This window comes from Sminthopsis crassicaudata, chromosome 3 (assembly GCF_048593235.1).
Source record: "Sminthopsis crassicaudata isolate SCR6 chromosome 3, ASM4859323v1, whole genome shotgun sequence".
Classification (NCBI taxonomy): domain Eukaryota; kingdom Metazoa; phylum Chordata; class Mammalia; order Dasyuromorphia; family Dasyuridae; genus Sminthopsis; species Sminthopsis crassicaudata.
In genome coordinates, this window is record NC_133619.1 from 645828628 (window position 1) to 645900716 (window position 72089).

The window sequence follows — 72089 nt, forward strand, 5'->3', positions numbered from 1 at the left end:
TACCCCTTTGAACTTCTGGGGAGGAGCTTACATGTTTAAGAGGAGCAAGTTCATTGGTAGAAATAATCTTCCCATAAGTCCTTGTGTTCTCCCATGGGAGGATAAAAGAAGCAACATCAATCAAGGGAGAGGAGTCTACTCTAGGTCAGAGTTGGAGTGGCTCTCTGGAAGAAGGAGAGTCTGGCCGTGAGATTGAGTTGAGACAGCAGATCTCCTCTCAGAGAGCTATCGGCAGTTTCTGGAGACAACAGGACTTTACAAAAAAATATCCTCAATAGATATGTATTCTCAAAAGATGTCCAACAAAAGATCCCCCCTACATGAATGATGTAATCCTGTTACTGCATTTAAAGTTTATAAGTGAAGCACTTAAAATTTTTAATGCATTTCTCTAGGAGTGGATATGAAAATTTCAAATGAATTTACCCCTATGACTCACAGGTATCAGAGCCAACAGTTATATCTTGTATTTCCTCCTTAACTTGCCTCCTTCTCCTCCTCATTACAGTTTCTACTGGAGGAGATCTTTGTAGAGGGTCACTGATAGTGGGGAACCCTAAGAGACACAGAAGATCTTTTAGTGCAGTGGAACTTTGCTGATGTGTCTGGTTTGGTTCCCCATCACTTCTAAGAGCATCTCAGCCTTCCTGAGAAGTCAGAGGTTGTGACAACCTGTGTTATAATTAAAGCAGAATTATACTAAATACTAAAGTGGCAAGGAGACATTTGCACATAATAGCAAGTTTTTATGTGGTCCCACATATTCAGTATCCTATAATTATTGCATGTGCAGTGTGCTATATTTATGTAAGGGTATTAGGATATATAAGGCTAAGAGAATTTTGAATAAATGAAGTCCAGTTTTGACCATCTTTGGGAGTTCTGCACCTTCACTCAACCATCCCAACTCAATCACCCATGATCAGGATTCAGACTGGTACTAAAATTGTCCAGTGAGCAGGTTTGTCTAAATGTCAGGATGGCACTTCATTCCCCCTTTCTTTTGTAACACATCAAACCACTGATGTGAGCTGTTTCCATGATCCATGGCTGGAATCACCAGTTTCCAGAAGACCAGAAGTTATACTGAATTAATTCTCAATTGTATCAAGGGAATTAACTGATTGATATGCAGGGTCTAACAAGTAGGGCTAGGCAAAGGAGCAGGAGGTGTCCTGCCAGATCAGAATAAGGGTTATTAGCCCTGAGGATGATCTCAAAAGGCTCTGGTCCCCATTCTCAAACTACTGCTCCCTCCTTCTCTGCCTGTTCAATCCTGGAGTTATTTGCATAAAAGCAGCAGGCTTCCCCCAGGGCTACACATAGACCCCCTTGGCTCATGAGTGAGACCCTGAGGAGAGCAAAATACACAAGAGGTTCCTCCTGGATCAGGAGGACTTGGGCTGACACACACCTAATGACATAATCAAGGGAGGCCACAGATTGAGGGGTAAGGAGAGGAGTCAGGTAAAGGGGATGACACTAGGCAAGTACCAGTACCCTGGATATCCCCCCAAGGTCAATCTGGATTGAACCCAAGAACAGGAGTCAAGAAAAGAAGAGCTGGGGACTTCTTCAGGGAGGGCTAGTCTGGATAAGGAGCCCACACCTACTCCCAGGGGATGAGGATACTCCCAACTTGAAAAGGTACCAACCTTCCTGATCTCTTAACCCCCCCCCCCTTTTGTTTTGGTGAAGGAATCATCCCAGGGGGGAGTAGACAGGCTCCAACTTTTGAGTAGCCATCCCACATATAAGTCCTGAAATTGAATTAAAGTTCCTATACATGACACATGAGTATAGTAAGAGTTTTCTTTTCTGGGTACTTATCCAATGATCACTCAAATAAATATACTAAAGTGAACATTGTGTCCAAAATGCATATCCACTCCATAATTTGGTAAACATCCAACTGAATTTTAGTGGTACATCCTTTTTTAGTAACATATACCCACATCCTAACCCAAAGTTTTTCATCCTAAGTTCCAAATACATTGTAACAGAGGATCCATTTAGTATTTAATGTCCATTCACCAACCAGTTCCAGTTCTTCCTCAAATCAATGGAGCCCAAAGTCCTTTGGTCTCAGAAGAGGGTCTCATGTTCTGCAACTACTTCCTGCTGAGAATGGGTAAAGGGCTATAGGGTCCCATTTTGGGAGATGGTATGCTGGAACCAATTAAAGCATCCAATGTGCTGATCCCAGCCTCCAAAGGTTGGCAATACAGCTCCAAGGAAATCAAGTTAAAATTCTGCTCTAGATACTTCAAGAAAGTGATAGGTCATATTTGTTATCATATTCACTAAACAAAGAGACCATTATGCACTTAAATATGAAATGAAGAGACAGACCTTGCCAGAAATAATCAAAATAATCCAGAGACCTTGCAGTTCTTTTTTTTTTTTTTTTTTTTTTTAACAAGACATATGCATGGGTAATTTTTCAGCATCAACCCTTGCAAAAGCCTTCTGTTCCAACTTTTCCCCTCCTTCCATCCACCAGCTCCCCTAGATGGCAGGTAGACAAACACATGTTAAATATGTTAAATTACATGTTAAATACAATATATGTATACATATCTGTTATGGGCCAGAACTTGAAACAGGGTGCTAAGTAATTATGTACTTAGTACTTATTAGTGTTCATACCTTTAAGAGAGCATATACAAGAAGGAGATTCACAAGTTGAGGAGATTCTCAAGTTGGGCAGAAATATAAGCAAGAAGCTCTCAGGGCCAAAGGACAAGCCCACTCTTGGACTTCTGGGAGATTCACAAGTCAGAAACCCACAAGCCCACTCTCTGGGACGAGGAGTCAAGATTCATTCCAACTTCCATCTTTGTGCTGGATGGAAACATTGGGAGGACCAGAGGCTGAAGCTGGCTGGAGGCTAAAGGACAAACCTTTGGATTTGGAGACATTTGGAGGGAACTCTTGGAACCAAGGAGAGAGATAGGCTTCTATTTAAGCCAACTGGGCCCCAGGAAAAGAGACAAAACTTTCAAGGAGAAAATAAAGGATTTGGACTTTAGCTCCTGGCTGCATTTGGGGTGATTGAATTGAATTGAAATTAAGGCTGCCTTCAGAAGCTCCACAAGAAACCTGCACCCAGAGAACAATTACATTTAAGAGAAGAGAACATTACACATATCCATATAGTTATTTTGCTGCACAAGAAAAATCAGACTTAGAAATAAGGTAAAAATAACCTGAGAAGAAAATCAAAGAAGCAAACAGACAAACACAAAGGGAGTGGAAATGCTATATTGTGATTCACACTCATTTATTTCCCTAGTTCTTTCTCTGGGTGTAGCTGTTTCTCTTCATTATTGAACAAATGGAACTGATTTGGTTCATCTCATTGTTGAAGAGAGCCATATCCATCAGAATTGATCAGAATTATATAGTATTGTTGTTGAAGTGTATAATGACCTCCTGGTACTGCTCATTTCACTCAGAATCAGTTCATGTAAGTCTCTCCAGGCCTTTCTGAAATCATCCTGCTGGTTATTTCCTACAGAATATTCCATAACATTCATACCCTACAACTTATTCAGCCATCCTCCAATTGATGGGCATCCACTCAAAAAAAGGGCTGGTACAAACATTATTGTACATATAAGTCCCTTTCTCTTCTTTAAGATCTCTTTGGGATATAAGCCTAGTAGTAATACTGCTGGATCAAAGGGTATGTACAGTTTGATAACTTTTTGAGCATAGTTCCAAATTGCTCTCCAGAATTGTTGTATGCATTCATAATTCCATCAACCATGTATCAATATCCCAGTTTTCCCACATCCCCTCCAACATTCAGCATTATCTTTTCCTGTCATCCTAGCCATTCTGAAAGGTGTGTAGTAGTATCTCAGAGTTGTCTTAAATTTGCATTTCTCTGATTAATAATGATTTGGAGCATCTTTTCATATGGCTAGAAATAGTTTCTGTTTCTTCACCTGAAAATTGTCTGTTCATATTCTTTTACCACTTATCAATTGGAGAATGACTTGATTTCTTATAAATTAGAGTCAATTCTCTATATATTTTGGAAATGAGGCATTTATCAGAACCTGTGACTGTAAAAATGTTTTCCAGTTTATTGTTTCCCTTCTAATCTTGTCTGCATTAATTTTGTTTGTACAAAAACTTTTTAATTTGATATAATCAAAATGTTCTATTTTGTGATTAGTAATGATCTCTAGTTCTTCTTTGGTCACAAATTTCTTCCTTCTCTACAGGTCTGAGAGGGAAACTATCCTATGTTTTTCTAATTTGTTTATAATCTCATTCTTTAGGCCTAGGTCATGAACCCATTTTGACCTGATCTTGGTTTATGATGTTAAGTATGAGTCAATGCCTAGTTTCTGCCATACTAATTTCCAATTTTCTCAGCAGTTTTGTCAAACAGTAAATTCTTAGCCCCAAAGCTAAGATTTTCGTTTGTCAAAACCTAGATTATTAAAGTTATTGACTATTTTGTCCTGTGAACCTAATCTATTCCAATGATCAACTAGTCTATTTCTTAGCCAATTTGATGACTGCTGTTTTGTAATATAGTTTTAGATCAGGTACAGCTAGGCCACCTTTATTTGATTTTTTTTTTCATTAGTTCCCTTGAAAGTCTTGACCTTTTGTTCTTCCAGATGAATTTTGTTGTTATTTTTTCTAAGTCATTAAAATCATTTTGGGGGAGTCTGATTGGGAAGCACTAGAAAAATAGATTAGATAGTATTGTCATCTTCATTATATTTGCTCAACCTATCCAAGAGCACTTACTATTTTTTGAGTTGTTTAGAACTGATTTGATTTGTGTGGAAAGTGTTTTGTACTTTTGCTCATATAGTTCCTGATTTTCCCTTGGTAGACAGATGCCCAAATATTTTATACTATTGGCAGTTACTTTAAATGGAATTTCTCTTTGTATTTCTAACTGTTGGATTTTGTTAGTAATATATAAGAATGCTGATGATTTATGTGGGTTTATTTTGTATCCTGCAACTTTGCTAAAGTTTTGGATTATTTCTAATAGCTTTTTGGTAGAATCTCTGGAGTTCTCTAAATATACCATCATATCATCTGCAAAAAGCGATAATTTGGCTTTCTCATTACGTACTCTAATTCCTTTAATCTCTTTCTCAACTCTTATTGCCGAAGCTAGCATTTCTAATATAATATTGAATAGTAATGGTGATAGTGGGCAACCTTGTTTCACACCTGATCTTATTAGGAATGGTTCCTGTGTGTCCCTGTTACACATGATGCTTTTAAATATATGCTCCTAACTATTTTAAGGAAAAGTACATTTATTCCTAAACTCTCAAGTCTTTTTTAAAAGGAATGGATGTTGGATTTTATCAAATGCTTTTTCTGCCTCTATTATTATCTCAATAGTTGTTAATTTGGTTATTGATAGAGTGAGTTATGCTAATAGTTTTCTTAATATTGAACCAGCCCTGCATTCCTGGTATAAATCCTACTTGATCATGGTGTATTATCCTGGGGATGATTTTCTGAAATATTTTTGCTAATATTTTATTTAAGATTTTTGCATCAATATTCATTAGGTAGATTGGTCTATAATTTTCTTTCTCTGTTTTCAACCTACCTGGTTTAGGTATCAGTACCATGTCTGTTTCATAAAAGGAATTTGGTAGGAGTCCTTCATTCCTTATTTTTTCAAATAATTTATATAATATTGGAATTAATTGTTCTTGAAACTAATCTCCAACTCAATAGAGTTGGATCAAAATCTAGATCTACATCTTAGGCTAAGAGGGGTGGTCCTGGACTCAACTAGTTCCCCTCACCCCCATAAAAGAAGGAAACCACTTTATCTTGATTCCCTGGCATGGTTCTCTCAGTGGAGAGATTCTCTGGGGGAGTTTCCCAAGATTTCCCCCCAAAGTCTGAATGAAAGAGAGTTTGGGGCTTTCTTCATCACAGGGACAGTCTCAAGGTCTCTTTGTAAAACTTTAGAATCAATTATTAGACATAAGAGATACTGACATAAGACTGCTGAACATGGCATGTTCATGACAAAGAAGCCATTGTACTCTATGAGCAAATCAGAATTGGAGGAATTAAAAAATAAATGTGAGATGTGCAAATTTAGAGAAATTTTCACTCCAAATGCTCATATGGATTGCATGATCACTATTTCTAAAGATTCACTTGGTAAATGGCCTTGTTAGAAGGAACTTGAGAAAGGTTTCCAAAAATTATGAGGTAAGAAAGTGAAAGCCATTGGAACATGGGTTTTCTTTTCATCACTGTTGCCCAATGAAAGCAAAAGAGGAAAACAGAATTGGAAAAATGATAACTTATAAACAGTTAAAGAAATAATGATTTGATGGAATTGTTTTAAATGGAGGAGTCTCTTGTGTTCTGTCCAAGCTATCACCCCCTCTGGATGATTAATCTACAGGGTTCTGTGGTCCCTCATTACTTCTGGACACACAACTTGAGATATATACCTAAGGAACTTAATATTTTCAGTCACAAGAGCTCATGGAAAATTATGTCAAAATTTAAGCACCCAGAGAAGTTCATCAGTATTGTTCCTCAGAATGGTGTCCTTGCTGTTCTGGATAATGGACAATGCTCTTTAGCTTTCCCAGTCATCAGTGGAGTCAAACTAGGCTGTGTGCTTGCTCCCAGGCTTTTCAGGCTGACGTTTTCAAAGTCCTCTAAGGAGGACAAACATAGCATCAAAGTCAGCTACCCCACTGATGGTAAATTTTTTTCCTTGAAAAGGCTATAAGTCAAAACTAAAGGGAGTAGTAATGATGCCTGATTTTTTGTTTGCAGATGATTGTGCCCTCAGTGCAGCCTTTGAAGCTGAGATGCAACAAAGGATGGATCAATTCTCTGCTGCTCCTGATAATTTTGGGCCTACAATTAGCACCAAAAAAAAAACCAGGACCTTCATCAGCCAGCACCACACCAGCCATCTGTGGAACCTTGGTTACAGCAAATGGAAATGTTCTGAATGCTGTGGATTCTGAAATTCTGTGTCCTGAATGCTTTCCTTATCTTCTCTCCCATCCTTTCTAAAAGTCCTGCTTCTATCCTTTCCCCAGTTTTCTACCTCTCTAGAAGCTCAGAACACACTTTTAGATTTCCAGGTTGTTTCCTCTTCACTTCTGAGGAGAGGAAGGTTCCAACATTTCCAACATATCCTACCTGCAGGCTCTGTGTCAGTTCCTTCTTCAGCACCCCACATTTGTGAGGTGATTGCTCCATTTTATCCTTTTCTAGCCAGCTTTGTTTTTTCAGAATGACTCCATCATACACAACTCAGCCCTTACCTTTCTTTCAAACTTCTCTGTAATGATGATAGCTTGAAGAATTTTGACAGCATATCCATATATAGGCAAACTTAGTGTGTTTGGAGTTATTCTCTTCCAAATTTACCGTGTCTCCAACATAACATTTGTGGTGCTATTAATTATTGTCTACTTATTCTTCCTATCCTTTTTGACCTAAGAAAAAGAAAAAAAAAAAAAAAAGAAAGAAAGAAAAACCTCTTGCTAGGGTCCTTCAGTCTTTCATTGCTCTGTAGATGGTCTGTCTCATTCCCTCCCCTTTTCCCCATAAGCGGATCCCAAAAATCTGACTTCTGTTTGTACTTCTTTGGATTTCCTGTATGTGGGGTTTCAGAAGATTATCGATCCATTTAGTCTATTTAAGCCAGCTAGAAAACTATATTGGTCCAGATTGAGAAAACTTCTGGGTCCTTTTTTTTTGTATGAAAATGGTCTAGTTTTCTGCCACTGACAGGAATTAGGCTGGGCTGGAGGCTGGTGTGTAATACCTCACTCTGCTCCTAGGATCAAAACCCCAAAATTGCTGCTTGTATTGAATGCATTTCTTGCTGAATATCCAGTTTAGGATCCAGCATCTTCTCCTCCCCCTGGAAAACCTGGAAAGTCCCCACTTTGGGCCTGCCTCATTTCTGGGATGTTAGTGGAAAGCCCAACCTCAGAATCTTGGGAGAGCACTCTGAGCCAGTCTGACCTTAACAGGAACCTTTCAGAGTTTCTGATACCTTTGTGGACATTTTCCCCTTGAAACAAATTTAGAAGCTTTGGGAAAATGGGATTGCCATATTTAAACTTTGCCTTGTGTATCATAGAGACTAGATTTGTGGGAAGCATTCAGACCAGATTGGTTGCTTAATCAGGATGTGCTGGTCACACTGATTCCAGAGCCATTTGGAGGGGCAGGGAGGGTGATCAGACAATGAGGCAAGGAATTTTCTGAGATCTACCTTTTCAATCAATAATCTGTGTGCTATATTTGGAAACTGCTTCACAAGCTGAGCACTAAGCTGTTATCTTGTCCCTGGTTTTGAGCTCTATTAATATAAAACTTCTTAAAGGTTCTGTTTTTTTTTTTTTTTTTAATTTCAGCTCTTGCCTCTACCAGATGAAAATATTAATTAATTTTCTAACTATGCAATCACATCACACTCCCAGAATCATTTTTTAAATTAGCATTTTTTTATACTGTGGTTCCCCCAAATCCTAATATAAGAAAAATTAGAAACATAACAATAATATAAATAAGGTTTTCGTTTTAAAACATGAAGAAAAATTGCCAGTGAAATGACATCAATGCATTTCTGAATCATCTTCCATAGAAAAAATCACTTGCTCCTTCTGACCACTTGACCCTGTGGACATAATGCCTTCAGAGTAGAACTGAGGCATTCTGATCCAGTTGTGCTGAATGTTTATTCCTACTGCTCCTATTCATATCACCTGTTTCATTTTTCGTGATCTCCCAGAAGAGGCTCAAACATCCCTATTATTATGATGGAAGAACAAGTCTCTTTAAGAGAGCCCTCATTCTAATTTAGCTTGGGAGAAAATCCAATCCAATCTGGGTTAACACTTAAAGGTAAATAGAATCCCCAAAGTTCCCAAAGTCGACTTGCGGTCAGCACCTTAAATATGGGACCCACTACTTCCTGTTTGGCTGCGGCCCAGGAGGGATTACGCCACAGGGAGGAAGGAGGGAGCCCCCAAGCTGTGAATGAGAATGGGAAAAGGAGGCAGACTGGGTGGAGGAGGCGATCTCCGAGCGCCTGGTGGGTGGAATAGGAGCCTTGGGATGGAGTTTGGCAGCCTGGGCGGAGTCCAGGGCAGACGTTGGGCCTCTCCCGTGGTGAAGACATTTCACGTGATGGGGGCGGGGTTGGGGAAGGGGTTTGGGGCGGGGAAGCAGCTTAGGGCCTGACTTCCTGCTCTCGGTAGGCATAGTAGGAGGCCGCTCATTTTGGGAAGTCTCAGGGGCTGGCTGAGGAGGGAACTCTTGGGCTCAGGAGAAATCTCCTCCGAGAGCTGGCTGGAAAGTGGAACTTTAGTACTTGAGATCTCTCTGCCTCCTGCAAGGCAGCTCTACAGGGGCAGGTCCCAGGTAGGTCCGTCCACCTCCCGGCATCTCTACCCCCCTTCGTGCCCTCCCCCCCTCCCCGACTCCCTACCCACCTCGGAGCTTTTGCTAGTTGCCTTTGTCTTTCCGAATGGGGGAATCTGACCTTCAGCTGCACCAGGAACGTGCTGCTCTACCAGACTCGGTTATTGGACTAGCCCTGCCTTCCCAGCCCCCCCTCCACCTCCTTCGCCATCCCGGCTTTTACCACCCCAGTACTTCCCAAACGTCAGATTTACCGTCCCCGGATTTATCTCGGATTCACATTTCCCCAATTTCAGACCTTGCCCATAAGGACCCAGGAGCCCCGCCTTGTTCCTGGATCCCGTTAGAAACGCGGTGCTTCTGCCTTCCGACTTGGGCCCCGGATAGATGCCAGAGTTCTGCCTGCCCCGAGGACCCACTCTGGACGTGGGCCCCAAAACTCCCGCCTGCCTCTGCCTGGCTCCCCCCATCCCCAGGCTCTTGGGCTGCTGCCCGATCTGACCCCAGGCCATGGCTCCCTGTGTCCAGGCTCCCTTTAGGGTCGCCAAGCCTAAGCTCTACCAGCGTCCCAGACAACCTCCCCAGCTCCTAGGAAGACTCGGGCACAGTCACGCCGCTTTCCCGGGATCCGTGCCCCGAAGCCTTCTGCCCCTCCAGTGCCCCTGATCTTACCCTGAGCTGGGTCAGAATTTCTGTCTCCCAGATCTGACCTGGGCTCCCCTTTCCTCCTGCTTCCCTGCCCCCTCCCTCCGCAGGCTAGATCTCACGCTTCCCCTGGTGCTTCCATCCAGAGCCATCCTTCCATCCCCGGTGTTTGTTTTATAATCTCAAGCTTAATACTTTGTATACATTGTTTCCTCCTTGAATTCAGAGAGGAAGGTTACAATGTTACCAGTTCTGCACCCCATCCCCTTCTCGCTTTTATTATTAGTTATTATTTCTTCCATTATTCTTATTTTATTATTCGTCTATTATTAGTATTAGTTGTTCCTCTTGCCCAATTTTTATAATTGTTTCCTTTTACGCTTTCTTGCCCTGTCATATACATTTTAGTCCCAACCTTTGAAACTATCTACAATTTATACTGATAACATTTTCTCATGTTTAAGTAAATAATTGGCCTTGAGGAGGGCCTTGGAATTAGACTTTAATGTTTTCCTTTTTTTCTGGAACTTTTATATTAAATTTTCCATTCAGTTCTATTATCTTTGTTACAAATATATGAAATTTTTTCAGTTTTTCATATATCTATTTTTCCCTCATTCCAGATTCCAGATTTCTGGGTAAATTATTCAGGATGCAAGTCCAGGTCTTTGCTTCTTTGAAATTTAATGTAACCAAACCCATGGTCTTTTAGATTCGAAGCTGCAGGTTTTGTGAAATCCTGATTATTGGGGCAGCTAGGTGGCACAGTGGGTAGAGCACCAGCCTTGAATTCAGGAGGACTGGAATTCAAATCTGCTCTCAGACACTTAACATGTCCTAGCTGTGTGACCCTGGGCAAGTCACTTAACCCCAGCCTCAGGAAAAAAAAAAAAAAGAAAAGAAAATAATCCTGACTATTTCTGCAGTGTCGAAGTCTGTCTTATTTTCTGGTTGAATTGCAGGATTTTCTCCTTAGGCTGGGAATTTTGAAATTTTGCTACAATATTCTTGTAAGGTTTCCTTGGGTGATGTCCTCAATGGATAAACACTAGGTTTTTTCTTTCCCCCTTTACCTGCTTGTTCTAGAACTTCAGAGCAATTTTCTTTCATAATTTCTTCAAATATTGTATCCAGATTGTTCTTTTAAGTAATAACTTTTAGGTAGTCCACCAATTCTTATATTGTCTCTCCTTGATCTGTTCTCCAGTTTTTCTAACGAGACATTTCATATTCTCTTCTATGTTTTCTCTTCGTTTCAAATTTTATTAAATCTTTTTATTATGAACCATATGTATGGGTAATGGGTACCCTTGGGTACTCATTTTTCAGCATTGGCCCTTACAAAACTTTCTGTTCCAAGTTTTTCCCTCCTTATCCTCACCCCTCCCCTAGATGGCAGGTAGTCCAATACATGTCAAATATGTTTAAGTATATGTTAAATCCAATATCTATATATACAGATTTATATAGTTGCATAAGAAAAAAAGTGAGTATAGAAAGAAAGAAAGAAAAAAACCTGAAAATGAAAACAAAATGCAAGTAAACATCAACAGAAAGAGTGAAGATATTTTTCCCCCCTTAGGCAAATGGGGTTGTCACACAGCTATGAAGTGTTAAGTATTTGGGAACACATTTGACTTCTGGTCCTTCTGACTTCAGGGCTGCTGCTCTTTCCACTGTGCCACCTAACTGCCCCTAAAATGGTTTTTGAAAGTGTTAAAAATTGTCTTTACCTGTAATTGGGGAAAAAGTAATATTCAATATAAAAAAAAAAAAATTGAGGTCAATCAACCTCAAGCCCTTCTGTTCCAAACTGTCTTTTGGACATCTTGAACCAGTTTTCTGATTCTAGAGAACATGTAAGACGATTATTTGAAAGGTCAAAGTGCTGGTTTCTCACCAAGGTTGATTTTCCTATGAAAGGACTTTGGCTTTTATGAAAGGAAAGTGGAACTTTCTATTGCTTCTAATTTTGTCTCCTATTTTAGGTAGCTTTAAGTCAAAAATCAACCCAGAATTTTTTTTTACTGGTAGTATTTTTTTATTTTTGTAAATACATGCAAGTTTTCAACATTCACCATTGCCAAACCTTGCATTCCAAAGTTTTCTCCCTCTAAATCACAGCATTACTAGTTAACTTTCATATAGTGTCATTTATTGTCCAAGTGATCACAAATAATATTTCTTCTTTACAACAACCATGGCAAGTAGGAGGTACTATTAGTATTCTAAGTGTATGGAAAAGTAACAGAAGAAAACAGAGGGACAGTGACTTCCCCAGTGTCATCCAGGAGAAAAATGTCTGAGTGGTTTTCAACTGAAGTCTTCCTGACTCCAGGCAGCATGCTCTGTCCATTGTGTCTCCTCAGTGGTGGAAAATAACTTTGCACTTTAAAGGAAGCTTCATATAAAGGAGATAAGTAGATAAGAGACTTTTTAGCTAAAGTTCTAGCCAGTCATCTGGGAGTGGAAGGAAGGGAAGTTTAGGTGGGCTGAAGAGTGAGGTTCAGGCCACTTCAGTGGTCAGTTGCTGCCTGTTGATCCCATTCCCTTTTCCCACTTAGATTTTGTCTAAAGATAAGGAGGGATAGGAACAATGAGGAAGTATTAAAGGATACCATTGAGAAAATTATAATTTTCATAATAAAATATACATGAGGTGATAGACGATTAATACAGAGAAGGGTAGCATGATGCATTAGAAAGTAGAACCCGATATTCTGCAAAAGAACCACACTTGAGAAAAGATTCACATGGCCTTCAGAGGAATAGAGCAAAGTTCTGTAATATCTTTTGGAGCTTGGCCCCTAAACTCTACTATATGTCCTCTAACCCAATGCTAGTCAGTAGACCTATAAACTAAAAAGTCATATGGGCCATATATACAACATGAACTTTCCCAATGGATTTTTGTTACTGTGAAGATCTAGAGGGGCTAGTTAGGTGGTGCAGTGGATAGAGCACCAAGCCCTGAAGTCAGGAGGACCTGAGTTCAAATCTGTTCTCAGACACTTAACATTTTTTAGCTGTGTGACCTTGGGTCACTTAACCCCAATTGGCTCAGGGTACATAAATATTTAGAAAGAAAAGATGGTGGCCATATGTTGGTAAATATGTCAACAGTGATGATCTAGAAATATAATGGAAGGTTATGGAGACATAAATAATTTCAGGGGCAAGAGCTCCGGGAATGCTGACCATAAAGCCTGACCCCCCACCCCATTCCCATTCCCCCAAGTTGGCTTGGGGATATCTGGGCAAGGTTGTGTGTGGTTCCCACAGTTTTGTTTCCCCTATTCCTACAGGCAAAATTTGAATTTTCCTCCACTTCTGAGATGAGAAGAGTAAGAAAACAGAAAGACTTGGGTTATATTAATCTTGCTAACAATCCCCATAACTGAGGTGTTTCAGGAATTTTTTTTTTATTGTACTTTTAAAGTAGCTCACAGAACAAATGTGAAACAGACATTCTACACAGAGACACAGACCCAGACAACATGATATGAAAGAGGACTGGCCTGTGTTTGTCAAAAGCTACCCGATAGCACTTTGGCCTTCTCTGGCATCTCAGGTGAGAAACCCCAAAAGTTTGGAGGCTCAGAGTGGTGTCATGAGGTATATCAATAGAATTTACAAACTTGAACCCATCTCCTAGCCAAGAGGGAAAACTTTATTGCAATAGTAACACCATTACAGAGCCAGCTAAAACCCAAAGGGAATTCTACAGAGAAATAGAAGCAAGGAGATAGAGTGATCCAACTTTCAATCATAGATAGGCTCATTCTGTGGCCTAAGGGTAGGGCTAGGGAGAAGTCTCTGGTACTTGGTTCTTACTTACCAGATCATCAGTCTGCAACCAACTGAGGAGTGGGTCTGGATATTGGTTTCTATTGACAAGGTTATCAGTCTGTGAATTGCGAAACAGTCCAGGATCCTTCACTCTTCCCTACTCAGTTTTCATGAGGTGAAAATTCTTGAGAAAATGTGTTGTGCAATAATGCTTCTCATCTTAAGGTGAGAAAAAGTGAAAAGGAGAGGAAGAGAATTTGGAACTGAAAAAAAATTAAAGTGTTAAAAATTATCTTTACATGTAATTGGGAAATAAAATACTATTTGATATAAAAAATGAGGTCAACCAACCTCAATCCCTTCTGTTCCAAATGTCTTTTAGACATAGCAAATTAGTTCTCTAATTTGAGATGTCTTACAATTACCCTGTAAGACTGAACTCATTTTCTTTTCTTTCTCTCTTCCTTCTTCCTGATAAGGAGTCTCTCAGGCTCACAACCAAGATATTCTCCATGAATCCTGTTTCTTATCCCCACTTCCATCATGTCAACCCTGTAACATCTCTGCCATCCATCTTCTCTCCACTGATGTTTCCACCTTCTTGTTGTAGCTCCTTGTCACCTCACTCTTGGAGTATTGCAGCAGCCTGCTTGTGAGTTGGCCTGATTCCAGGCTGTCTGATTCCAGTGCATCCTTCATTTAGCCAACAAAGTGAAAGATCCAATTTTCTTGGATTTAGTAAACACCAGGGATTTTCTATGAACCTGCAAATGTGAACACTTTCTATTCCTCACTGATTATGGGCAGGGTTCTTACACCTTAGTTCTTTGGGATCTCATGACAATGGCTTCTTTGTTATTTTAGGAAGATATTACCGTATCTCTAGCCTTCAAGAAATTTCTCTGGCTATTCTCTGGCAATGTGGTCTTCCTCATTTGTGCCTCCTAGTTACCTTCATTTTCCAACGGAAAGCTTTCTTTCTATAGGAAACCTTTAACTATGTGGGGCAGAAGACCTTCAACTTCAACAAATCAGAGGCATCTTAAGGTAGAAAACAAAGGAGTTTTAATTTGCCAGAGCTTGGGAGAGTTGAGCATCCCCCCACCACCTAGGGTGGTCTGGCAGTGAAGAGAGGTAAGAGACAGTCAGCAGACACTGATTACATAAAGGTCTGGGGTAACACTCCCGGTAGGTTGGACCTTTGCCCTGTGTAGTCAGCAGAAATGACCTCACATTCTAAGTTATAAATGAGGAAAAACTTCTAACCCAATCTTATCTCTAGGATTATTAAATAATGTTATATGGGACTTTTAATGCCAAGATAGCCCTAAGTTAGTCCCACAAGAAAAGAGTAATATGATCCCATTCATTGTAAAACTGGTGATCTCTCGAGAAAGAAATTTGGGTGTAGTCAATCTTCACTCAATTTTTAGAGTACTGTTTCCATCTTTTGAGACAGCTTTCACAATTCACTTTATCCATGAACATTCTTGCTTCCAGTGTTTCCTTCTTTTAAATGATATCCCATTTACCTTGCCTTTGGTTTGTTTGCAAGTTATTTCTTAGCTTATTGTTTCTCCCCTTATTTTGTGAGGTTATTGTGAGCAGAGATTGTTATTTACCTTTTTTGAAACTCCCTGTCATTCAGCATCTAATACAAAGGAGACATTTATACTGGACTGTTTTGGCCTTCCAGCTTAGGTTTGTTATTTTTCTCACTCTCTAAAATATAGAAACTAAGACAGACTGATTCATTAGCAATTATAAAAGTATAAATCCAAAGTAACAATTAAGAAAATTCTATGTGGAATTTTCTGTAAGAATTGTTCAAAAATTAAAATAATACCATAATAATAGCTGTAATATATAAAGCGATACAAATATATGTATGTATATACTCAATCAGTGTGGGAAGGTCTTTGGTTGGAATTCAAATCTTGTTAGATAGAAGGTTTATCCTGAAAAGCCTCATAAATGCAATGACTGTATGGGGAGCTGGACTAGAAGCAGGTTTTAGAAAATAAGCTATCACTTTCTCAGTGAGGAATACAGTTTGCAAACTGGAAGTTCTGGGCAGGAGATCTCCACTTGTTACAGAACTGGCAGAGTTTTTATACACAAATCCTAAGTAGGAAGGGTGAGGGAAAGTCAGTTACAATACAATCGTTCTTAGAGTTTGAGTCGTTTCCCAATGGAAGACACAAAAACAATTCTTGGATTGTTTGAAATCTTGAGGGTTGTGACCAGCCCCTCTCCAAAGCACAGAGTTCTGTGATGAGAACAGTTTTCTGTAGTTTTCCAGTCAATTCACTGATTGTACGTAAGTACAGTACAGCACAAGAATATACATTATCAGAATGTTGGATCATTTTACTTTGCATTGTGAATCCTGCCTCATAACCCAGAAAAGGCAGCTCTGAGAAATCTAAATTATTAGTATATGCATTGGAAATATAATATAAAATATTCATTACAAATATGATAGGAAATCGAATCACATGAAAATCATAATAGTTTCATTGTGGAAAGGCTTCTAAAAAGTATTCATTTTCTGAATCTTAAGATGATGATGTTTTATTCTAGAAGAGGACCATTGGTAAAAGGGAGATGTCTTGATTTGTGTTCCAATGGGATGTAAGGGAGGCAGTGCTCTGCCTAGGCCTGTAGCAAGATAAAAGTCCTGAATCCTTCCTCCAACAAAACATCAGGTGATGGAAGCCTGGGGGAGGGGGAGCTCATGGGAGATAAGATGAGCAACTTGGTGGGCCTGGTGAAAGAGTCTTAGGGATGGAGTAGAGCCTTTCCAATGGCCATTGGCCATGTGATCATGGGCAGGACTGAGGGAGGGGAGGCAGGTACCATTCAGAGGTCATCATCTTGGATGATTTTGGGAATGAAGTTCCAACCTCCAGGCTGCTTGGGGTTCTTGAGCCTCAGAGGCTTTCCTACAATAGATAAATAGGAAGCAGGAAGGCTTGGAAATAAGATCTCTGGGCATTCTCTTGGATCTGCCATTTTCTCCTTACTGCAAACCTTCCCTGCTAAGGTATTAATGAGGTGAAATCTGAGGCAGAGATGGGATCTATGGTTCTTGTCTCTCCAAAGCTTTACGGGTGGGTTCTTAGAGAAAGAATTTTGCATCTGTAAATCTGTGATGAAAAGCTTTATTTGTTAGAAAAGACACCAGGATGTCTTGGTGGGCAAGATCAGCTTCAAAAGAGAAGTGATGTTGCAAAGACACATTTTTCACAAGGCCTATTTTATACAGAAAGAGAGCAATAGAACAGAATTGCATCCAAAAGGGTATATTCTATAGATAATTTTTTCTCCTGCTTCCAGAGGGTATGGGGTAAATCCACTTAAGTTTGCTTATACCACTTTACAGGGCTATCTGCCCTCATCAATAGGACCCAGGTAGGTCTGAGTCAGGGCTTCTCACAAGTCCTGGCTTCTGCTGGCTGCCCTTGCATAAGCATTCACACTTCTTATCTGCTCTGATGGCCAGAGTCCTCCCCATCTGTCAGAACAATATCCTTCCAGGTCTGGCTACTTAACGAATTCTTGACCCTACCTCTTTTTCTGGTTTCCAAATGCTTCATAGATATTTAATGTCTCCCTCTTCTTGAAGTTTACCATTGGGTCATATTTGCCCAAAGGCAGGCTTTCCCCATAGTAACTCAGGAGTCCCATGTTCAGCCTCCCCTCCTGGACCTGGGTGTCCTAACTCTGCCTCCAGCTCCTGTTTTCTGCATGACTTCAGACATGATTTCTTATGAGGTTCCATAGGCTCTTCCTTCTGCTTCTAGGAACCCTCCTTGGTTGTAGGAACTGAAGCTGTTTCCTGGGCCAACTTCCTGGGCCGCACATCTTGGGCTCCTTCCCAGGCATGTGGCTCACTGTTTGCACATTCCCTTCCAGGTTCTAATCCTAAAATCTACCCAAGATTATTGGGAACCTTCCCCCATTTTCTGCTTAGGTTTCAGGACTCAGCCATCCTGTTTTTCCTGATTCAAACACCCACCTAAATCACATCTGGACACTTAAATTTCTTTCTTTTTACCCAGGCTTCCCAGCTCCCTGCCCCTTCCCCCACCATAAGTTCTGGAAGTTGAATCCCAGACTATATTGCCTCCTTACTTTATCCCTCAGTCACTTTATTTTCTAGAAAATATGTCTAGTGGGGAGAAGGGATGCTGGGAGGACCAAGTATCACTGGCAGGGAGATTTCTGACTCAGGGACATTGAAGTTCTACACACTCTCATCCCATCTGGGGCCTTAAATCCCTCCTGCCTCTTGGGTCTGTAGGAAGGTGGGGGAAAAGAAGGGAGTCTTAAGAGTAGGAGTAAGAGAAGGTGAGTTCATCTTCAAGTTTATACCATCCCACCTCAGTTATCTTATTCCCTGTCTCTTCTATATAAACTCCTGACTGCCCCATGGCCAATAGCCTGGGACTTTCCCTCCCAGACTTGTTGTTTTCGACTGGGTAAAAGAACATTCTTGGCTTCATTTCTTCCCCAACTTTAATCATTCAGTGGGAGTTGCCTCTCTGTTGGTTGGGGTCTGTGCCCTAAGGGCAGAGCCAGGGACTTAGTAACTCCCCTGGAACCTCACCCTCTGTAATTTCCTGTAGGAGACAACATCTGTGCAGTTATAATCATCCCCCAGCAACAGCCTGCAGAGTACCAAGGCCTGGCCCAAGCAGGGAGCCTGGAGCCAGAGGGAATGGCCCCTGAGAGCTGCAGACCCCCACCCCAGGTGAGTGTATTCTGCCCTCGGATGTGGCAACATCAGCCCAAGAGGCCATTTTCATAGATCTGAAGGATGGTCTGTGAGGCTGGCCATCTCTCTTATCTGTGGATCCTTTACAAAAATGGGCAGGAAAGTGAAAGCAGTAATAACAACACTGCCCTCCTCTCTCCTAAGTTTTGGACTGATTCACTGTCCCTTTGGCATCTTGAGCACTAACCCTCTTCTCCCAGTTGCTGCCCCCACTTGTTTGTTTAAATTTTCCCTGAATATAAGTCACTGACAAGGATGATCCCTTCACTCACTAGTGTCTGTCCTATAGGTATTATGCCTTTGCTTTGGTCTAGCACCATCTACCAACTACACACACACACACACATACACACACTCACACTCACACACACTCATACCTTCCAGCCAGTCTCTGTCCTGTAGCCAGGCTCCCTCCTGTAGACTTTCCTTAAACCCTTGACCTTGTTGTCTGGAGCAGAACCCTGGAAGCTTCCCCAGGTCTTGTCTTTTCTGTGGCTGGTAGCAGAGCAGAAATTGTCCCCCTGCTACTGCCCGAACTTCTGCTGCCTCAGGCCACACAGATTTCCCAAATCTCTTTGAATTCCTTCTCTTTGCCATTTTTGTGGTTATTATTATAGATTTTTTTCCCCTGAGGCAATTGGAGTTAAATGACTTTGCCCAGGTTCACAAAACTAGGAAATGTTAAGTGTCGAGGTAGGATTAGAACTCAGGTTCTCCTGGCTTCAGGGACATTGCTCTATCCATTGTCTCATCTACCAGCCCCTATTATAATTTGTTTTAACCTTAAATACAAAATAAGAGAAGAAAATTTTTTTTAGGGAACTAGTAGAATAGAAGAGCAGATTTGAAAATACAAACCTACATAAAAAATATTACAAGTGGATCAGGAGTGTAAATGTTCTGTTGTCTCTAGATTATAAACCTTCTCTGGGAGGAGGTTTCTTTTCTGTAAATCCTTTTTTCTCTGTGAGCAGGTTTCTTGGGAAACTTCTGGAGCCTCCAGCCAGAGCGAAGATAGACTCTGGAATCCTCTCCTTCCTGAATCCTGGCTCTGAATCTTCTCCAGCTTCCCTTAAGTTCTCCCGGATAGTCTTGTGCTTGACCCAATCCAGACTACTTTTCTGACTGACTCTAGACTCAATGTTCCTCTTTTTATCCTCCCAGAGAATGGGCTTGTGGGAACTCCTACAACCAATGAATTTGCTTCTTTAAAGGTGTAAACTCCTTTAAGGGTGTGAACTCTGAGCTAGAGAATTGTTAAGTACCGACTTAGCACCTAGTAAGAACCTAACAAGGAGCTGTCCAGCATTTCTTTGCTTCCTGGTGGGTTTTCTTTTATTCAGTTTTTTCTTTATCTCCTGTTACCTCCCACTGAGGCTACTGACTGCCAGGGCCATACATACCCATCTCCCCACGATAGACATGGAGACCAGCCAATGTTTCTTTATTGGTAATCTCAGCAGGGATTAGCAGGAAGCAAGAACAATGGATGTATGCTCTGAGTCTCTCTTTCTGCATGTCTGAATCTCTCTACACTCTGCTTCTCTCTACTTCTCATTTTTCTTCCTATGGGCCCGAAACTGGCCAATTATATTTACTCTCCTCTGGGAATACCCCTTGTGTAGCCCACTCAGCACTGCTCATGTGAATCCACAGAAGGGAGACACCTGCAGTTAGTGCTGCCTCCTCAGAAAAGATCAGCAAGAGGACACCCCCCTCGCCTTCTCAAGGAAACACCTGTAAGACACAACCTGCTGCCTCAGAGCCCAAGCCCCTTGTACCTCCTGGGCCCACCCTACCAGCTGACATGGCATACATGGCAATTCCCAGAAGGAAAGTCCCTGACAAGACCCCTCAGCTGCAGTTAGTCACTTCCAGAGTCACTCCATCATCCTCAGCTCATACTTAGCCTTTCTCTCCCTTTACCATTGCTTGGGTCAAAGCAACAGGCATTTAGAAAGGGAAGAGGTTCTGTGCAAATGAAGAGGAGATGCAAAGGAGGAAAAATCAGTCCCATCAAGAAGTTTCAGTTCTAACATGGAAGACAACATGTCAGCAGCTGTGTCCTCACCAGCTGTGTACATCGTAGGTTGGAGGTCTTTTCAGACTGTGTTCTCATCCAGGATGTGACCTTTGGTTAAATCCCTTCTCTCTGCTTCAGTTTGCTTTTGCAAATTGGGCCAGATCCATTAAGAAGTGTGTGATTCTGACATTTGGAACACAAAATCTTCCCAAAATGAAACTACTATCTGTACTTGCATTGGAAAAATAAAATATTATTGGGGGGAGGGGAAGATAGTGTTTTCATCTGGAAAAGACTTAATTGCTGGCCTTTGCAAAATTCACAAGATCTTTTTTCCTGGAAATTAAGGAACATTGGATTAGGTCAGTTAAAGCGTGCTTCAACTCTTAAGTCCTGTGGGTGTTGGTGTTTTAGGAGTTGGTGACCTTCAAGGATGTGGTTGTGGACTTCAGCCCTGAGGAGTGGGGTCTGTTGGACCCAGATCAGAAAGAGCTGCACAAGGAGGTCATGCTGGAGAATGCCAAGAACTTGCTCTCCCTGGGTAAGGAGCACTTCCCTTGGAACTCTGGGAATGGCATCAACAGGGGTGTCACCATCCCCTCCCTAGCATGCAGAGTTTTAAGCTTTTATCAGTTCTAAGAAAGGCCCAAGGGCTGCCTCCTGTCCCCAAGAGACAGGTTCCTCCTGCTGCATGTTCTTCTATGAATGGTCTTTACATTGTGTCTGCAAACTGGTCCTGCCCCTTTTCACTGATCATGGTATAGGAGGAGGAACCCCCTTCCTCTCGGGGGAACCATTTTGTCTTTGTGATGTTCTTTTGGGTAAAAAGGATCAATCTCTATCTCACTGCCCCTGGTATAACTCATAAATCCCCAGCACAGCAAATGGGCTCTTGTTCTTCCTTCATTCATCCCCCAAAGGCCTGTATAGATACAGAGAGATAAAGGGAAGGGAGGAAGTTTTTCCATACTTTTGCTGGGATCCAGGCCTTGTGCTAGGAGCTTCCTTCATGCGCATTATTGCACTTGATCCCCACCAAAACCCTGTGTTTTGGACTTCATCGTTATCTCTATTTTACAGGTCTGGAGGCTAAAACAAACAGATTTACTTATTCAGAGTCAGAAAGCCAAGATGTATCTAAATTCAAATTTGAACTCAGGGCTTCCTGATGGCAGGCCCCATGCTCCCTTCTCTGTGCCACCAGCTGCCTCTAATGTCCAGAAAATGGAGGTTGTGGGATCTTGCCATCCTGCTGGGAAGGAGGCAGCAAAATCAAGATCTTCTGCTTCCAGATTGCTTGCATGGCCTCCTTTCCTCTGGCCTCTTCCTCTGGCAATAAACACCCTGAAACCCATCTTTGAGTGGCCCTTAGAACCACCCAGTGGGCCTTGCACCCCAGCCCTGTTCCAGTTAGGAATAAATGGTAAGTTTCAAGACTCATACTCACTCACTATCTTCCCCCTGCCCAGGACTTCCAGTTCCCAGAGAAGATTTCATCTCTCAACTGGAGAGAGGAGGCCCAAGGAACTCCTGTCCTGGTGAGTGAGTTGCAAGTTAGTATCCCAGGAGGCTTCTTCATGTGATGGGCATTGGGGTAGGAAAACTGGCTTGGGATCCCTTTTCAGACTCTTGGGGTAGTGAGATCCTGAGCACTTCACTGAACCTCTGAACCTCAGTCTCTTCATCTGTAAAATGAGGGGATTGGACTTCATGGCCTTTCGTTCCTTTCTAATGAAGAATCAATGATCCTAGTGGAAGTCTTTGTTGGAAATTTGGGGCCGTCCAACTACCTACAACCAAAGAAAGAGGGCTAATATGACTTTTCTTAGGCTTTCCTTAAGCCAAAAAGCATTTATTTTTACTTTTTTGATATTTATTTAAAACTAAAAACAAAATAGAAAAAGACAGAAAAGAACAATTCTAAAAAATGTTTTATGTTCAGCAGAACATAAGGGAGGATTCAAAATCTGTAAGAATAAATTTCCATAAACCATAAATGAAAGATATTGTATTCAGAACCTTCCATCACTTTTTGCTTTCTTGTAGTTGTTCTTTTGTTCTCTGCTGTGCACTTTTACTTTATTTTTTCCTCCCCTTTCATCCTCTGCCAACTCCCCCATGCAGGCTACAGTTAAGCACAGGTAGATAGGACAAGCAACAACCTCTGAGGAAAGTAGCCACAAGCTGGAATCGATGAGTTGGAAGTCTCCTTTCCTGCCTCCTTCCTTTCCTTCCTCCCTTTGCTCTCTCTCCTCTGTCTTCTTCCTTTCTTGCCTGTTTCCTTCTTTCTTTTCTTCTTTCCTTCCTTCCCTCTATCCACCTAGAATATCATATATTCCTATCTACAGATGCTCTTAAAAAGCATTTCCCTCCTTTCTTTCTTCACCACTGAACCATCCCTGGATAGTTTTCATTCTTGCTTTCTTTTCTCTTTCTTTCTTTCTTTTTCTTTTTCTTTTCTTTTTCTTTCTTTCTTTCTTTTTCTTTCTTTTTCTTTTTCTTTTCTTTCTTTCTTTCTTTCTTTTTTTTTGTTTTTCTTTTCTTTATTTTTATTTTTATTATTATTATTATTATTATTATTATTATTTTTTTTGCTGAGGCAATTGTGGTCAAGTGACTTGCCCAGGGGACACACAGCTAGGAAGTATGCCTGAGGCCAGATTTGAACTTGGGTCCTCTTGACTTCAGGGCTTCTACTCTATCTACTGTGCCACCTACCTACCCTGATTTCTTTCTTAAGGAACATATCTTAAATCAAAATCGGTCTGATTCCATTGACCTCCCACAAATCCCTTTATAAATCCATTTGGTCTTTGGGTCCTCATTGTCTTAGACTGAGTGTAAATTGCAGTCATTTCTGCCTTGACCAGAAACCCTAAGCTTCTTCCCAGAGTTATTCATTCATTCATTTTTATTTATTGAAATTTTTTTAGCCCAGATGAGAGAGGAGATTCTTTTCCTCCATTGCTGCCTAGCTTTAATCACAGGATGGAGGCAGCGTCAGTCACAGGAAATGTGTTAGAGACTTTACCTTAAGAAGTCCCAGGTATCCCCTTCCATCCAGAGTCATCTGCAGTAATCCTGATCTGTATCTGGCCAAGGGAGGTAGATGGCTTTGGGGGGGGGGGGGAGTGAGGCCAGTGACCTTGGGCAGTCCTTCTTCACTTAAATCCAATCACTCACTACTTAACTGACAGGTTCCCTTAGGTTAGGGATATGGAGGGAAAGACTCCATAAATAAATAGATTCTTTAATAACACCAGGAGCCTGAGGCTCTTGTTATCTTCACTATGGGATTTGTTCTGAGTGAGAGGGAGCAGGAAAGAGGCAGAAATAGAAACAGATTTGGCCCCTCCAAGGGACCAGCTTGTGAGCATTGAGGTGCAGTTAGGCCACATGATCAGCCCTGGGTAATGTCAACAAATTACTGTTCTGTTGTATGCACTGCATTAAGCCCTGGGTATACAAAGGGAAGCTGTCAGGAAGTTTTAAATCCGAAATAAAAATTTGGAGATGGTTTGAGAAGAAATAGCAGTTTAGGAAATTTATTCTTAGCTAATCCAGGCAAAGAAAAGTGTTTTTTTTTTTTTTTTTTTTTTTTTTTTTTTTTTTTTTTTTTTTTTTTTTAATGGAAATGCATCATATTCAATACTCATTTGGAATTTGTAGATAAAGCGAGAAGGGAAGGAAAGTTTATGAAGGAAGAGTTGAAATGGATAAAATCAAAATCATAGTGACAATGATCGTAGTTAACAAGCATATGGTGCTTACTGTGTGCCAAGAGTTTTAAAGGTATTATGTCATTTGATGCTCACAACAACATGGGAAGTGGTTATAATTATTACCTTCACTCTACAGGAAAACTGAGGCAAAGAAACACATTCCCAAGGGTGCAGGCCTAGGTGGTGTCTGAGATTGAGTTTGAAAGAAAGGATTGGAAGTGAAATGGAGAACATCTGTCTAATGCAATGGATTGAGAAGCCTCAATTTCCAGATTCAAGTTTTAATCTCTGCTGCAGGGATTTGGATCAGGTTACTCAGCCATTCAGATCTCATAGCCTGGTTTCTAAATTATGAGAAACTTCACGTTACCTTTGTCTCAGTTTTGTTGTGAGGTTCAATGTCATTGTACTGTGCGTTGAACTCTGTGTTAATTGAATCACTTTATTGGTGAGAGCCAATAGCATTTAAAAATGATTGAATCTGTCCATTTCAGGTTGAAAACCTTTGCCTGGAAACATTAATTAAAAGTCAATGCTTTTGTTATCAGCCATAATTAGAGGGTATATTGATACACGTGTGTTTGTTTCTTTCAGATGCAGACACATGGTTTGATATGAAGGAGATGAGTGCAAATCTGAAAGTGATCTCATGGAAAGACCTTTTTCAATATAGTGAATATAGGCCTCTTGTTGCTAAGCAGAAAAGAAACCACTCTGGAGAGGAACACTGTGAATGGAATACACGCAAAAAAGCTTTAAGAAACAGTTCTAGTGTTGCTAAAGATAAGAATATACATCCTGAAGAGAAGACACCTGAGTGTCATGAATGTGATAAAGCTTTGCTTGTACTCTCTTCCATTCCCAAGCATCAGAGAATCCACGCTGGAGAGAAACCTCATGAATGTAAGAAACATGGAAAGACTTTGAGATCTGCTCCTACTAAACAAGAGAGAATTCACACAGAAGAACAATCCTACATATGTAACCAATGTGGAAAGGATTTCCAGTGTTATTCCAAATTGGCTCAACATCAGAAAATCCACACTGGAGAAAAACCTTATGAATGTAATGAATGTGGAAAGACTTTCAAAAATTATTCTTATCTTTTTATACATCAGAGAATCCACACTGGAGAAAAGCTTTATAAATGTAATGAATGTGGAAAGACTTTCACATGGAATAACAGACTTCGTGAACATCAGAGAATCCACACTGGAGAAAAACCTTATGAATGTCATCAGTGTGGAAAGAAGTTCAGATTCAGTTCAGGTCTGGGAAAACATCAGAGAATTCACACTGGAGAGAAGCTTTATAAATGTAATGAATGTGGAAAGGCTTTCACATGGCGTGAGAGACTTTATGAACATCAGAGAATCCACACGGGAGAGAAGCCTTATGAATGTAATGAATGTGGAAAGGCTTTTACACAGCGCAGCACTCTTACTTCCCATCAGAGAATCCACACTGGAGAGAAGCCTTATGAATGTAATGACTGTGGAAAGGCTTTCACATGGCGCAGCCATCTTACTTCCCATCAGAGAATCCACACTGGAGAGAAGCCTTATGAATGTAATGAATGTGGAAAGGCTTTCAGAAAGCACTCCTCCCTTGAAGTACATCAGAGAATGCATACTGGAGAGAAACCTTATGAATGTAATGAATGTGGAAAGACTTTCATACAGCGTTCTGGTCTTGCTGACCATCAGAGAATTCACACTGGAGAGAAGCCTTATGAATGTAATGAATGTGGAAAGACGTTCACATGGAGTAACAGTCTTCGTAAACATCAGAGAATTCACACAGGAGAGAAACCTTATGAATGTAAGAAATGTGGAAAGGCTTTCACATCACGCAACCATCTTACTTCCCATCAGAGGATCCACACAGGAGAGAAGCCTTATGAATGTAAGAAATGTGGAAAGGCTTTCACATCACGCAACCATCTTACTTCCCATCAGAGGATCCACACGGGAGAGAAGCCTTATGAATGTAATGAATGTGGAAAGACTTTCACATGGAGTAACAGTCTTCGTGAACATCAGAGAATCCACACAGGACAGAAGCGTTATAAATGTAATGAATGTGGAAAGACTTTCACACAGAGTGACAATCTTCGTGAACATCAGAGAATCCACACTGGAGAGAAGCCTTATGAATGCAATGAATGTGGAAAGGCTTTCAGAGATTGCTCCACTTTTACTATCCATCAGAGAATCCATATTGGAGAAAAGCCATATGAAGGTAGTGACTGTGGAAAGGCTTTCTCATGACACAACAGTCTTGGTAAGCATGAGAAAATCCACATTAGACAGAAACCTCATGAATGTGGAAACCTTCAGGAAAAACTGAAATCTTGCTTAGCAGAGAGCGCACATTAGAGGAAAACTTTTGAGTGTCTGGATCATGGTAAAATTTTTAATAGATATTAGTCCCTGACTAGACATGGGAGATCCTATGCTGTATGTGCAACCTCATTCATATAATCCACATAGAAAAAACATTCAGGCTCACTTCATCCCTGAATTGCCTCCAGAAAATTCCTAGAAGATTGAAATCATGGATAAAGCTATAAAAATGGAGGACAGAGCTTGTTAGTCAGCAGGGATTTTCTGCTTGGGAACAAATTTCCTATGGACTTGGAAGGGGAAGTTCATCTCTGAGTTTGCATCTCAGGACACTGAGTAGAGAGAAGACTTACAAATGTGCTGAAGGAAGATTTGCCCTTACCTAGAAGATCAAGGTCAATATAAATCACAATTTCACACTGAAAAGAAACATTATACAAAATGTATTTGCAGAAAGGCAAATACCTGGATCTCATCCTTTGTGTAGAAATATTGCTGCAGATGAAACATGTGAATATAATGAATGAGGGAAGGCCTCTTCCTGCAGCACAGATTTCATTAGACATTGCAATTTTATTCTGTGTATATAGGTCAGAAAATAGATTTGAGTTTTTCTCTGAAATCCCAAGACTGATGTCCAAAGAAGAGTCTTTATAATGGAAAAAACTAATTGTTTTAATCTCCTTTCTCAATAAAAATGATTAAGAGATTTTTTAATCTGACTTTTAAGTTGTTTTTATTACTTAATTTTCATCTTCATTCTCTTGTTTATTCCCAAATTCTTTGGCTTTCTGTGTGATAAGTCATGTGTTCCATGTTCTAATTTTCTTTTAAAATATCTGTAAAGGTGGCTTAGGTCTCCATTTTGATCTTATTTTGCTAAATTGTATCAGATGGGTTCTCTGGGAAGTGAGGCTTTTTCAGAGAGCTGACCCCCAGAAGAGTGCCATAGTTTAGGGCTACAGTTGCAGAAAATCTCACACCATTGTATCCTTGCTTAGTCTTGCAAGAACCACTTTGCCACATCAGCAAGCTTTTTAATGTATAGTTACTGTTCTTAAGTGGAGTGGGTTTCTATGATACATTGTGAGCTCTGATACAAAGTCCTATTAGCAGCAGTCCACTTTGTGGTAAAGTTGCTCAGTCCAGAGTATAAAAAATCCTGCTCCATCTCCTCCACTTTGCCTCCCTTCACTAGACTGCAGTATTTGAGGTGATGCCCCATTCTTGCAGAAATGCAACCAATGCTTTCTGCTCTGACTCTGAGAAACATGTATTTGAACCATTTTGAGTTGATCGTCATTGTCCCACACAGTGTTCCTATAAATTATAATATTATATTTGACAAATGTAAAAAGTAAAGAATTGGGGTTAAGAATTTATTATTTGGTTAAAAAGATTTAATATTCATTTTAAAGGAAAATATACCAGATAAACAGGTAAGTTTTCAAACATTTTAGCTACAATTTTTCACATCAATTTTACAGAGTCCAGATCAAAAGAAGAGTTAATTTTCAAAGGGCACATTTCCATAATCCTCTAGAAATTATTTTTCAAATACCAGTATTTCTAAGAAAATATTTCCCCCTAAATTCCAAAATGTAAAAAATCAGAATAAAAATAATGACATAAATAATGTTTTTGAAACATGAGAAAAAATTGCCAAATAACATGAATTCAGTTTATTATCTTACAAATATCTTATGTTTCTGTCCATCCAGCCCTAGCAGGCAGGCAGCCTGTGATCTATATCTTGGTGGGGGAAGAGCTGGAGGACAAGCTGGCATGAAACACACACAGGTCAGGTGGAAGATAAGAGCAAATAAAATGTATTCATCTGAGGACAAGAGTTTATGTATCTTTCACCAAGGCAATAGTGTGTTCTGCCAAGAACATTGGTCTTTTCTCATGGGACTATTAGGTATGACATCACCCAATTTCCTCCCTTCCTTGGAATCTCCAAGGACATCCTTTTCCCTAGAGACAGAACAGGGGGGTGGTGAGTTACCATCCTGAGTTCTCACAGCCATCGAACAGGGGACAAACTAGACCTGAGCTGGTCTGTTTCCTCTGCCTCCTCAGAGCTAGCCCTCAAACTCTCCCTGTTTTTCTTTGCTACCTTGAGATAACAGAAGGGATGCCTGAAGCTTATCTAAGGAGTGGTGAGCATGTTTTAGAGAACAGGGCAGGAGGAAACATGCCAGGATGACAAAACATCCAAGGTATAAAGTACAACAGCAAGCTTGATACATTATTAAGTGGATTGGCTTGATTGATCTAGTTCAGCAGTTTTTTGTCTTATTTGGGTAAAGCTTTCCTTTTCACCCTTTTCTACAAGAATACTCCATGCTGTTTTGGCACATTGGGGTATTCGGACATATGTCTCTTCAGCAAAAGGAATTTGATCTCCGGTGTCTGCATGAGCCCCAGTGCCGCTTAGTAGCTCAAAATATAACCTCATGCTTGCTCCTGAAGCAACCTGATCAGCAATCAACCGAGTCTGTTCTAAAAATTCTGTCATCCAGAACACTGCCTGGACTGCAATCAATACTGCCCATGGGAATGCTATGAAGCAGCCTATGACAAGATTTAAAAAGGCACTAGTTAAAGCTAAAAAAAAAAAGGACAGGATATATTTGCTAAATGCACATCCTGTTATTGAAGAATTTGATTCTTCAGGTGAACAAAGGAGACAATACACTCCTTTTGATTTGGGAAAAAAAATCAAAGATTTGAAAAAGTGTTGTACTCTTTATGGGGCCACATCATCTTATGTTAGGATGTTACTAGAGAATTTGCCTTATGAAATTTTAACATCTAGTGATGGGAAATCCATAACAAGGACATGTTTAGAACCTGGACAAACTTATGGCTTCCAGAGTATACTGAATTATGTAGGATACAAGGCCAACAAAATCAGCAAACTGGAGTCAATATACAAATTACCTTTGACCAACTAGCAGGTAACAGTCAGTATTCAGACACTTCAACACAGGTTAATTACCCCATAGTAGCATATGAACAAATTGCTGCTGCTGCTATAAACATACGGCCTTGTTGATAAACATTTTTGCAAGTGTGATCAGTGTGTGGACAGTAGGCAATCCTCAGTCACCATTCAGAGAAGCAACTCAGGATCTTTGCTTATGCATGGTATCTACTAATGGGAGAAAAGCCGATCCAGCAATTCAGAAGTTTGATCATAGGTGAGAAGCCCTGCTCAGGTATCCTTGCTGACATAGCCACTGGCTGTAACCTTCTGGCTTGCTCATTCCCACCATCACAAATCAATGCTTTTTGCTCAACAAGGACGTTTCTGCAACATGGCAGAAAACTTATTGTACAGCAAAGGTCTAGGTAGCTTTGGTACCCTCTCACACAAAATTTCACACCATTGCAAATTTTCAGTTCCTTGTGCTAATTTTGGTCTAACAATGAACATGAAGAAAACACAGGTTTTCCATCACCAAGCACCATAAGTGGATCCCTCACTTACATTAAATGGTGAAGCTGTGAATGCTGTGGACAACTTCACTTAGTTTGGCAGACTATTTTCCAGGGATGTTCATATTAATAAGTGTGACACACACATTGTCAAAGCTAGCTTAGCCTTTGGGAGACTCTGAAGGAAAGTGTCTTAGAGGAGAGGTCTTAGATTGACCACCAGACTGAAGGGCTTCAGAGCTGTTGTGCACCTGTGAAACATGGACAGGCTTTCAGTGCCATGCCAGGAAACTGAATTGCTTCCATTTTAATTATCTGAAGAAATCCTGAAGATCTGAAGACCTGGCAGAAGAAGATACCAGAAACTGGGGTCCTTTCTTGAACTAACCTCAGTATTCCAACTGTGCTGCATAGCGCATATCCCCATTGGTCTGTCCACATTGTTCGACTGCCAAATGTCCACTTACCAAAGAAGTTATTTTATGGAGAACTCACACAGGATAAGAGCTCACAATGTGGTCAGAACAAGCAATACAAGGACATTGTCAAGACATTAGAACTGATTATATGACATGAGAGATACTGTCTCAGGACCACCCAGCATGGTATGTCCTCATCTGAGAAGGTGCTGTGCTTTATGTGATAAGCAGAATTGAATTGACCCAAAAGAAACTCAAGTTGTGCAAAATTAGAGTGGCCATTCCAAATATATATAGGGACTATTTGTGTCTGACTTATGGCAGAGCAATCTGAGCTCATATTGGTCTGATCAGCCACAGTCTGACACATTGTAATCCATTATAACATAGTAATGTCATTTTGTTGCTCTTCAAGAGGGAAAGACAACAACCAAGTAGCCAAGCTCCCACTCATCTTTGGATTCTCTTTAGTCAACTTTAATGTTTGCCTTGAATAAAAAGATCACTAAAAAGATACTGGTCTTGGAGAACTGGAGGTCCAGTAAAAATCCTAGGGAAAAGATAATGAAATAAATCTCCTCTCTTTGAGTAGAGGAGTGATGGGATAGAACATAGGAATATTATGTGTATTTTGATGTGATGTGTTGGGGGTTAAAGTCAGGGTTCAATGTGAGTAATGCTGAGAAAATTTTTGACAAAAGGCATTTGTAAAACATTTTTTTTAATTAAATGATGTTTGGGTTTATTTTAGAAAACATTTTGTCTGAAAAAAAGGCATTAGAGATCAAGTGAACTATATTCAATATGAGTGAACACTATAAGGTGATGATCAAAAAATTTACAGCGATCTGCTTCTTCATTAAAATTGGAATAGCTTCCCAGAATAAGGAGATTTTTCTTTCCTGTGACTTGATCAGACTGCATCTATACAATTATGTTGATTTCTTAAAGCCACCATGGAGGAGGTTACTGAGAAGCTTGAGAACTTCCAGAAGAAAGCCCTCAGGATAGGAAAGGCTGTAGGAACTACAGATATTTGAACTGGAAAACACCAGGCTGTTAATATGTGTATCAATATAACTGCTCAATATTTGAAAGGCTGGTAAAAGGAAAATGGATTCAACTTTTTCTGTTTGGCTTGAGAAGGCTGAATCAAAAACAATGGATAGAAGCTATAAAGGACAAGTTTATATGAGGACAAAATTTGTAATATATAAGGTTAGCTTGAAGTGTAATCGTTTTCCTTGAGAAATAGTGGGTTCCGGGGGGCGGAGCCAAGATGGCAGAGAAGATACATGCCACTGTGTAAGCTTTCTTCCCTCACAACCAACTAGATTTAATCAGCCTCAGAAATAGCGCTGGACTGATAGAATCCACAAGGACTGGAAGCACGACTTACCAGCTGAAGAGAATCTGGAGTTTCAGCAGGAAAGGTCAGCTCCCAAGGGAGGAAGAAGAGAGGCCAGTGCAGACGGTGGGGTAGTGGCACACTGCTCCGGTCGCGCTGGGGAGGGCTCTGGGATCAGAGAATCCACCGAGATAAAAAAAATCTGGCACAGGCTGTTAGCTCTTCTCTGCTTATAAAATAGCAGTTCAGAAGAGAAATCTAAACCACTATAAAATTTAAAATTAGATTGGATCTTCCCGGATCCCAGGGGTGACTCAGCAGATCTCGGCACCAGGGGTGTGGCCAACATAAGCAATCCAGGCTTTTACCTCGGGGTAGGTAAGAGATTGAAGAGTGGGCGGGGCGGTAACTCATAGTGCCTGGCTTGGCTGGCTGGAGGCTGTGGAACGGAAGTCCCAGAGAAGCGGAACCTTTGAACTAGGGACCGTGGTTTCTGGCAGACACTTCCAGTTTGAGCGCAGGGGCTTTTCACGTCACCTGCTGCAGACATCCACGGCCCACCGGGACACATAGGCTAGGCTTTGAGCCGCCTTTACTGTTCAGTCTCAACCTCAGGGAAGCCGCTAAAACACAGCGCCCTCAGGGCACAGCAGTGCTAGTCACCTCTGAGGCACTTCCAGGGAGGGGGTGGGGGACTCTCTCCCAGAGCTCTCTCTTAGCTCAGGTGCAGGGGCCGCTGCATCCATCCGGTCTGGGAGGAAGCTGGTAAAGAAATAAATAAATAATCTCCTACCCCAGGGACAGACCCCAAAAGATTTTTTAAGTATGAGCAAGAAGCCCAAAAAAACCATAGATTCCTACTACACAGAGAAAGAGCGGGTATCCAACCCCGAGGAAGTTAACAGCAGAGAGTCAGCAGATAACAACCTAAAGGGGAACAATTCCTGCCCCCCATTACATAACTCTCTCCTTGAAGAGACTATTAAAAAGTTAAGAGAGTTTGAAGAAAAATGGGGGAAGGAAAGAGAAGCTATGAAATTGGAGTTGGAAAAAATAAAGAATTCACAGGAGATGCAGGGAAACAAATTTAGTGAATTAGAAAAGGTAAAAAAATCACAGGAAAGTAGGATTTCTGAATTGGAGAAGATAAAAAAGTCTCAAGAAAATAGGATTTCTGAATTGGAGAAGATAAAAAAAGTCCCAAGAAAATAGGATTTCTGAATTGGAAAAAGAAAATAATTCTCAAAAAAAAAAAAAAAAAAAAAAATTAGGGAAATGGAAAAAAATTCAATAGAGCAAAATAACTCATTTAAAAATGAAATTGGGCATTTACAAAAAGAACTAAAAACTGTGAATGAAGAAAATAACTCCTTAAAAGTCAGGATGGAACAAATAGAAATGAATGATTCACAGAGAACCCAAGAATCAGTCAAACAAAACAAAAAAAATGAAAAGCTGGAGAATAATGTCAAATACTTACTGGGAAAATGTATAGACCTGGAAAATAGATCTAGGAGAGATAATCTGCGGATCATTGGACTTCCCGAAAACTATGACCAAAAAAAGAGCCTAGATTCTATTTTACAGGAAATTATCAAAGAGAACTGTCCAGAGATAATAGAAACAGAGGGGAAAGTAGATATTGAAAGAATTCATCGAACTCCTTCTGAAATAGACCCTAAAAAAAGAACACCACGGAATATTGTGGCTAAGCTGCAGAATTACCACACAAAGGAGAAAATCCTGCAAGCAGCTAGAAAAAAACAATTTAAATACCAAGGTGCCACAATAAGGGTCACACAAGATCTGGCTGCCTCCACATTAAAAGATAGAAGGGCCTGGAATCTGATATTCCGAAAGGCAAAAGATCAAGGATTGCAACCAAGAATAAACTACCCAGCTAAGTTTAGCATCTTTTTCCATGGAAGAAGATGGTCATTCAATGAAATAGAGGAATTCCATATGTTTCTAAGAAAAAAACCAGACTTAAACAAAAAATTTGATCTATGTCCACAAGACTGAAGAGAAACAGAAAAAGGTACACAGAACCCTTGAGAACTGTAACTCTGTTGTGGGTATATAGAAAGTACGCATGGATAATTTGATTTTACTGATATAAAAGAAAAAAAAAAGGAGGGGGTGTAGTAAAGGGAAGGGGGTAGTATCAGAAAAAGGGGAGGCTGTGATAAAAAGAGGGAAACTACATCCCAGGAAGAGGCATAGAAAATCTACCACATCTGAGGGAATTTAGAGAGGGGGAGAAACATTGTATGAATCTTACTCTCATCAGAAGAGGCTCAAAGAGTAAATAATTGTCATATTTGTTTTTCAAAGAATTCTTTCTCACCTCATTAAAAGGGGGGAGAGGAAAAGGGAAAAGGAAAAGGAGAATAAGGGAAGGGACGTGGAGGGAGGGGGGAGGGATACTAAAAAAAAAGGGGAGGTCTGCGTGTCACAAGGGGGGTCTATAAATTGAATGTTGGGGAAGGGGTTCAGGGGGGTCAAGGGAAAAAGCATAATCTGGGGATAATAGGATGGCAGGAAATACAGAATTAGTAATTTTAGCTGTAAATGTGAATGGGATGAACGCTCCCATCAAACGGAGACAGATAGCAGACTGGATCAAAAATCAGAACCCTACAATATGTTGTTTACAGGAAACACACTTAAAGCAGGGAGATACATATAGAGTAAAGGTAAAAGGTTGGAGCAGAATCTATTATGCTTCAGGTAAAGCCAAAAAAGCAGGGGTAGCTATCCTTATCTCAGATCAAGCAAAAGCAGAAGTTGATCTAATTAAAAGAGGTAAGGAAGGAAACTATATCCTGCTGAAAGGTAGCATAAATAATGAAGCCATATCGATACTAAACATATATGCACCAAGTGGTATAGCATCTAACTTTCTAAAGGAAAAGTTAAGAGAGTTGCAAGAAGAAAAAGACAGTAAAACTATAATAGTGGGAGATCTCAACCTTGCACTCTCAGATTTAGACAAATCAAACCACAAAACAAACAAGAAAGAAATTTAAAAAGTAAATAGAACATTAGAAAAACTAGGTATGATAGACCTTTGGAGAAAACTGAATGGCAATAGAAAGGAATATACTTTCTTCTCAGCAGTTCATGGATCCTAAACAAAAATTGACCATATATTAGGACATAAAGATCTCAAAATTAAATGTAGGAAGGCAGAAATAATAAATGCCTTCTCAGACCACAAGGCAATAAAAGCTACATTCAGTAAAAAGTTAGGGATAAATAGACCAAAAAGCAATTGGAAACTGAATAATCTCATCTTAAAGAATGACTGGGCGAAAGACCAAATTATAGAAACAATTAATAATTTCACCCAAGATAATGACAATGATGAGACATCATACCAAAATCTGTGGGATGCAGCTAAAGCAGTAATAAGGGGAAATTTTATATCTTTAGAGGCTTATTTGAAGAAAATAGAGAAAGAGAAGATTAACAAATTGGGCTTGCAACTTAAAAGGCTAGAAAAAGACCAAATTAAAAACCCCCAACCAAAAATTAAACTTGAAATACAAAAATTAAAAGGAGAAATCAATAATATTGAAAGTAAAAAAAACTATTGAATTAATAAATAAAACCAAGAGTTGGTTTTATGAAAAAGCCAATAAAATAGATAAACCTTTGGTAAATCTGATCAGAAAAAAGAAAGAGGAAAATCAAATTGTCAGTCTTACAAATGAAAAGGGGGATCTTTCCACCAATGAAGAGGAAATTAAAGAAATAATGAGTTACTTTGCCCAACTTTATGCCAATAAATTTGATAACTTAAGTGAAATGGATGACTTCCTCCAAAAATATAGGCTTCCTAGATTAACAGAGGAGGAAATAAATTGCTTAAATAGTCCCATTTGAGAAAAAGAAATAGAACAAGCTATTAATCAAAACTCCCCAGGAAAAAATTCCCTGGACCAGATGGATTTACATGTGAATTCTACCAAACATTTAAAGAACAATTAGCCCCAATGCTATATAAACTATTTGAAAAAATAGGGAATGAAGGAGTCCTACCAAACTCCTTTTATGACACAGACATGGTACTGATACCTAAACCAGGTCGATCGAAAACTGAGAAAGAAAATTATAGACCAATTTCCTTAATGAATATTGATGCTAAAATCTTAAATAAGATATTAGCAAAAAGACTTCAGAAAATCATCCCCAGGATAATACACTATGATCAAGTAGGATTCATACCAGGAATGCGGGGCTGGTTTAATATTAGGAAAACTATTAGTATAATTGACCATATTAATAATCAAATTAATAAAAACCATATGATCATCTCAATAGATGCAGAAAAAGCATTTGACAAAATCCAACATCCATTCCTACTAAAAACTCTTGAGAGTATAGGAATAAATGGATTATTCCTTAGAATAATCAGGAGCATATATTTAAGACTTTCAGTAAGCATAATATGCAATAGAAATAAACTGCAACCTTTCCCAGTAAGATCAGGAGTGAATCAAGGTTGCCCACTATCACCATTACTATTCAATATAGTACTAGAAACGCTAGCCTCGGCAATAAGAGCCGAGAAAGAGATTCAAGGAATTAGAGTAGTAAATGAGGAAATCAAACTATCACTCTTTGCAAATGACATGATGATATACTTAGAGAACCCCAAAGACTCTGCTAAAAAGCTATTAGAAATAATTCAGAATTTTAGCAAAGTGGCAGGATACAAAATAAATCCACATAAATCCTCAGCATTCTTATATATCACCAACAAAATGCAACAGCAAGAGATACAAAGAGAAATTCCATTCCAAACAAATGTTGAGAGTATAAAGTATTTGGGAATCCATCTACCAAAGAATAGTCAGGAATTATATGAGAAAAATTACAAAACACTTGCCAAAAAAATAAAGTCAGATTTAAATAATTGGAAAGACATTCAGTGCTCTTGGATAGGCCGAGCAAATATAATAAAGATGACAATACTCCCCAAACTAATCTATTTATTTAGTGCTATACCAATCAGACTCCCAAGAAACTATTTTAATGACCTAGAAAAAATAACAAAAAAATTCACATGGAAGAATAAAAGGTCGAGAATTGCAAGGGAACTAATGAAAAAAAAGTCAGAGGAAGGTGGTCTAAGTGTACCTGATCTAAAGCTATATTATATAGCAGCAGTCACCAAAACCATTTGGTACTGGCTAAGAAATAGAACGGTAGATCAGTGGAACAGATTAGATACAAAGGACAAAAAAGGGTACATCTATAGCAATCTAATCTTTGACAAACCCAAAGATACCAACATTAGGGACAAAAATTCATTATTGGGAAGAAACTGTTGGGAAAACTGGAAATTAGTATGGCAGAAATTAGATATGGACCCACACTTAACACCATATACCAAGATAAGATCAAAATGGGTCCATGATTTAGGCATAAAGAATGAGATCATAAATAGATTAGAGGAACAGAGGGTAGTCTACCTCTCAGACCTGTGGAGGAGGAAGGAATTTATGACCAGAGGAGAACTAGAGATCATTATTGATCACAAAATAGAAGATTTTGATTACATCAAACTAAAAAGTTTCTATACAAACAATACTAATGCAAACAAGATTAGAAGGGAAGTAACAAATTGGGAAAATATTTTTAAAAGGAAAGGTTCTGACAAAGGTCTCATTTCCAAAATATATAGAGAACTGACCCTGATTTATTGGAAACCAAATCATTCTCCAATTGATAAATGGTCAAGGGATATGAACAGACAGTTCTCAGATGATGAAATTGAAACTATTTCCACTCATATGAAAGAGTGTTCCAAATCACTACTGATCAGAGAAATGCGAATTAAGACAACTCTGAGATACCACTACACACCTGTCAGATTGGCTAAGATGACAGGAACAAATAATGATGAATGTTGGAGGGGATGTGGGAAAACTGGGACACTGATACATTGTTGGTGGAGTTGTGAAAGAATCCAGCCATTCTGGAGAGCAATTTGGAACTATGCCCAAAAAGTTGTCAAACTATGCATACCCTTTGACCCAGCATTGCTGTTATTGGGATTATATCCCAAAGAAATACTAAAGAGTGGAAAGGGACCTGTATGTGCCAAAATGTTTGTGGCAGCTCTTTTTGTTGTAGGTAGAAACTGGAAGTTGAATGGATGTCCATCAATTGGAGAATGGTTGGGTAAATTGTGGTATATGAAGGTTATGGAATATTATTGCTCTATAAGAAATGACCAGCAGGAGGAATACAGAGAGGCTTGGAGAGACTTAAATCAACTGTTGCTGAGTGAAATGAGCAGAACCAGAAGATCACTATACACTTCAACAACAATACTGTATGAGGATGTATTCTGATGGAAGTGGAAATCTTCAACATGGAGAAGATCCAACTCACTTCCAGTTGATCAGTGATGGACAGAAATAACTATAGCCAGAGAAGGAACACTGGGAGGCGAATGTAAATTGTTAGCACTACTGTCTATCTACTCAGATTACTTATACCTTCAGAAGCTAATAATTAGTGTGCAACAAGAAAATGGTATTTATACACATATATTGTATCTAGGTTATATTGTAACACATGTAAAATGTATGGGATTACCTGCCATCGGGGGGAGGCAGTGGAGGGAGGGAGGGGATAATTTGGAAAAATGAATAAAAAAATTTTAAAAATTATATTTCTTAGAAAAAAAAAAAAAAGAAATAGTGGGTTCCTTCTCATGGAGTTCTTCAATCAAGTCAGGTCAAGTCAGCAAGTACTGATCAAGTGCCTATTATGTCCCAATCACTTTGCTAAACACTAGGGATACCAAGAAAGGCAAAAAAAAAAAAAGAATGATCCTTGTCCTCAAAGAGCACAATACAACAGGAGATGCAACAAACACAGAACTATAGACAAATAAGACCTAGAAAAGAGAAATTGAAGAAGATCTCAGAGGGAAGGAACCAATGTTTTTACAAGGTATTGGTGCATTCTCAGAAGATGCCAGATTAGGTCAGAAATTTCCAGTTTTTCCAACTTTCCACCACAAACAGACAAACAGAAATAAAGAGGATAAAAACAGTTGTCTCCTAAGACTCCTTGAGGAGATCTCAGGAAAGCCAATCCCTCCAATGCTGAGGTTTTGAGTGTGGTGTAAACACCTCTGGGCTGACTTCACTGAATTAGCAGCCACCAGGGCACAGGGGAAGCAGACTTCAGGAAGTTTCAGGAACGTTGACCTCATATTCTTTAATTTTTCCCCCCGTGCAGGCCACTTGGCCCTGGTATTGCCACCATCCTACTATAGACCCTCATCACTTCCTGTTTGGACCTTTGCAATTATCTACCATAGGATTTGCCTACCTCAAGTCTTTCCCTGCTCTAATATATTCTCTATCCAACCATTAAAGGGATTTTTTTAAAACTTGGGTCTGATCATGTCACCCCACATTTTTTTATAATATCAAAAAATTTATCTTTTAGTTCTGTTCACTTTGCTCTCTAGCAGTTCATTAGTTTATGCTAAAACTGATCATTTTTATGGCACTATAGATGTTATTGTGTACATAAAACTTCTCCTTCTGCATTTGGGGGATTACTTTGGGGTACAGACCTGGTAATTGAGAATGAGTTTATAGATGATGATGGGAATAATACTCTTAGGAATTATTAACCTGTGTTGACTCTTCTGAACCCACTATGAATATCTCTAAGCTACCCCTGCTTCTAAGAAATGGGAAATGTATCCAATACTAGGATGCAATACCCAAGTTTAATATTGTGTGGGTCTTTCTTATGACTGGAATCTTCAAGAAGTCTGTCTAAGACAGGCATCTTTGCATGGTATTAGGATCAAAACCTAAATTTTTCTTCCCAGAAAAGAACATAGCAATTTCTATGAACTCCTGGTAATTTCTTCTTAATGGTAAGTTATTTTAAAATTTTACTTTTTGTAGTATTGTGTTCCAATTAATTTACTCCCTTATAATGACAGGTGAATTTTTTGTGATTTTTACTATTACTCCTCAATTCTTAACACTGTTTGCTTTGGGATAATTTCAGAATTTTTTGACTGGGAATTTCTGGGCTTTGGTTATATTATTCATGAAATTTATTTCACTTGGGGTTTCTGTTTAAAAGTGACTACTAATTCACCCCCCTTCCCACTGTGCTCTCTAGTTCTAATAGAATAGGCTGTTTTATTTTTACATTTATTGAAATATGATATCTAAGTTTTTTGTTGTGGCTTGTGTGATTATTTTTCCACATATTTAAATTTTTTCTATTATTATATTTTTACATTTTAAATTTTGCTTTGTTTTTCTCTCTCCCCACTCCAAAGGCCACCATGACACAGAAACTGATGCAGACCCAACACACATATAGAAACTATACAATGCATATTTCTATCAGTTTTTTCTCTCAAGGTGAATAGCATTTTCTATCACAGGTCTTTTAGAGTTTATTTAAATATTTACAATACCCAGAATAGCATAGTCATCCACAATTTTTTTTGCACAATATTCTTGTAACTGTATCCAATGTCCTTTTGATTCTACACATTCCGCACTCCATTATTTTATGCTAGTCTTTTCAGGTTATTTTAAAATTAAGCTGGTTTGTTTTTGTTTTTGTTTTTTTTTTTTAATATATATACATTACATTAGTGTTCCATTACAATCATATGCCAGAATTTATTCAATTGTTGGGCAGACTCAGTTTCTAATTTTTTTTTTTTTTTTTGCCAACACAAAAGGAAGTGTTTTAAATATTGTAGATTTTATACTATAAAAACATAATATAATATTTTCCCCTTGATCACCTTAGGAAACAACCCTAATAGTGGTATTGCTCATTTGAAGGATATAGGCAATTAGTAACTCTTTAGACATTATTCTAGATTGTTCTCCAAAGTGGTTGGATCAGTCCACAGTTCCATTAACAGTGCATTCGTGTCTCAGCTTTTCTACATTCCATCTGACATTTGTCATTTTCCCCTTCTGTCATTTTAGACAATCTGTGTCAGTTATTTCAAAGTTATTTTAATTTTAATTTCTCTAATTGATAATGATTTAAACCACTTTAATATAACTTAATATAGTTTTGGTATATTTATCAAAAAACCAGCTTATTCATATCCTTTGACCATTTATCAATTGGGGAATGATTCACATTCTTATAAATATGACAAAGGTCTTTATAAATTTGAGGCTTGAGACTTTTATCTGAGGAACTGTAAGTTTTTTCCAGTTTTCTAATCTTTACTACATTCGTGATTATTTGTAGAAACTTACTAAAATTTATTTTTTAAAGTTTTTTTATTTTCAAAACATTTACATAGTTTTCAACATTCACCCTTGCAAAACCTTGTGTTTCAATTTTCCCCCCTCCATTCCCCTTCCCTTTCCCCTACATGTCAAATAATCCAATATGTTAAACATGTACAATTGTTTCATACCTTTAATTGGAGGTGAGAGAGACTTCCAGTGATAAATTCTCCAAGAGGTAAAGGGAAATGAGTTCCTTAAAAGCGATGAGTTCTGGGGTATTTCGTACCTAAAAAATATTCTCATTCTGGAAAGGGGAGTTGGAATCTTTGGGAATAACTAACACCAAGAATACTGGGAGAGCATGGAAACATAGAGGACATTTTCAGGAAAACATAGAAAGGTCAACAGAAGAGGTTCTAGATCAGAGGTGAAAGAGTACTCCCAAGGGTAATGTCCTCTTCTAATATCTGATATGGTTTTGAGAATGAGACTCAATGGAAAAGGGAAATACACAATAAGGAAAGAAAGTTCCTAGAGGATAGAGAATTTAATAGATACTTTGGAAGCTTTAATTGTATCAAGAATACAAAGAAAAGAGATGAATAATAGGAGTCATGAATCAGAAGTGAAGATGCAGATTAAACAGAAAAAAGAGAAAAGGTGGTGAGAGTGAGAAAACATGTAAAAACCAAAAGTAATAATAAACAAATGAATTGGACTAGTTGAATGGAAAAAGAAGAAGAGGAAATCTATTTAACTAAGAGAAACAAAGGGGAAAAGGAAAAAGTATTATTCATCAAGTGAATATGAGAAAAACAAACAAACAAACAAACAAACAAACAAAAAAACAGAGTTTGCCATCATGCTATCAGACAAAGCCAAAGCAAACATTTAAAGATATAAATATATGAACAAGTAAACTATGTTATGCTGAGAGGAACTAGAGATCACAAATCAATATCACTAATAAATGGATACTCCAAATGCCTTAGCATTCAAATTTGTAAGAGAAACAGTATCTGAGCTTCAAGAAAACAGACAGTAACACCATGGTGATAGGAGATTTTGAGTAGGTTTTTGTTTGGAAGACTCTGAAGGAAAAGTAGAAGAGAACAAATATTAGACTGCCTACCAAACTGAGGGATTACAGAGCCATTGTGCTGACTTCATTGTATGCCTATGAAATCTGGACACTACCAGCACCATGCCAGGAAATTGAATTTCTTGCATTTCAATTGCCTGAGGGAGATTCTGAAGGTCACCTGGTAAGATAGGGACTGGATTATTTCTCAAACTGGACTGTCAAGTGTTCAAATCGACTGAAAAGATCACAACTATGATGGATGGTCCATGCTGTTTGAATGCCAAGCATATGTTTACTTAAAAGACTGGTTGAAGGAGAACTCACAGAAAGCAAGCACTCACTCAGAGATAAAAAGAAGTGATTCAGGTGATGAGGTTTGGCACAGGGCAGGGAGTTGTGGGAACCCCTTATGTTTGGCAAATGTCTTTAGCAAATGAATTTACTAACCTGAAAAGTTAAACTGGCAAAAGAACTTTATTATTAGAACTGAAAAGCCAGCTTTTGATGGCTGACTTCCTTACTGGCCGGGTACCGACAGAGAAGTAAAGATCTAGCAGAGAAATCTCGACAGAGAGGTGAAGAGGGTCCAGTTAGGGAAATAGATGAGAGAGATAAAGAGGGAGCAACATGAAAATAGAATGGCTTTTCAGCAGGCAGAGGGTCACAACTATGCCAAGGAGAGATAGAGGTTCCTTGGCATGATTCCTTTTGGCCCTCTGCAAGAAATTGAAATGAAGAAAGCTTGTTATATAGGTAGCTCTTGGTGGGGCTGGGAGCAGTTTGAGTTTGAATCAGAAAAGGAATCTTCCAGTTGAATGAATGTCCCTAGACTAATCTCCAACTCAATAGAGTTGGATAGAAATTTATGTTTCCAGCTTGGGCTAAATAGGAGTGATCATGGAGTCAACTAGTCCCACCCAGATAAAAGAATGAAAACACTTTATCTTGACTTCCTAGGTCAGGTCTCTCAGGGGAGAGCTTCTCTGAGGGAGTTTCCCAAGCTTTCCCCCCAAAGTCTGAGTGAAAGAGAGTTTTGAGGCTCTCTTCATCACAAGAACAATCTCAAGGTCTCTTTGTAAAACTTTAGAATTTTATTAGACATAAGAGATACTGACATAAGATTGCTGAACATGGCATGTTCATGACAAAGAAGTCAATGTAGTCTATGAGCAAATCAGAATTGGAGGAGCTCAAAAGAAATGTGAGATGTGCAAATTTAGAGACATTTCCACTCCAAATGCTCATATGGACTATTTGTGCCCAAACATTCTCAGATTCTTCTGAGCTTGTATTGGTTTGGTCAGCCAAAGTTGGACACATTGCACTCATGTAACTTGTATTATTAATTCTTAATCATCTCAAGGTGAGGGAGTGAAGGAAAGAGAGATCAAATCTGAAATTCAAAATGGTTTTTAATATTTAAAAATATTGTGATTACATGTAATTGGAGTCAAAAATAAAATGTACTTTGACCCCAACATAATAATGTCATTTTGTTCCAATTTGGGAATGGACAACAACCAACCAGATTTGAATAAATCTACCAGGAAGATAAATAAAAGGGAAAATATGGAACTGAACCAATTTCTAGAGAAACTAGGATTTAAAAAAAACTTTTGGAATTTTCTATATAGTACTGCAAAAGAAAGTTCATTTTCTGTACCATATGAAACTTGCATAAAACTGACCTATACTAAAACATAGGGATATTGCAAACAAATGTAAGAAGACCAAAGTAGCTATTACATACTTTATAGATCATCATATTTTCAGAATAGAAATTATTTCAATGATGAAAAACAACAGATAAAGATCTAAAAGGAAACTTAGCAATGAAATTTTAAATTATGAGTGGATCAAAGAAGAAATCATAGAAATAATTAATAATGATGAAAAACCAAGTGATAGTGATAATATAACATAGCAAAACTTGTGGGGGAGGCAGTTAAATCAGTCCTCAGGGGAGAACTAATATGCTTACAATCATACATTAACAAAATATAAAAAGAGAAAAACAATGAACTGAATATGCACTTTAAAAATTAGAAAATGAACAAATACATCTAAAATAAGCACAAAAAAAGAGTTATAAAAATAGAGGGAAAAATAGATAAATTGGAAATCCTTTCCAGAAATAGATAAATAAAACTAAACTCTGGTTTTTGAAAAGACTAACAAAATTGATAAAAGTTTAACTAATCTAATTAAAACTAAGAGCAAAAAATTAAATTAATTAAATAGGAAATGAGGTGAAATCACAGCAAAATCAACAGAAAAAAAGGATAACTAGAACAAATACACAGGCCTCTCCTAGTAAACTTGAAAACAGAAGGGGAGTAGAATAATACCTTCAAAAATACAAAAAAGAGAATGGAGTTTCTGGGAGGAATTTACAATGAAAGATGGGGGTTGTGGGGGCACAGGGATATTCAAAAGTAAGAAGGCAGCTGAGACTGATGGCAAAGTCAAGAGTTTTAGAAGCAATTCAATTCAGTAGTCTTCTTTCTCATTTTTCAAGTATACTTTAATTTTCAAGATGTCCTTTTGGTATTTATTTTTGGTGAATTTATTTTGGTCTTCCTAATTTTAATACTGTAAATTTTTTAGGAGGTGAATTCTATTTTTTTTAATTGAAGCTTTTTATTTTCAAAACATATGCAAAGATAATTTTTCATTGCTGACTCTTGTAAAACCTTGTGTTCTAATTCCCTCCTTGCTCCCCTCCACTCTCTCCCCTAGATAGAAAGTAATCCAATATATTTATAATTGTACTTTAAGTTCACCAGTCCCATCTTTTGCCATTTTTTTAAAATTTTTATTTTATTTTATAATTATAACATTTTTTTGACAGTACATATGCATGGGTAATTTTTTACAACATTATCCCTTGCACTTACTTCTATTCAGATTTTTTCCCTTCCTCCCCCAACTCCCTCCCCCAGATGGCAAGCAGTCTTATATATGTTAAATATATTACAGTATATTCTAGATACAATATATGTGTGTAGAACCGAATTTTTTGTTGCACAGGAAGAATTGGATTCAGAAGGTAAAAATAACAGTTTACATTCATTTCCCAGTGTTCCTTTTCTGGATGTAGCTGGTTCTGTCCATCCTTAATCAATTGGAATTGGATTAGCTCTTCTCTATGTTGAAGAAATCCACTTCCATCAGCATACATCCTCATACTGTATCATTGTTGAAGTGTATAATGATCTTCTGGTTCTGCTCGTTTCACTCAGCATCAGTTGATGTAAGTCTCTCCAAGCCTCTCTGTATTTCTCCTGTTTGGTCATTTCTTATAGAACAATAATATTCCATAACATTCATATACCATAGTTTACCCAACCATTCTCCAATTGATGGACATCCATTCATCTTCCAGCTTCTAGCCACTATGAAAAGGGCTGCCACAAACATTTTGGCACATACAGGACCCTTTCCCTTCTCTAGTAGTTCCTTGGGGTATAAGCCCAGTAGTAGTATGGCTGGGTCAAAGGGTATGCACATTTTGATAACTTTTTGGGCATAATTCCAGATTGCTCTCCAGAATGGTTGGATTCTTTCACAACTCCACCAACAATGCATCAGTGTCCCAGTTTTCCCACAGCCCCTCCAACATTCATCGTTATTTGTTCCTGTCATCTTAGCCAATCTGACAGGTGTGTAATGATACCTCTGAGTTGTCTTAATTTGCATTTCTCTGATCAATAGTGATTTGTTTTGCCATTTTCTTAATGCATGTTTCCAAGGTGGCATTTTTTTTTGTAAGGAATGATTTAACTTCATCTGGGAAATTCAGGTAAGTCTTATGATTGTTATCTTATACATAGTTATTATTTTTATGCTTTTATACAGTTATTCAGGATGTTAGTATTCAGTTTCTATTTAGGTTCATGTTTTTTAAATGTGTTATCTTCCATGTTTTACCACATTATAGTCTATAAAGGATGTGATTGTGATTATTCTAATACTTATTCTGTGCTATAACATACCAAGTGAAAACTTATATAGCACCAATGTCAGATACTACAGACATATGTCTCTTTTCCCATGGAAATTTTCTTTTCAAAGTACATTTTATTTTTGACTCCAATTACATGTAATCACAATATTTTTAAATATTAAAAACCATTTTGAATTTCAGATTTGATCTCTCCTTCCTTCACTCCCTCACCTTGAGATGATTAAGAATTAATAATACAAGTTACATGAGTGCAATTATGTAAAATATTTTGAAGGTAGTAATTTTTCATAAGAAGACTTAAATAAGAAGAGAGGAAGGAAGGAAGGAAGGAAGGATGGAAGGAAGGAAGGAAGGGAAGGAGAGAGAAAGGGGGAGGGAAGGAGAGAGAAAAAGAGGGAGGGAAGGAAGGATCGAGGAAGGAGGAAGGAAGTAAAAAATATTATGCTTCAGTCTGTATTCAGACAACATTAATCCTTTTTCTGAAGGTGTATAACATTTTTCATTAATAGTCCTTTGGGATTGTCCTGGATCATTGTGTTGCTGAGAATAGTTAAGTCATCCATAGTTCTTCATTGTACAATATTGTTTTTACTGTAAACAATGTTTTCCTAATTAGGGTCACTTTCTATCAGGCCAGATTAGTCTTTCTAGATTTTTCTGAAATATCGCTTATCATTTCTTATAGACCATTAATATAGTATTACCATCAGATGCCACAATTTGTTCAGAAATTCTCCAATTGATGAGCATACTTTCAACTTCCAATTCTTTTCGACCAGAAAAAGAGCTGATACAGATATTTCTGAACATTTAAATTCTTTCCCTTTTCTGTCTTTTTGAGATTCGGTTTGAGAAATGGTTTTCCTCCATCAAAAGGTATGCACACTTTTATAGCCCTTTGCACAAAGTCCCATGGAAATGTACTTGAATGGGACCATTATCTTTTTCACATAGAGATTAGATGATGTAGGAGATAGTCTACTGGGAAATCAGGAAGTCCTGAACTCAAATATGCCCTCAAATATATTTAGTAGCTGTGTGACCCTTGGAAAGTCACTGCTTGTTTCAGTTTCCTCAAGTGTAAAATGGGGATAAAAATAGTACCAACCTTTCAGGGCAGTTGTGAGACTAAAGTGAGATAATATTAGTAAAGTACTTGGTACAGTTGCAAGCACATAGTGAGTGCTTATTAAGTGCTTGTTGTCTTCCCACCTGAGCACCTTTTACTCTGTCACCCCAATCTCTTTTCTCCAGAGAAATCATCAGGTAATAAATCATGCTGTAAAAGTCAGAAACAGAAGGAAGAATAATTTTAGCTCATGAATTCTTATAGTGTGCTGTTGTCTCCAGAGACTGCTGATTGCTCTCTGGGAGGAGATCTGCTGTGTCAACTCAAATCTCTCAGACAGATTCTTCTTCCTGTAGAGAGCCCTTGTCTCCAGACAGTTGCTGCCAACTCTCATTCAGAGTAGAGAGTCTTCTTTCCTCCAGAGAACTGCCTCAAGTCTGGTCCAGACCAGACTCTTTATCTCTTGAGTGCTACCCTCTTTTATCCTCCCAGAGAATGGGCGTGAGACAACACAAGGTCTTCTGGGAAAAATTACTTCAACCAATGAACTTGCTCCTCCCAAGCATGCAAGCTCCTCCCCAGGAGTTCACAAGTAAAACTCCCAGTAAAGGCTGGAACTAGAGAATTGTTAAGTACCGACTTAGCATTTAGTAATAACCTAATATCTCATTATCTCATTAGCACTTAGTAAGAACCTAACAAATTCTTTCTCAGGCATGCAGAGGCAGTTATTTCTTAAGTTTAAAACCACAGAAGAGATTGTTTATCTTTCTGAGGCACATTGTCAAATTACAACCAAGAACTTCCCAAGATTTATCAAACTGGATGATCACTATTTTAAATGATTCACTTTGGTACAAATGGCCTTGTTAGAAGGAACTTGAAAAAGATTACAAAAAATTATGAGGTAAGAAAGTGAAGGCCATTGGAACATGGGTTTTCTTTTCATTACTGTAGCCCAATGAAAGCAAGTAATACAGAAGAGGAAAACAGAATTGGCAAATGTACAGCTTATACACAGTTAAAGAAATAATTTGATAGAACTGTTTCAAATGGAGGAGTCTCTTGTGGTGTTCTGTCCACACTATCACCCCTTCTTCCTGATTAGTCTAAAGGGTTCTCATTACTTCTGTACACATAACTTGAGATGTATACCTAAGGAACATAATATTTTCAGTTGCATGGGCTCATGGAAATTTATGTCCAAATTTAAGCACCCAGAGAAGTTCATCAGTATTGTTCCTCAGTATGGCGTGCTTGCCGTTCTGGACAATGGACAATGCTCTTTAGCTTTCCCAGCCACCAGTGGAGTGAAACAAGGCTTTTCAGCCTGACGTTTTCAAACCCCTTCAAGGAAGACAAATATAGCATCAAAGACAGCTACCACACTGATAGTAAATTCTTCTCCTTGAAAAGGCTACAAGTCAAAACTAAAGGGAGTATTGGTGCCTGATTTTTTGTTTGCAGATGATTGTGCCCTAAATGCAACGCCTGAAACTGAGATGCAACAAAGGATGGATCAGTTCTTTGCTGCTCCTGCTAATTCTGGGCCAACAATTATCATCAAGAAAACCCAGGACTTCCATCAGCCAGCACCACACCAGCCATCTGTGGAACCTTGGTTACAGCAAATGGTGAAGTTCTGACTGTTGAGGATGAGTTCACTTATGTTGGCAGAATACTTTCTAGGAAGGTCACAATGATAATGAGGTTGATGCAAGGATTGCCAGAGATAGGTTGTGAAGCTCTAAAGGAAAGTGGGGGAGAGAAGAAGTATTAGACTGACTACTAAACAGAAAGCCTACAGAGCCCTAGTCCTGACTGGATGGTTTTATGCCTCAGAAACCTGGACAGTGCACCAGTGCCACTCTAGGAAACTAAATTGTTTCCATATAAATTTTCTTTCAGATATTTTGAAGATCTCCTGGTAGGAAAAAGTACCAAACACTAAGGGCCTTTCTTGAACTAGCTTGTCATACCCTCAAACTCTATTGCAGAGAGCAGAACTCCAATGGGCTGACCACATTGTTTGAATGCCAAATGTTTGCTTACCAGAAAGACTCACAGAGGTCAAGTGATTTGGCCACAAGGTGGTCAGAAAAAGCAATACAAAGACATCCTCAAGGTCTCTCTGAAGAACTTTAGAATTGATTGTATGACATGGGAGACACTGGCATGGGGCAGCCCAGCATGGCATATCCTTCTTAGGGAAGGTGCTGTGCTCTTTGAGCAAAGCAGAAGTGAATTAGCTCAGAAGAAATCTGAGATAAGCAGAGTTAGAGAAGCTACTCCAAATCTTCAGGGTGCCTATTTGTACACGACCCGTGGCAGAGCCATCTGAGCTCATATTGGTATGACCAGCTGCAAATGGATACATGAACTTCCCTCTAACATAGTGGTTATTTTTTTTTTAAGATCTCTTTTTTTTTTAATTTTTATTTTATTTTATAATTATAACATTTTTTGACAGTACATATGCATGGGTAATTTTTTACAACATTATCCCTTGCACTTACTTCTATTCAGATTTTTTTCCCTTCCTCCCCCAACCCCCTCCCCCAGATGGCAAGCAGTCTTATATATGTTAAATATATTACAGTATATTCTAGATACAATATATGTGTGTAGAACCGAATTTTTTTGTTGCACAGGAAGAATTGGATTCAGAAGGTAAAAATAACAGTTTACATTCATTTCCCAGTGTTCCTTTTCTGGATGTAGCTGGTTCTGTCCATCCTTAATCAATTGGAATTGGATTAGCTCTTCTCTATGTTGAAGAAATCCACTTCCATCAGCATACATCCTCATACAGTATCATTGTTGAAGTGTATAATGATCTTCTGGTTCTGCTCGTTTCACTCAGCATCAGTTGATGTAAGTCTCTCCAAGCCTCTCTGTATTTCTCCTGTTTGGTCATTTCTTATAGAACAATAATATTCCATAACATTCATATACCATAGTTTACCCAACCATTCTCCAATTGATGGACATCCATTCATCTTCCAGCTTCTAGCCACTATGAAAAGGGCTGCCACAAACATTTTGGCACATACAGGACCCTTTCCCTTCTCTAGTAGTTCCTTGGGGTATAAGCCCAGTAGTAGTATGGCTGGGTCAAAGGGTATGCACATTTTGATAACTTTTTGGGCATAATTCCAGATTGCTCTCCAGAATGGTTGGATTCTTTCACAACTCCACCAACAATGCATCAGTGTCCCAGTTTTCCCACAGCCCCTCCAACATTCATCGTTATTTGTTCCTGTCATCTTAGCCAATCTGACAGGTGTGTAATGATACCTCTGAGTTGTCTTAATTTGCATTTCTCTGATCAATAGTGATTGGGAACACTCTTTCATATGAGTGGAAATAGTTTTAATTTCATCATCTGAAAATTGTCTGTTCATATCCTTTGACCATTTATCAATTGGAGAATGGCTTGATTTCTTATAAATTAAAGTCAATTCTCTGTATATTTTGGAGATGAGGCCTTTATCAGAACCTTTAACTGTAAAAATTTTTTCCCAATTTGTTACTTCCCTTCTTATCTTGTTTGCATTAGTTTTGTTTGTGCAGAAACTTTTTAATTTGGTGTAATCAAAATGTTCTATTTTGTGATCAATAATGGTCTCTAGTTCTCCCTTGGACACAAATTCCTTCCTCCTCCACAAGTCTGAGAGGTAAACCATCCCATGTTCCTCCAATTTATTTATGATTTCGTTCTTTATGCCTAAATCTTGGACCCATTTTGATCTAATCTTAGTATGTGGTGTTAAATGTGGGTCCATGCCTAGTTTCTGCCATACTAATTTCCAGTTTTCCCAGCAGTTTTTGTCAAATAATGAATTCTTATCCCAAAATTTGAGATCTTTGGGTTTGTCAAAGATTAGATTGCTATTTTTATTCACTATCTTGCCCTGTGAACCTAACCTATGCCACTGATCAACTAGTCTATTTCTTAGCCAATACCAAATGGTTTTGGTGACTGTTGCTTTATAAGATAGCTTTAAATCAGGTACACTTAGACCACCTTCCTCTGACTTTTTTTTCATTAGTTCCCTTGCAATTCTCGACCTTTTATTCTTCCATATGAATTTTTTTGTTATTTTTTCTAGGTCATTAAAATAGTTTCTTGGGAGTCTGATTGGTATAGCACTAAATAAATAGATTAGTTTGGGGAGTATTGTCATCTTTATTATATTCGCTTGGCCTATCCAAGAACACTGAATGTCTTTCCAATTATTTAAATCTGACTTTATTTTTGTGGCAAGTGTTTTGTAATTTTTCTCATATAATTCCTGACTCTCCTTTGGTAGATATATTCCCAAATATTTTATACTATCGACTGTTATTTTGAATGGAATTTCTCTTTGTATCTCTTGCTGTTGGATTGTGTTGGTAATGTATAAAAATCCTGAGGATTTATGTGGATTTATTTTGTATCCTGCGACTTTGCTAAAATTCTGAATTATTTCTAATAGCTTTTTAGCAGAGTCTTTGGGGTTCTCTAAGTATACCATCATGTCATCTGCGAAAAGTGACAATTTGATTTCTTCATTTCCTACTCTAATTCCTTGGATCTCTTTCTCGGCTCTTATTGCCAAGGCTAGAGTTTCTAGTACTATATTGAATAGTAATGGTGATAGTGGGCAACCTTGTTTCACTCCTGATCTTACAGGGAAAGGTTCTAGTTTATCACCATTACATATGATGTTTACTGAAGGTTTTAAATATATGCTCCTTATTATTTTAAGGAATAGTCCATTTATCCCTATACTCTCAAGCGTTTTTAGTAGGAATGGATGTTGGATTTTATCAAATGCCTTTTCTGCATCTATTGAGATGATCATATGGTTTTTATTAATTTGATTATTAATATGGTCAATTATACTAATAGTTTTCCTAATATTAAACCAGCCCTGCATTCCTGGTATAAATCCCACTTGGTCATAGTGTATTATCCTGGGGATGATTTTCTGAAGTCTATTTGCTAATATCTTATTTAAGATTTTAGCATCAATATTCATTAAGGAAATTGGTCTATAGTTTTCTTTCTCAGTTTTCGATCTACCTGGTTTAGGTATCAGTACCATGTCTGTGTCATAGAAGGAATTTGGTAGGACTCCTTCAATCCCTATTTTTTCAAATAGTTTACATAGCATTGGAGTTAGTTGTTCTTTAAATGTTTGGTAGAATTCACCTGTAAATCCATCTGGTCCTGGGGACTTTTTCTTAGGAAGTTGGTTAATAGCTTGGTGCGAAGGTCTGGTCTAGCTCCTCTTGTCAGAAATAAGCAAAAGTCCTTGCCCCACGTTGGGCGCCAATTGTAGCGAGCTGTCGTCTCCAGAAGCTGCTGGATCGCTCTCTGGGAAGAGATCTGCTGTGTCTACTCAAATCTCTCAGACAGATTCTTCTTCCTGTAACGAACTGTTGTCTCCAGGTAGTTGCTGTTAACTCTTGTCCAGAGAAGTGACTTCCCTTCCTGCAGAGAGCCGACTTCCCTTCCTGCAGAGAGCTGCGTCAAGCAAGATGTAATGCAGAGTCTTCTTCTATCTCTGGCTGTCCTCTCTTTTATCCTCCCAGTGAATGGGCGTGGGATAATGCAAGGGCTTCTGGGAAGAACCACTTCAGCCAATGAGCTTGCTCCTTCTATCAAGTCAACCTGAGTTCTCACCTTGTAATTGTCCAGACAACCTGAGTTCTCACCTAGTAATCCTAACAGCTTGGTCTATTTCTTTTTCTGAGATGGGACTATTTAGACTACTTACTTCTTCCTCTGTTAATCTGGGCAAGCTATATTTTTGAAGGTATTCTTCCATTTCATTTAAGTTATCGAATTTATCGGCATAAAGTTGAGCAAAGTAGCTCCTAACTATTGTTCTAATTTCCTCTTCATTAGTGGTGAGTTCACCCTTTTCATTTTCAAGACTATCAATTTGCTTTTTCTCTTTCCTTTTTTTAATCAGGTTTACTAAGGGTTTGTCTATTTTGTTGGTTTTTTCATAAAACCAACTCTTAGTTTTATTAATTAATTCAATAGTTTTTTTACTTTCAATTTTATTAATCTCACCTTTTATTTTTTGAATTTCAAGTTTTGTGTTTGTCTGGGGGTTTTTAATTTGTTCCTTTTCTAGCAATTTTAGTTGTAAGCCCAATTCGTTGGCCCTCTCTTTCTCTATTTTATGCAAGTAGGCCTGTAGAGATATAAAACTTCCCCTTATTACTGCTTTAGCTGTATCCCACACATTTTGGTATGATGTCTCATTATTGTCATTTTCTTGGGTGAAGTTATTAATTATGTCTATGATTTGCTGTTTTACCCAATCATTCTTTAGTATAAGATTATTTAGTTTCCAATTATTTTTTGGTCTGTTTTCCCCTGGCTTTTTATTAAATGTTATTTTGATTGCATTATGGTCTGAAAAGGATGCATTTACTATTTCTGCCTTTCTGCATTTGATTTTGAGGTTTTTATGCCCTAGTATATGATCAATTTTTGTATAGGTTCCATGAACTGCTGAGAAGAAAGTATATTCCTTTCTGTCTCCATTTAGCTTTCGCCAAAGATCTATCATATCAAACTTTTCTAGTATTCTATTTACCTCTTTGACTTCTTTCTTATTTATTTTGTGGTCTGATTTATCTAATTCTGAGAGTGCAAGGTTGAGATCTCCAGCTATTATAGTTTTGCTATCTATTTCCTCTTGCAGCTCTCTTAATTTCTCTTTTAAGAATTTAGATGCTGCACCACTTGGTGCATACATGTTTAATATTGATACTGCTTCACTATTGATGCTTCCCTTTAGCAGGATATAATGCCCTTCCTTAGCTCTTTTAATTAGATCAATTTTTGTTTTTGCTTGATCTGAGATGAGAATGGCTACTCCTGCTTTTTTGGTTTTGCCTGAAGCATAATAGATTCTGCTCCACCCTTTTACTTATAGTTTGAATGTCTCATCCTGTTTCAGGTGTGTTTCCTGTAAACAACATATAGTAGGATTCTGACTTTTAATCCAGTCTGCTAACTGCTTCCTCTTTATGAGGCAGTTTGCCCCATTCACATTTATGGTTAGAAGGACTAATTCTATATTGCTTGCCATCCTATTAACCCCTGCTTATGCTTTTCCCCTTTCCTTCCCTTTTACCCTCCTATCCAGTATTAAACTGGTAAACACCACTTGCTTTTCACAGCCCTCCCTTTTTAGGATCCCTCCCCCACCTTAAAGATCCTCCCCTTATTTTACCCCTTTTCCTCAAAATTACTGTATTCCCTTCCCCTTAGCTTACTCCTTCCCTTTCACTTTTCAATGAAGTGGAAGAAGTTTCACCATAAATCGAATATGTCTATTGATACACGCTATGTTCATCTCCCTCCTTTCTTTCTCTCAGATATAATAGGTTACCTTTGCCTCTTCATGAGATGTAGTACCACCACTTTATACTTTTTTATGATATAATCTCCTTTCCACCTCTAGTTTCTAAGACAAATTGTACATATGTTCTTTACATATTTTTTTGACAGAAGTATAGTTCTCAAGATTTCTTTTTACCTTTTTAGAAATCTCTTGAGTTCTGTATTTGAAGATCAAACCTTTTATGTAGGTCTGGTTTTTTCATCAAAAATAGATGGAATTCATTTATTTCATTAAATGTCCATCTTCTTCCCTGGAAAACGATGCTCATTCTTGCTGGGTAAGTTATTCTTGGCTGCATACCAAGTTCCTTAGCCTTTCGGAATATCATGTTCCAGGCCCTGCGTTCTTTTAATGTGGATGCTGCTAGATCCTGGGTTATCCTTATTGTGGATCCTCCATATCTGAATTGTTTTTTTCTAGCAGCTTCCAATATCTTTTCCTTTGTCTGATGGTTCTTGAACTTGGCCACTATATTTCTTGGCGTTTTGATTTTAGGGTCCCTTTCAGTAGGTGATCGATGAATTTTTTCAATGTCTATTTTACCCTCTGTTTCCAAAACGTCTGGGCAGTTCTCTTTGATAATTTCCTCTAAGATGGTGTCCAAGCTCTTTTTTTCTTCTCATTTTTCAAGGAGTCCGATTATTCTCAAATTGTCTCTCCTGGATCTGTTTTCCAGGTCTGTTGTCTTTCTGGTAAGGTACTTGACAGTCTTTTCAATTGTTTCATTTCTCTGGTTTTGCTTGACTCCCTCTTGGTTTCTCCTTGAGTCATTCATTTCTACTTGTTCCAGTCTAATTTTCAATGATGTATTTTCTTCACTCACTTTTTTTTATATCTCTTTGTAATTGTCCAATTGAGTTTTTATCTTCTATGGAATTTTTTTCCATTTTATCCATTTTATTTTTTAGAGAGCTGATTTCTTTTTCCAGCTCACTAATCCTGTTTTCCTTGGAGTTGTTTACCTTTTCCAGCTCACTAATCCTGTTTTCCTTGGAGTTGTTTACCTTTTCCAGCTCACTAATCTTGTTTCTCAATGATTTGATTTCTTTATCCACTCTGTCTTTGAATGCATGGGATGACTTCTCCAGGCTCTCTTGCCAAGCTTCCCTTTCCTTTTCCCATTTCTCTTCCAGCTCTCTTGTGAGAGCCTTTTTGATTTCCTCTATGAGGTTCTTTTGTATTGAGGAGCAGCTTATATCCCTCCCAGGGGATACATCTGGGGACAGTCTGTTCCTAGTCTCCTCAGCATTTGAAGTCTGCTCCCTCTCCACACAGAAGCTGTCAATGGTTAGAGCCCTTTTGAATTTTTTGTTCATTTTGTCAGAGTAGGAATCAAAGAAAACAAACTGGCAAGAGAAACAATTGGTCTGTTTTGCGGGGGATGGGGCTGGATGGTATTAATGGGCTTCCTCTACAGACTGGGGGTAGGGCAGCAGAGAGGCACTAACAGAACAGCAATGACTGTACTGAGTCTGCGCTCTGAGGCTCTGAGAACGCACCGAGTCAGTCCAGGTGGGGGTTGGGGGTGGCCGGGCTCTGAGAGACGCTGGCTTTCTGGGGTTTTAATCTTCACCTCCAGTGTTTACACCCTCTCCGCCGCTCCTGGCTTGCTGCCAAGACGGAGCATCCACACTGGGGCAAAAGCCCTTTCACAGAAACGGCAGAGATCACACCCCTTCCCCTCCGGTCTGAGCTGTGTGAGCTGCCTGTCTTGCTCTGGCTGCCTGCCTTCAGTCCGCACCCAGTCTGATTGAACCTCCCCCGAGCAAACACAGACTTTTTCTGGCGACTTTCAAGGATGTCTTCTCTTGGTGATAATTTGTGGATTTCTTTCTGGGTCAAGCATTAAGTCAGAGGCTTGTCATGAAGTAAGTTCTGAGAGAAAACGAGGAGCTCAAACAGCTGTCTGCCTCCACGCCGCCATCTTGGCCGGAAGTCCAAGTGATGTTATTTTGATCCTCTTTGAAAATTAAAGACAATAACCAGCCTGAAATACATTGTCTCAGAGGAGACACTCATGACTATTCCAGTTCCCCAGACTTCATAGTCTATGGGGTAGGATGGGGGAGAGATTCTACACTCTTCAGAAGGGGTTTACTAACTTTCTTCTCCTCTCACAAGTACAAGAATTGAGATCCTTGTCAAGACTTCTCATGGGCCAGACTCTGCTTCCTCCACAGAGCCACTCCAACTCTGACCTAGAGTTGAGATTCTCCTCAATCTCTGGAATGCCGCCCTCTTTTATCTTCCCAGAGAATGGGAGTGGGATAATGCAAGGGCTTCTGGGATAAAATACTTCAACCAATGAACTTGCTCCTCCTAAGCATGCAAGCTCCTCCCAGAAGTTCAAAGGGGTAAAACTCCCAGTAAAGACCCGAACTAGAGAATTGTTAAGTACTAAGTAATTAGCCCTTGTAAGAACCTAATATCTCATTATCTCATTAGCACTTAGTAAGAACCTAACATCTCCCCCTTTCTTTTGATTTAGAACATAGGGTGGTCATGACTTTGAAACATAAATCCATCAATATGGGAGGCATTACACATAATTACATAGATTACATAAACACATAGTAACATAATACATATTAGAAGTATGTAACAAATAACATGATCAAATAATCATAAATTGAGAATTTATAAATGTCCATAAGTCCATTGTCCATTAGTCTCATTTTATGTTAGGTAATCCAATGTTTCCTGCTGGTTTTAAAGTTCTTTAACAGTCTTTTTATTACCCATACTCTTTCAGTGTCAGATGTTTCTTAGATTTTCTCCTTTGTTTTGAGGTCTTTCTCTTTTTCTGTCTCTCTCCGATGGACAAGGCGAATACGACTCATTGGCACCCATCTGATTATGATATGAAGTGATTATTCCATTTTACCCTTTTCTAGCCAGCTTTGTTTTTTAGAATCACTCCATCATACACAACTCAGACTTCACCTTTCTTTCAAACTTCTCAGTAATGATGACAGCTTGAAGAATTTTAAAAGCATGTCCATGTATAAGCAAACGTAGTGTGTTTGGAGGTAATCTCTTCTTTCAAGTTTACTGTATCCCCAACATAACATTTGTGCTGTTATTACTTATTGTTACTTATTCTTCCAGGCTCTTTTCGGACTAAGGACTTGGTTCTCTCCATATCTGGAGGAAATTTCCAGGCTATTCTTATTGCTCTTTCTAGGGATAATGAGTTTTGAAATTTCCCAGGATATAGAAAGAAAGAAAGGAAGGAAGGAAGGAAGACCTCTTGCTAAGGTCCTTCAGTCTTTCATTGTTCTGTAGAAGGTCTCATTCATTCTCCTCTTTCTCATAAGTGGATCCCAAAAATCTGAGTTCTGTTTATACATCTTTGGATTTCCTGCATGTGGGGTTTCAGAAGAATACTGATGGATTTAGTCTCTTTAAGCCAGCAGCTAGAAAACTATATTGGTCCAGACTGAGAAAACTTCAGGTCCTTTTTTTTGTATGAAAGTGCCCTTGTTTTTTGCCACTGAAATGCATTAGGCTGGGATGGATGCTGAGTCTGAAATGTCACTCTGCTCCTGGAATCAGAACTGCAAAATTGCTGCTTGTGTTGAATGCATTTCTTCCTGAATATCCAGGTTAGGTTCCAGCATCTTCTCCTCCCCCTGGAAAGTCCCCACTTTGGGCCTGCCTCATTTCTGGGATGTTGGTGGAAAGCTGAACCTCAGAATTTTGGGAGAGCACTCTGAGCCAGTCTGACCCTAACAGGAACCTTTCAGTGTTTCTGATTCCCTTGTGGACATTTTTTCCTTGAAACAAATTAGAAGCTTTGGAAAAATTGGATTGCCATGTTTGAACTTTGCCTTGTGTATCATAGAGACTAGATTGTTTTGAAGCTTTCAGACCATATTTGTTGCTTAATCAGGATGTGCTGGTCACACTGAGCCCAGATCCCTTTTGGGGACAGGGAGAGTGATCCAGAAAATGAGGCAAGGAATTTTCTGAGATCTACCTTTTCAGCAATCTGTGTGCTGTATTTGGAAACTGCTTCACAACCTGAGCACTAAGCTGTTGTTAACTTGTTCCTGGTTTTGAGCTCTATTAATGTAAACCTTCCTAAAGGTTCTGTTTTTTTCTATTTCAGCTCTTGCCTCTACCAGATCAAAATATTAGTTAATTTTCTAAATATGCAATCACATCACACTCTCAGAATCATTTTGTAGATTAGCATTTTTTGGTCTAAGACACTTAACACTTCCTAGCTGTGTGACCCTGGGCAAGTCACTTAACCCCAACCTCAGGAAAAACAAAAAAACAAACAAAAAATAGATTAGCATTTTTTATAATGTGGTTTCCCCAAATCCCAATTTAAGATTAGAAACATAACAATAATATAAATAAGATTTTCGTTTTAAAACATGGAGAAAAATGGCCAGTGAAACAATATTTCTGAATTCTCTTCCATAGAAAAAATTACTTGATCCTTCTGACCACTCGACCCTGTGGACATACAGCCTTCAGAGTAGAACGGAGTCATTCTGATCCAGTTATGCTGAATGTTTTTTCCTACACCTCCTGATCATATCACCTCAATGCCAAATTTTCAGTGATCTCCCTGTAGAGGCTCAAGCATCCCTATTATTATAAAGGAAGAGCAAGTCTTTAAGTGAGCCCTCATTCTAATTTAGATTAGGAGAAAATCCAATACAATCTCGATGAACACTTGAAGGTAAATAGAATCCCCAATGTTCCCAAAGTCGACCTCAAATACGGGACCCACTACTTTCTGTTTGGCTGAAGCCCAGGCTTATTCTAGCCACCCTTTCAGCTCCAGAGAGGAAGGAGTGAGCCCCAAAGCTGTGAATGAGAGTGGGAAAAGGAGGCGGCCTGGGGGGAGGAGGCGATCTCCGAGCGGAACAGCCTGATGGGTGGTGATCCAGGTGGAATATGAGCCTTGGGGTGGAGTTTGGAAGTCTGGGAGGAGTCCAGGGTAGACGTTGGGCCTCTCCCGTGGTGAAGACTTTTCACGTGATGGGGGCGGGATTTAGGGCGGGGAAGGAGCTCAGGACCTGACTTCCTGCTCTTGGGCGTCCTAGAAGGATACCGCTCATTTTGGGAAGTCTCTGGTTCTGGCTAAGGTGGAAACTCTTGGGCCCAGGAGAAATCTCCAATGAGCTGCTGGGAAACTGGAACTTTTGGAGCTGAGATCTCTCTGCCTCCTGCAAGGCAGCTCTATAGGGGCAGGTCCCAGGTAGGTCCGTCCACCTCCCGGCATATCTATCCCCGCCTCCCTGCCCACCTCTGAGCTTTTGTTGTTGCCTTTGTCTTTGAGAATGGGGGATCTTCTCTTCAGCAGCAGCAGGAACGTGCTGCTCTACCAGACTCGGTTACAGGACAAGCCCTCCCTTCCCAGCCCCCCCCCCCCCCACTTCCTTCGCCATCCCTGCTTTTCCCACCCCAGTACTTCCCAAACGTCAGGCGTTACCGTTCCCGGATTTATCTCGGATTCACATTTCCCCAATTTCAGACCTTGCCTACAAGGCCCCAGGAGTCCTGCCTTGTTCCTGGATCCCGATTAAAAATGTGGTGCTTCTGCCTTGCGACTTGGGCCCCGGATAGATTCCAAAGTTCTCCCTGCGCTGAGGACCCACTCTGGACGTGGGCCCCAAAACTCCTGCCTGGCTCTGCCTGGCTCCCCCCATCCCCCAGGCTCTTGGGCTGCTGCCCGATCAAACCCCAGGCCTTGGCTCCCTGTGTCCAGGCTCCCTTTAGTCACCAAAGCTCTACCAGGATCCTAGACAACCTCCCCTGCTCCTAGGGAGACCTCAGGGCACAGTCAAGCTGCTTTCCCGGGACTCGTGCCCCCCCCCCCAAAACCTTCTGCCCCTGCAGTGCCCCTGATCTCCCTCCCCTGAGCTGGGTCAGAATTTCTGTCTCCCAGATCTGACCTGGGCTCTCCTTTCCTGCTTCCCTGCCCCCTCCCTCCTCAGGCTAGATCTCACGCTTCCCCTGGTGCCTCCTTCCAGAGCCATCCTTCCATCCCCAGTGTTTGTTTTATAATCACAAGCTTTCTACTTTGTATACATTGTTTCCTCCTGAATTCTGAGAGGAAGGTTACAATGTTACCAGCTCTCCTCCACCCCTTCTTCCCTTTATAATTAGTTATTAGTTCTATTCTTATTTTATTATTCTATTATTAGTATTAGTTCTTCCTCTTGCCCAGTTTTTGTAATTGTTTCCTTTTACCCTTTTCTAACCTGTCACACACATTTTACTCCCAACCTTTAAAACTACTTACAATTATACTGATAACATTTTCTCATATATAAGTAAATAATTGGCCTTAATGAGGGCCTTGGAATTGGTTTTTAATGTTTTCCTTTTTTCTTGATCTTTTATATTAAATTTTCCATTGAATCCTGGTCTTTTTGTTACAAATACATGAAAGTTTTTCAGTTTGTCATATGTCTATTTTCCCCCTCATTCCATACTATATTCCAGATTTCTGGGTAAATTATTCAGGATGCAAGTCCAGGTCTTTTGTTCTCTGAAATTTAATATAACCAAATCCATGGTCTTTTAGAGTCGAAGCTGCTAGATTTTGTGAAATCTTGACTATTTCTGTAATGTCGAAGTTTGTCTTATTTTCTGCTTGGATTGCAGTATTTTCTCCTTAATCTGGGAATTGTAAAATTTTGCTAGAATAAGGTTTCTTTGGGTGATGTCTTCAGTTGGTGAACAGCAGATTTTTTTCTTTCCCCCTTTACCTGTTTGTTCTAGAACTTCAGGGCAATTTTCTTTCATAATTTCTTGAAATATTGTATCCAGATTGTTCTTTAAATAATAACTTTTAGGTAGTCAGCCAATTATTATATAGGCTCACCTTGATCTTTTCTCCAGCTTTTCTAATGAGGTGTTTCAGATTCTCTTCTATGTTTTCTAGTTTAATTATTTTTCGGTGTCATATAATGTAACTCGAGGCCTCTTCTTCAATTCTGTTTTTCAAGAACTTTTTTGTTGCCTCTTACAAATTGATGAACTTGCTTTTCATAATTTCTTGGATTGTTTTCAATTCCCCTCCTAATATTTTCTTGATCTCTTATTTAATTTTGAATTCCTTTTTATGTTCTTGCAGGAACTCCTATTTGGCTTGTTGTGTACCTTTGATGTTACCCTTTGGGATAGGAATGGTTTGTTTTTTTAACCTCACTATTTTTTGAATATTAACCGTGATCTTCTTTTATAGCAAAGTAGCTATTGTGAGGTTCTTTTTCCTTTGCTTATTCATCCTGAATTTTCATTTGGTTTCATTTTATTTTTAGTAACTTATACTAATGATCATTGTTTCAGTCAAGTTTGATTTCTGAGCTCTGGGTCATGCTGGGTAATCCTCAGCTCCTTCTTACTGTTATGTTCTGAATTCTGTCCAGGGACTCAACTTTAGCAACAGTTCTCATGTAAGTCACATACAGAATTCCTCAACTGCTGTCCCAAAAATGTTTTTGCTCCCTAAAGTACTTTCCCAGCAAGTCCTCATTCCTCCTTGTCAACAGCCACAGCCCAGCATAATGTCTGCCCAGCACTGCTAGCCTTTTTGTTTGTGCATACCCTTTTTAATTCAATGTAATCAAAATTGTCCGTTTTGTATGTATTAATATTCTCTACTTCTTCTTTGGCCACAAATGCCTTTCTTCTCCTCAGATCTGAGAGGCAAACTATCCCTTGTTTTCCTAACTTGTTTATAATATCATCTACTATATCTGAATCAAGAACTCATTCTGACCTTATCTGAGTAAAGATTGTTAGGTCTTGGTCAGTGTCTGGTTTCTGCAATACTCAAAAAGCATTACAGCATTAAAGAATTTCTTAATAGGAGCTAATCTGAGACATGACATCTAGTCTAACTTCTACCCAGATGTTAATTTTTTCTAAAAGTCTTTGAAAACTGCCCCTGCAGCCTTTTCTTGAAGTTGTTCAGTGAAGGGAACCCTCTTCCTGTCAAGGCAATCTCTTCCTTATTGGGATAACTCTAGACTTCAGAAAGGTCTTCTTGTTATCAAGCATAAATTGGCCCTCATGGTTCCTAATGCTGCCAGGTATAAGAAATTTATCCTTATACTTCCTTCCTTGTTCCCGCAAATTCTACCTCAGTTAGAGGGAAAAGAAGGGAAAGGAATAATCTATACATACTTACTTTGTGGCAGTACTATACTAAGTTTATAATTATTTTCTCATTTGAGTCCCACATCATATCTGTGAATTTGGTCCTATCATTTTCCTTATTCATAATTGAGGAAACTGAAGTACAGATCTATGAAGAAATAGTGTCTTCATTACTTGGGACATATAGCTGCTAAGAGTATGAGCATGGATTTGAAATCAATCTTTCTTGAGTCCGGTCTCAGGATTTTGAGTACTGCAAGAACAAGTGTCTTTCATTGCTAATAATGGAATTTTTAATTTAAAATAAATTAGGAATGAACAGGGATCAGTGCAATTTCCAGGTGTTTACTATCACAAAGTGTTGCGAGCTGTCGTCTCCAGAAGCTGCTGGATCGCTCTCTGGGAAGAGATCTGCTGTGTCTACTCAAATCTCTCAGACAGATTCTTCTTCCTGTAACGAACCGTTGTCTCCAGGCAGTTGCTGTTAACTCTTGTCCTTAGAAGTGACTTCCCTTCCTGCAGAGAGCTCCGTCAGGCCTGATGTAATGCAGAGAGTCTTCTTCTATCTCTGAGAGTCCTCTTTTATTCTCCCAGAGAATGGGCGTGGGATAATGCAAGGGCTTCTGGGAAGAACCACCCCAGCCAATGAGCTTTCCCCCTCTATCAAGTCAACCTGAGTTCTCACCTTGTAATTGTCCAGAAAACCTCAGTTCTCACTTAGTAATCCTAACAACAAAGAGCCACTTTAGCTTCCCCTCTAAACAACTGATTGTCTTTCCATCTTATATTTACTCACCATTGTCTTTCTCAAGCCTAATTTTGCCCTGTCACTTGATCTTTTCTGCCACTCCCAATCCCATCCAGCTAAAAGTCCCTCTTCTACCCTATCCCAGTTTCCTCACATCTATATATTCAGAAGGCTTCTACATTCTTCTGGATGTATACATTGTTTCCTGTGAAATTCAGAGAGTAAAGTTACAGTAGTACCAGCTCTCCAACCTCCTCCCCATTTGCTTTCTCTGTATTAGTTCTTCTTGCCAAATTTTTATAATTTTTCCCTTTCACCTTTTTCTACCACATCATACACTACTCAGCCCCATTCTTTCAAACTACGTACAGTTATACTGACAACGTTTTCACATCTATAAATAAATAGTTGGTCTTAAGGAATGCTTTAGAACTAATCTTTAATGTTCTCCTTTTTTCCGGGTCTTTTATATTAAATTTTCTTTTTAAAAAAATTTATAATTTTTGAAATTAATCTTATAATTATAACTTCTTTTTGGGGGGCAGCATTTATACGTGGGTAATTTTTTTTTGCAACATTATCCTTTCTACTCATTTCTATTTTGAATTTTCCCCTCCTTCCCTCTCCCCCCTCCCCTAGATGACAGGCAGTGCCATACATGTTAAATATGTTTTAGTATATGCTAGATACAATACATGTGTGCAGAACCAAATTTCTTGTTGCACAGGAAGAATTGGATTCAGAAGGTAAAAATAATTTGGGGAGAAAAACAAAAATGCAAACAGTTTACACTCATTTCCCAGTGTTCTTTCTCTGGGTGTAGCTGGTTCTATCCATCATTGATCAATTGGAACTGAATTAGATCTTCTCTTTCTCAAAGATATCCACTTCCATCAGAATATATCCTCATACAGTATTGTTGTTGATCTGTAATTATCTCCTGGTTCTGCTCATTTCACTCAGCATCAGTTGATGTAAGTCTCTCCAAGCCTTTCTGTATTCATTCTTCTGGTCATTTCTTATAGAACAATAACATTCCACAACATTCATTTATGACAATTTACCCATCCATTCATTTTCCAGTTTCTGGCCACTACAAAGAGGGCTGCCACAAACATTTTGACACATACAGGTCCCTTTCCCTTCTTTAATATTTCTTTGGGATATAAGCCCAGTAAAAGCACTGCTGGATCAAAGGGTATGCACAGTTTGATAACTTTTTGGGTAAATTCCAGATTGTTCTCCACAATGGTTGGATCTGTTCACAACTCCACCAACCATACATCATTGTCCCAGTTTTCCCACATCCCCTCCCAACATTCATCATTATTTTTTCCTGTCATCTTAGCCAATCTGACAGGTGTGCAGTGGTATCTCAGAGTTGTCTTAATTTGCATTTCTCTGATCAATAGTGATTTGGAATACTCTTTCATATGAGTGGAAATAGTTTCAGTTTCATCATCTGAAAATTGTTCATATCCTTTGACCACTTATCAATTGGAGAATGGCTTGATTTCTTATAAATTAGAGTAAGTTCTCTCTATATTTCAGAAATGAGGCCTTTAGCAGAACCTTTAAGTGTAAAAATGTTTTCCCAATTTGTTGCTTCCCTTCTAATTTTGTTTGCATTAGTTTTGTTTCTACAAAAGCTTTTTAATTTGATGTAATCAAATATATTTTATTTTGTGATCAGTAGTGATCTCTAGTTCTTCTTTGGTCACAAATTCCTTCCTCCTCCACAAGTCTGAGAGGTAAACCATCATATGTTCCTCTAATTTATTTATGATCTTTTTCTCTATGCCTAAATCATGGACCCATTTTGATCTTATCTTTGTATATGGTGTTAAGTGTGGGTCCATGCCTACTTTCTGCCCTATTAATTTCCAGTTTTCCCAGCAGTTTTAAATAATGAATTCTTATCCCAAAAGTTGGGATCTTTGGGTTTGTCAAACACTAGATTGTTGTAGTTATTCAGTATTTTGTCCTGTGAACCTAACCTATTCCACTGATCAACTAGTCTATTTCTTAGCCAATACCAAATGGTTTTGGTGACTGCTGCTTTATAATATAGTTTTAGATCAGATATAAGTAGGCCACCTTCATTTGATTTTTTTTCATTAATTCCTTTGAAATTCTCCACCTTTTGTTCTTATGAATTTTGTCATTTTTTCTAGGTCATTAAAATAGTTTCTTGGGAGTCTGATTGGTATAGCACTAAACAAATAGATTAGTTTAGGGAGTATTGTCCTCTTTATTATATTTGCTCGGCCTATCCAAGAGTACTTAATGTCTTTCCAATTATTTAAATCTGACTTTATTTTTGTGGCCGTGATTTGTAATTTTGCTCATATAATTCCTGACTTTTCTTTGATAGATAGATTCCCAAATATTTTATACTATTGACAGTTATTTTGAATGGAATTTCTCTTTGTATCTATTGCTGTTGGATTTTGTTGGTGATGTATAAAAATGCTGAAGATTTATGTGGATTTATTTTGTATCCTGCAACTTTGCTAAAGTTGTGAATTATTTCTAATAGCTTTTTAGTAGAATCTCTAGGGTTCTTTAAGTATACCATTATATCATCTGCAAAGAGTGATAGTTTGGTTTCCTCATTACTGACTCTAATTCCTTTAATCTCTTTCTCGACTCTAATGCTGAGGCTAGTGTTTCTAATACAATATTGAATAGTAATGGTGATAGTGGGCAACCTTGTTTCACTCCTGATCTTACTGGTAAAGGTTCCAGTTTATCCCCATTACATATGATACTTACTGACAGTTTTAAATATATGCTCCTGACTGTTTTATTTATTTATTTATTTATTTTTTTTTTTTAGTGATAGAAAGTTTTTTTATTTTTATATTTAGGTGTTCCCTAGATCAATGAAATCATAAGTCAAATCTATAGTTCTATTTCCACATGTCATTTTCATTGGATTCTATATGCTGAGAGTGATAGGAACTGAGTAAAATGCCATTCCTGCTCTCTAGAACTCTTTCACTCTGGTTAAAAGATTAGTCTTCCTCTATCTCTCTCTCCATTTCTCTCTCTCTCTCTCTCCATCTCTGTCTCTCTCTCTCCATCTCTGCTCCTGACTGTTTTAAAGAATAATCCATTTATTCCTATATTCTCAAGTGTTTTATTAGGTATGGATGTTGGATTTTGTCAAATGCTTTTTCTGCATCTATTGAGATGATCATATGGTTTTTGTTAATTTGGTTATTGAGTCAGTTATGCTAATAGTTTTCCTAATATTGAATCAGCCCTGCATTCCTGGTATAAATCCCACTTGGCCATAGTTTATTATTCTGGAGATGATTTTCTGTAATCTTTTTGCTAATGTTTTATTTAAGATTTTTACATCAATATTCATTAGGGAGATTGGTCTGTAATTTTCTTTCTCTGTTTTCAAACTAGGTATAAGTACCATGTCTGTGTCATAAATGGAATTTGGTAGGACTCCTTCAATCCCTATTTTTTCAAGTAGTTTATATAGCACTGCAGTTAATTGTTCGTTAAATGTTTGGTAGAATTCACATGTAAATCCATCTGGTCCTGGGTATTTTTTCTTAGGGAGTTGGTTAATAGCTTGTTCTATTTCTTTTTCTAAGATGGGACTGTTTAGCCGATTGAAGAGGCTCTGTGTGAATATAGAGGAAATGCAAAGGAGGAAAAATTAGTCCCTGCCCTCAAGAAGCTTCCATTCTATCTTGGAAAACAACATGTCAGCAGCTGAGTCCACACTAGCTGTGTACAGTGTAGATGGGAGACCTTTGCATGGCTGTGCTTCCAAGTATTCCCATCCAGGATGTGACCTTTGGGTAAATCTCTTCTCTTTGCTTCAGTTTGCTTTTGTAAATTGGGCCAGATCCATTAAGAAGTGTGTTATTCTGAAATCTGGAGCATAAAATCTTACAAAAATGAATGTTGAAAACTATCTGTACTTGCATTTGGAAAAATAAAATATTATTGGGGAGGAAGAATAGTGTTTTCATCTGGATAAGATTTAATTTCTGGCCTTTGGAAAATTCACAGGATCTTTTCTCCTCAGTGATAATGGAAATGTTTTAGCTCTACAGCACATAATACTTGCTAGTTTCACACACATACTTGGTGCCATTTTCTTAACATAGCATTGTCTGATTTCACCTCCACAAATCCTCATCTCTGATAGAACCCGTTACTTTCCTGATTACACAGGCAATACCATTTCCTAGTAAGACATTTCTCAATTTTATTCCAACTGAAAATATAAAATGTGTTTCTCTATATTGTACTGGTCTTGGGGGACTTTAGTTTCAGTGCTGGCTCTGAATCCTGTAAGGGCTGTCACCTTTGGGCAGATCCCTCCTGCATGCTTCAGTTCGCTTCTGTAAATTAAGGAGCATTGGATTAAGTCAGTTAAAGTGTGTTTCAACTCTTAAGTCTTCTGGGTCTTGGTGTTTTAGGAGTTGGTGACCTTCAAGGATGTGGCTGTGGACTTCAGCCCTGAGGAGTGGGGTCTGTTGGACCTGGATCAGAAAGAGCTGCACAAGGAGGTCATGCTGGAGAATGCTGAGAACTTGCTCTCTGTGGGTAAGGAGCACTTCCCTTGGAACTCTGGAACTGCCATCAACAGGAGTGTCGCCATCCCCTCCCTAGGGTGCAGAGTTTCAGGTTTTTATCAGTTCTTAGAAAGGCCAAAGGGCTGCCTCCTGTCCCCAAGAGACAGGATCCTCCTGCTGCCTATTCTTCTATGAGTTGTCTTTACATTGTAGGTTGAGAATCCGGCAGTAGTGTCTGCAAACCTTCTGAAAACTGGTCCTGCCCCTTTTCACTGAATATGGGATAGGAGGAAGAACCCTTTTTCTCTTGGGGGGAACCATTTTATCTTTGCGATGTTCTTTTGGGTAAAAAAAAAAAAAAATACATTTTTACCTTGCTGCCCCTGGTATAACTCATAAATCCCCAGCAAGTGGGCCCTTGTTTTTCCTTCATACGTCCCACAAAGGCCTGTATAGATACCATAAAGAAAGGGAAGTTAAGAACTCTTTCCATACATTTGCTGGGTTTCAGGCCTTGTGCACAGAACTTGCTTTATGCACATAATCGCTTTGATCCTCACCAAAACCCTTTGTTTTGGGCTCCATCTTTATCCCCATTTTACAGGTCTGGGGGCAGAGGGGGGTAAAACAAACAGATGAAATTACTTATTCAGAGTCACACAGCCAGGATGTGTGTAAATCCAAATTTGAACTCGGGGTTTCCTGACTGCAGGCCTGATGCTCCCTTCTAAGTTTTACCAGCTCCTTCTAATGTCCAGAAAAATGGAAACTGGGGGATGTGGCCATCCTGCTGGGAAGGAGGCAGCAAAATCAGGAACTTCTGAGTCCAGATTGCTTGCATGGCCTCCTTTTCCCTCTGTCCTGTCCCCTGGCAATAAGCACCTTGAGAACCATCTTTGAGTTGCCCTTGGAACCACCCAGTGGGCCTTGCACCCCTGCCCTGTTCCAATGAAGAATAAATGACAAGTTTCAAGACTCACACCCACTCACTATCTTCCCCTTGCCCAGGACTTCCAGTTCCCAGAGAAGATTTCATCTCCCAAGTGGAGAGAGGAGACCAGATTAATTCCTGTCCTGGTGAGTGAGTTTCAAGTTGGTATCCCAGGAGGCTTTGTCATGTAATGGGCGTTGGGGCAGGAAAACTGGCTTGGGATCCCTTTTCAGACTCTTGGGGTAGTGAGATCCTGAGCACCTCACTGAACCTCTGAACTTCATTCTCTTCATCTATAAAATTAGGCGGTTGGACTTCATGGCCTTTATGTTCCCTTCTAACAAAGAATTAGTGATCCTAGTGGAAGTCTTTCTTGGAAATTTGGGGTTGTCCAATTATTTAACTACCAAAACTATAACTACCAAAGAAAGAGGGCTCAGGCTGTCTAATATGACTTTTTTTTAGATCTTCCTTAAACCAAAAAGCATTTATTTTTACTTTTTTGATATTTATTTAAAACTAAAAATGAAATAGAAAAAGACAGAAAAGAACAATTTTTAAAAATGTTTTATGTTCAGGGAAACATAAGGGAGAATTCAAAATCTATAATAATAAATTTCCATAAACCATAAATGAAAGATATTTTATTTAGAACCATCCATCGCTTTTTGCTTTCTTGTAGTTTTTCTTTTGTTCTCTGTGCACTTTTACTTTATTCTTTCCTCCCCTTTCATCCTCTACCAACTCCCCCACGTAGGCTACAATTAAGCACAGATATATAGGAAAAGTATCAAACTCTGAGGAAAGCTGGCCACAAGCTATAATCAATCATTGGAAGTCTCCTTTCCTGCCTCCTTCCTTCCCTTCCTCTCTTTGCTCTCTCTCCTCTGTTTTCTTCCTTTCTTGCATTTCCTTTTTCTTCTTTCCTTCCTTCCTTCTGTCCACCTAGAATATCATGTATTCTTATCTACAGATGCTCTTAAAAGCATTTCCCTCCTTCCTTCCTTCCTTCCTTCCTCCCTTCCTCCTTCTGTCCACTGTGCCACTTAGCTGCTCCAATTCCTTTCTTAAGGAACACACCTTAAATCAAAATAGGTCTGATTCCATTGACCTCCCATAGATCCCTTTATAAGCCCATTTGGTCTTTGTTTCAGTCCTCATTGACTTAGATTTGAGTGTAAATCGCAATCATTTCTACCTTGGCCAGAAACCCTGAGTTTTTTTCCCAGAGTCATTCATTCATTTCTTTTTATTTATTGAGGTTTTTTTAGCCCAGGTAAGAGAGGAGAATTTTTTTCCTCCATTGCTCCCTAGTTTTAATCACTGGATGGGTGCAGCCTCAGTCACAGAAAACCTGTTGGAGACCTTACCTTAACAAGGCCCAGGTCTCCCCTGGCCATCTGCATCCAGAGGTATCTGCAGTAATTCTGATCTGTACCTGTCCACAGGACAAAGATGGCTCTTGGGGGGAAAGTGAGGCCAGTGACCTTGGGCAGCCCTCCTTCACTTAAATTCAAGGCAGTCACTACATGACTGACAGCTTCCCTTAGGTTAGGAATATGGAGGGAAAGACTCCTGGTTATTCCATAACAGGAACTGGCTCCCTGGCCCCTTGTTATCTTCACTATGGGATTTGTTCATAGGTGAGAGGGAGCAGGAAAGAGACAGATATAAAAACAGATTTGGCCCCTCAGAGGGACCAGCATGCAAGCCATATGATCAGCCCTGGGTGAATTGAATACACACAAAAAAGCTTTAAGAAAGACTTCTAGTGTTGCTAAAGATAAGGATATACATCCTGAAGAGAAGACATCTGAGTGTCATGAATGTGATACAGCTTTTCATGTACTTTCCTCCCTTGCCAATCATCAGAGAAACCATGCTGGTGAAAAACCTCATGAATGTAAGAAACATGGAAAGGCTTTGAGAAAGAAATCTACTCCTGCTAAACAAGAGAGAATCCACACAGAAAAACAATCAATCAATCAATGAATATCAATTAAGCACGTGTTCTGTTATATGCATTAAGCCCTAGGTATACAAAGAGAAGCTATCAAGAAGTTTTAAATCGGGAAAAAAAAATTTGGAGATGGTTTGAAAATAAAAAGCAGTTTATGAAACTTATTCTTAGCTAATCCAGGCAAGAAAAGTGTTTTGTTTTTTTAATGGAAATAAATCATGTTCAACAAACAGAGAGAGGAGAAGGGAAGTTTATGAAGCAAGAGTTGAGGTGGAGAGAATCAAAATCATACTGACAATGATAGTAGTTAACAAGCATATGGTGCCTACTGTGTGCCAAGAGTTTTAAAGTTATTATGTCATTTGATCCTCACAACAACCTGGGAAGCGGTTACAATTATTATCTTTACTCTAGAGAAAAACTGAGGCAAAGAAACACATTCCCAAGAGTGCAGATCTAGGTGGTGTCTGAGATTGAGTTTGAAAGAAGTGACTGGAAGTAAAATGAAGAACATCTGTCTAGTGCAATGGATTGAGAAGCCTCAGTTTCTAGACTTGAGGTCTAATCTCCTGCAGGAATTTGGATCAGGTTACTCAGCCATTCAGACCACATAGCCTGGTTTTTAAATTATGAGAACCTTCACCTTGCCTTTGTCTCAGCTTTGTTATGGGGGTCCAATGTCAATGTATTGTGTGTGGAACTCTGTGTTAATTGAATCACTTTATTGGTGTGATAATAGCATTTAAAAATTAAAAATAAAAAGTTTAAAAACTTTTGCCTGGAGAAATTAAAAGTCAAAGATTTTATTATCAGCCATAATTAGAGGGTATATTGATACATGTGTGTTTGTTTCTTTCAGATGCAGACACATGGTTTGATATGAAGGAGATGGGTGCAAATCTGAAAATGATCTCATGGAAAGACCTTTTTCAATATCGTGAATACAGGGCTATTGTTGCTAAGCAGAAAAGAAGTCACATTGAAGAGGAACATTGTGAATTGAATACACACAAAAAAGCTTTAAGAAAGACTTCTAGTGTTGCTAA

At 38.8% G+C, this 72089-nt stretch overlaps 2 protein-coding genes across 5 annotated transcripts in view; both read left to right on the forward strand.

Annotated features, from left to right (window-relative positions):
- Positions 1-9223: 9223 nt before the first annotated feature.
- Positions 9224-27438, forward strand: LOC141565001 (uncharacterized). Of its 2 annotated transcripts, XM_074307955.1 has the most exons (5): positions 9224-9417; positions 18483-18607; positions 21069-21195; positions 22124-22192; positions 24971-27438. In XM_074307955.1, exons 2-5 carry the CDS (start codon positions 18575-18577, stop codon positions 26644-26646), a joined length of 1905 nt encoding a protein of 634 aa, XP_074164056.1. In that variant the 5' UTR covers positions 9224-9417; positions 18483-18574; the 3' UTR covers positions 26647-27438. The 2 variants fall into 2 exon arrangements, with proteins under 2 accessions (XP_074164056.1, XP_074164057.1); XM_074307956.1 differs by lacking the exon at positions 18483-18607 and having other exon boundaries at positions 9225-9417.
- A 32315-nt stretch (positions 27439-59753) lies between these two features.
- LOC141564994 (uncharacterized) overlaps positions 59754-72089 on the forward strand; it is a 14631-nt gene continuing 2295 nt past the window's right edge. The window contains exons 1-5 of one of the 3 annotated variants that reach the window (XM_074307926.1): positions 59765-59945; positions 67220-67429; positions 68057-68183; positions 69161-69229; positions 71903-72089. The exon at positions 71903-72089 is cut by the window's right edge and continues 2295 nt beyond it. In XM_074307926.1, the coding sequence (XP_074164027.1) occupies positions 67331-67429; positions 68057-68183; positions 69161-69229; positions 71903-72089 (482 nt within the window). In that variant the 5' untranslated portion in view covers positions 59765-59945; positions 67220-67330. Of the gene's footprint in view, positions 59946-67219; positions 67430-68056; positions 68184-69160; positions 69230-71902 lie in introns of all 3 variants that reach the window. The other 2 variants (XM_074307927.1, XM_074307928.1) reach the window with 2 other exon arrangements.

Bases quoted from the DNA above. Each gene is read 5' to 3' on its own strand.
- LOC141565001 (XM_074307955.1), top strand. From the start codon at position 18,575: ATGGCCCCTGAGAGCTGCAGACCCCCACCCCAG. The intron at 21,196-22,123 runs GTAAGGAGCACT...CCCCCTGCCCAG, and splicing joins CAAGAACTTGCTCTCCCTGG to GACTTCCAGTTCCCAGAGAA. The intron at 22,193-24,970 runs GTGAGTGAGTTG...TGTTTCTTTCAG, and splicing joins CCCAAGGAACTCCTGTCCTG to ATGCAGACACATGGTTTGAT.